This window comes from Ixodes scapularis, unplaced genomic scaffold, assembly GCF_016920785.2.
Source record: "Ixodes scapularis isolate PalLabHiFi unplaced genomic scaffold, ASM1692078v2 PGA_scaffold39__5_contigs__length_11793443, whole genome shotgun sequence".
Lineage (NCBI taxonomy): Eukaryota > Metazoa > Arthropoda > Arachnida > Ixodida > Ixodidae > Ixodes > Ixodes scapularis.
Window position 1 is genome coordinate 1,007,123 of NW_024609867.1, and position 72,089 is coordinate 1,079,211.

A 72,089-nucleotide genomic window follows, 5' to 3' on the forward strand; every position below is an offset into this window, starting at 1 on the left:
AAAATTAGTACAGTGAGCCTGAATTCTGTCACAGTGTGCCACAAAACACAGCACTAGTTCAGACCCTTTGTTTAAACAAAAAACATTGCACATGTGATGTGAAAAACATAAAAAATGACATTCTGGAACATCGAGAGACAATGATATAAGTAAATAAAAGATAAAAATAGTGAAATGGAAATTATGAAAACAAGATGAAGTATAAAACAACAGGGTGCTTCAGAAAGTGCAGGCCAAAGTGTTCCCGCCAGAACTACGCACCCACAGCAAAAGACTGGTGTCATAAGGCCAAACGTAGGAAAATGAATAGCCTAGGGAATATAAAGGTCGTTAATTATTACAAATAATTAACTTTTTAAACAACAAAAATAATAGCATAATTAAATGAAAATTAAAAACTCGTTAGGAATAATGCAATACCACTAAATTGCCTCACTTTACAAAGATATGCGTGCATACCATTCTTACAGTGTCCTGAAAAAAAGTATCATTAAAGCATAAATTGAAGGCACTTTCATAGGGCACATTTTCTTCAGGATGCTGTAAAATGTGGCATGCACGTTGCATCTTTTTGAAGTACAAAGATTTAGTAATTTTCGGTGATGCCCAAGTTTCTTAATTGATCTACGCTTGTAGCTTTGTTAATTAAAAAGCAAATTGATCACAATGCTGAACACCCTTTTTTATTCCGAACATTATTAATTTTCCTAGATAGAAAAATAAAATCAACCTCTTTGCTGAGTGGTGCAAAGTTTTTTTCATTAAAATTTGGCCAGAAATTTATAAAAAAGAAACCTTTACAAGGTGTACAGCTGCCGGTAGGATAACCTAGCTACAAACAATACCTATGGCCACCCGCACCAGAGGGCTAGCTGGGATGCCACAATTAACCCCAAACACATGCGGCATTAACTGCAATGTCTTGGAGCCTCTCGGACTGAATTCCATATTGAACGCCCAATACATCGCAGTCATGGTGGTAATTGCACCCAGCAGCGAGTCTTCATTGACATGAAGATCATCCACGGTCACAACGAATGATGACGCCTCATAGACGTTCGAATCTCCTCATCGCTCACTGCTGGGTATGGCTGAATTGTGCGTCTGGGTCCTAAAGAAATGTAAAAAAAATAAGCATTATTTCTACAAATACCGCGACCTACATTTCCAAATTCTGTATTTTCTTTTGTAATTATGTTCTCATATAGGTGAGACAAAGTGCCAAGCATTCCACCCAAGAAGTTGTGTTGTACAGATGTTTAGACAGCATGAAGTTAGTCAGCCCTCAAATGGGTCAGATAAGTTCTCTGCAGTAGATGGGTGATTTGGTTAGCACAGTAAGGCTACTAACATATGATTGAGAACATGCTCACATAGTAGATACACAAACAAATGCCAGTGTGATGCTCATTCAGATTAAAATAGACAGAAATTGAACACACTCTCCCCAGGTTCTGCAATATGACGTACCACTTCACGTGCCCCAAGCTGTTGCGCATTGAGCACAACAATGTAGTGCAAGGTATATTATCACATTCCTCTGCTACCACTACCACGCTCTCTTTTTTACTAATGCCATGTCAAGTCAGCTACGGTCACCATGGCAATAATGCCATAGTTTGCCGCAGCTTACAGCGGTGCAAGACAAAGATAAGTATGTTCCGGTTTTGCAGAACTCGAAAAATTTACATTTCTGATTGTGGACATCTTCCGAGATGCACACATTTTGTGCATAATTTACCAAATCTGCATGGTGCGAAAAAGCAGAATTATGTAAAATCATGTATATACACTTTTAAAGCACTTACTACAGCCGACATAAAATTTAACACAAGCACCTACCGTAAAATCCCGAGAGATAGCCCACCTAAAATCGAGAGCAAACCGGGTGAAGATATGGAGTGGGCTAACTTTCGGTGTATAAACAAGAAAAGTTTAAAAAATTCAATTTTTATGTCATGTGTTCCTTCCAAGCTTGTTATGGTGACGAGGGGCAACGAAGCAAAGATGACTGTACTTCGCAGCTAGCAACGTTCACTTATATCCCGCCATAGATAACTAGCTGCATTTAAGTCGAGGCCATCATTGATCCCAACACTACGATTACTAGGGGTGCAATGGGCGGATGCGCTTAATGTGGAATGGGCGGATGCGCGGTATTCTACAGTAGACTGCTTTAAAGCCATTTAAAAAGCTGCAATTGCATTATCAACTGTGAAGAACAAGGTTGGTCCCTGAAACTTACATGTGGGTAGAGAAAGGCAGAGCTTCTCTCCTTAACCAAGGATGGCAACACATAAAGAGCAGCCGTTGTCAAAACTTCTGTAATGAAAAAGGCCATGATGACGTTTAGTACAAACTGCCCACGAAAACATAAAATGGCTCAAGGACATTGGCTCTACAAGTCACAAAATGGCAAAACACAGCACAAAGTATGAGCAGGTCATGCTCCTGAAGTTAAGGCCCACAATCAACCAGAAGGTTGCTCAAGAATATTTCTGACTTATGCTGCCTCAGAATATGAAAACCTCTACTCTCTTCGATATCCAATCATCATGGCTGATATGATGAAACGCCGTACCTCTATCTGCTTTACTCTTACTCGGAAACTTGGGTTTACTCTTAATAGAATGCTACAGACGTGAGGTCGAGGACGAGGGAGACCCGAATGTAGTGCGCGTGCTCGTGCATTGAAATCAACCCTTCAAGCTAAGATCTTATGCACTATACCCTTTTCAGTGTTCTTAGTATAAATGCCTGGAACCCAGCTGCTTTGTGGACGTACGGGAATTACCCAGGGTGTCTACCAAATTACTGAGTTCAAATTTTTTTACTTTTCCAAGTTTCTCCCCGAAAATTTTGATAAAATTCCCTGACAGTTCCTGGGCAACATTATTTAGCATGACTGTGCCGACGCATAACTATCGCCTTCAATTTACACTGCCACGCCACTTTCACTGGTCATTTTCCTGATTTAGCCAACTTTCTTACGGATTCCCTGATAATCCCCCGAGCTCTCCAGATAATCAAAATTCCCTGAGAATCGCCGGTTTTCCAGATTGGTAGACACCCTGATTACCACAGGCCTCATAGGAAACCATAGACACACAAGAGCACACTTCCACACAACTAAGTCTGGGTCTCACCCCGAATAAGGCATGTTGGCTGAAACTTAATACGATTGAGACTAGACAACCAATTATTACAGAGCACAGGCAACATTTCTCTCAAACAACTAGAAAGAGGAAACACATAGGGGACGACACAGAGGGGACCATCTTTCAACTTCAACAACATTTATTAAGCACGGTGCCCCACTCCATGGGAAAAAGGAAATAGGCAAATAAGGGGCACTGACACATCAAAATCATATTTTTTTTATTATCCGAAACGATTGAAAATGATGCCGAGACATTACCCTTGAAATTCGAAATTTGGGAATTCAGTATTTGTGAAGTGAAAAAACAATTCCCAAATGCCGAATTTGAAGTTCCCGCGCTATCCGTGCCGGTGCGTTGACGTCAAATATTATGGAGTCCTGAGAGTTCACTTTCTTTCACGACTCCCTGCTGTTGCCATGGCGACCCAAAGCGAGGAGGAAAGGAGCGAGCGCCGGCGGACCGGTTTTGAGCGGTGTCGCCTGCTTTCCGTGGGCGGATACAAATCCAGGAGACTGTACCACAATGAACTCCCGATTTTTGGTATTTCAAAAAGAGGGGCCGTAGTGCGTTCGCAATTGCGTTAAAAAACATGTTTTAGGATTGCCGTTATTAAATGTTATAGAAATGTCACCTACAAAGCTTCTAAATTTCATGATTCTTGACGTCACGAATCAAAAGCAGCGAGGAGGCGAGAGGCGGGAGAATCAAACGCCAAAAATGAAAAGGCGCGCGCAAGAAAATTTTTTTTTTCGCGATGTGTATATTTTTTTGCGAGTCTATGACTGCAACTTGCATCGTTTTAGACAATAAAAAAAATACGACCTTTGGGGTGTCAGTGCTCCTTTAAGAGGGGGAGGGGGCAAAAGGATTGGAATACAGAGATGCTTTTTAGTGGAAAGGGAGGGGGGGCAGATGGGAATTACAGCGAAAAGGGGCGTCTGCGCAGTCGACTCTGCTGAACTCATTGTCTTACCGTGTTTGTCAATGCTCAACGTCCATTGTCAGCCTCAGAAAGGCTCATTCTTTTTGCGATAGAGAGATGGATGGAGAATTTAATATTCTGTGGGCTCAGTCAACATCCGAAAGGCCTAGATTATTTCTCCGATGCACTTGCAGTGGCTCCCCAAAGTCTTCGTGGCAGCGAAATTAGGAGCGCAGCCAGGGCATTTTCCCCCGTGAATAACAATCGCGTGTTGGGGATCCAAAGCAGCGTTATTCGCGTCCATACCTTCGCATTCCACGTGGCTTGCAACCCTTCCCCCCCCCCCCCCCGCCTTCCCCCAAGCAATTTCCCATTCCCTTCTTCCCACGGAACGGTCGGACGCCATGCTTGAAGTCTAAAATAAATGTAGTCAAAGCTGGAAGATTGTCCCGTCTTTGTCATTTCTTATGTGTCTCCTCTTTCCAAGTGTTGAAAAGCCACCAACACGCCCAAATAGTACATTTCTCTCCATTCTACCTAATCTATCTAAACAAAGATTAAACACAGGAAGACTGAGCACTGTAGCCTTCCTGCAGTATTCATCTTATCAACCCCAAGTTATTTGAACCATCAAGTCCTACCATCTTCCGGGCCCGTGTCCCCTTGTGCGACCCGTCGGTCCAGATCCTCGAAAAAGCTACACAGGTGTCGCTTCTTCCTGGCGGCATCCAAGATCCGCAGGCGGCTCTCAGACAGGCAGGCCGCCAGGCTGTCCTCCATTGGCTTGCTTGTCACAGCAGTAAACTCTTGCTGCAACTGAATTTAAAAAAAAAGGATGTCAAGGCAGGTGAACTGTGTTTCTGAAACACTTAAAGGGGCACTAAAGTGCTTTTATGATCATAACTCGGTCTACGAGTTCTAAGCGTCCTAAAAAACCTGCAATTGCATTAATGCGCGGCCGATTGCCTTATTAATAAAGTGATCAAAGATTGCGACAGTTAACGTTGTTGGAGACAGACACATGGTGCTACCAAACCTTGCTGAATATGGTTGAACGACGGACAACGCTCGTCAGCCAGCTGCGAGCGATAGGTTCCCATGTGGACGAGCGGGAACCCATCGCTCGCAGCTGGCTGATGAGCATTCCCGTACGAAAATGTCAGATCGGAGCGGTCCCAATTCGGGTCCGCGGGGTTCTAAACTTCTGGACAGTTCCGATCAGCGCGGTTCTGGGTGTAACCAGTCGAATCCAGTGATACGCAACGCACTGGAATCGCACGGTGATCGGTGAATCTGATCCGCTCCCCTTTTTCCAGTAGGGTCTGCTCCCAGCCAGCGGGCGCGCAAATGCGTGACTGGAGGAAGGGAGGGAGGGGTAGGAGGGGGGGGGGGGGGATGGCGGAGAACTTTCGCGGTCTCTCGCATGTCACGTGTTAGGGACAGGCGCCTCCGCTGCATCCTCTATGCGGGCGCTGCGAGCGAGCGTTCTCCGCGCGCGCGCCTGGCTTTGTCTCCATAGAGTAATATAGTAGAACGTAAAGAGTGGCCACTGCAATAGACCCCAGCGGCCCACTCGACTACCAGCGCTCCTAGCGGCCGCCGTGAAATGTTTCTCGACTTTCTGTTTGGATGCTTTCGGTTCCGTTTTTCAACATGGATAGAGTCACAGAATACTATGTCAAATGGATGGATAACTAATAATAGTGCTTCCAACTGTATTGTGCGGTAGCTTGCGCCACCTAGGCTTTCGTGACTAATTACAATTTTAAGGCCAGAACGAGCGGGTTGGTAAGAGATAATTAAACTTGAGGAAGAAAACGAGAAGGACGGACAGCCACAAACTTCCAACTATGGTTGTCCGTCGTCCGTCCTTCTCGTTTTCTTCCTCAAGTTTAATTACAATTTTAAATTTGGTTACGGTTGCTAATTTAGAATTTACTTGGGCGTTTGAGCTGTGTATTCAACAACTCAAAAGCACGCTTAAATTCATTCACAATTTCAGGACAGATAGGTAACGAGGTAACCATGTACAATCCCAATATGAAATATAAAACTGTGTCACGGAACAGGAAAAAAAGGACAACCAACAGAAGGCAGGAATTAACAAATATTAAAATTTTTATTTTGGCCACGATGATAACCATAAAAATAGCTACTTTACATTAAAAAAAAAGACCGCGAAAATTATTTTTGCACTTAAATGTTTCAGGACGTGTTACAAAAAAATATTTTTCAGAAAAACCTCATCAGCTTTTTTTGTACAGGTTTGAGGGAGGAAACATCTAAAAGTTCACAACTGACACCAAAGCCGGGTGACCCAATACGAAGATCCATACCAATAAAGAAACATTCAACTCGAACACACTAGAAAAAAACACATATCAAGTGGTTCTGCAGATAGTAAAGACTGGTCGACTGGTGGCTTGCAACCTGGTCATTACAAATTATACCTGGAAATGCTCGGCGCGCAGTGTGCACCGTTCTGTTAAGTAGCGTATTTTCCGGACTATAGTCCACACACAGGGTAGTGGTATAGTGTTCAGAGTCCTCACAAATTTGCTTGTGTGTCCACACAAACAAATTCTCCTAAGTAGCTCGCCGTGTAAAATGCCTTCCTTGTTAGCGGACAAAAACTTCTAGTATCAATTATTAGGGCACAAAAAGACTCTTAGCATATCAAATCATTATTTAACAATCTGTTATCCACCAATTCCGTCGCATCTATCATAAGGAACAATCTTGCAAAAACAAATCCTTGTATATACCACACCTGCAGGTTGTCCCCACTACATAAAATTGCAATTCAAAACATGACTAGCCCGCGGCTTTTGTCTAAACAATATGACTCTTCTTGCCTATGTACAAGCTGCACATCAAACTAAAGCAGCAATCGTGAACAAGACCGGGAAAGGCCCAATGACACCCAAGTTGCGTGACCAATGGACAGGACTATGCATAATAGAAAAATGACAACTCTCCCATTCAACATGGCCATACATAAAGATACAAAGACAAATGATATTGAAATTAGACATTCACTAATATAGCCCGGTGGCCTGCGACCAACCTTAAAAAAGTAATACCAAAAATGCTTGACACTCGGTTTGCACTGCACAAATAAAACTTTCTTCGCACCTGTAACAAATATGTAATAAAATGCAAAATTAATGCTAAACGCATGTATAAATTTATACTACCCTTTAAACTTCACCAGTTGTGCCCCAGAGACGCAAGTTTGGAGCCTAACTCTGTCTAAATTCCGGTTAATAAAGCGTATTTGCCAGCAGAGACGTGCTCTGCAAAACATCTTTAAGAACTTCGTATGGCACTCCTTAGTGAAAAACATAAAACTGATAACGTCCACGAGTTTGGCATACAAAACACCACAGACATTACGAAGGTACTCCACTCTTTCAATGACGGAAAGGAAGTGCAACTCAAGTTTCGGAATGTATCTGAAGGCAGCTTCTGATGGCACGGTCAGGTTTCCAAAAATCTTGCCCGGGATGTGGTACGCTTTAAGCATTGTAAAATACTGATGAGGACCGTACAGGGTGTCATGCTCATTCTTCAGCAATTCTGAACATGAACAACCTGGCGCAGTCTCCCCAGCAAAAAGTTTTATAAAAAATCCCCCGACATAGTATGTTGCAAATTCATCAATGATGTGCGAGTCGTCATGTGCCTCTAGTTCCGCAATGTTGTCTAGCGGAGGAAAGTTGTCAGGCGGTACACAATCAACAATGTCTGCAAGCGATTCTCGTTGAAGCTAAAATGGCGACAACTCCTGAAGGAGCCCAGACCCGTCGTCTTCAACATTATCATTTGCTGAAAGCTTGAAAAACTTCTAAATCCCAATGTGCTTCAGCGCCCAGAAGTGAACTGAGACACATTGGGATTTGTATTGCAGGCTTGCTTCTGCCTAATACGCCCAAACATGTTTTCAAGCGGATCTTGCTGAAGGCGCCGGGTCAACAGAAACTGGAAGTCATAGTTATGAGAAACATCTTCCCAGATCAGCAGAATGGCTTTAATAGTGACTTGCCAGCCTATGATGGTTTGTGGCTGGCGTCTCCCCTCAAACCTCCACGCTGCAATCCAAGGAAGCTGCTTCTCAAGGAACTCAACTAACTCCGCATTTCCCTTTCGAATTCCATGTCGCAATTTTCGCTCTGTTTTTTCTACACCTCGAACTGTTTAAACAGTCAAAAACCTTGTCCATCCGATCGCAAAAGTATGCCGTAGACATGGCTGCCTCTGGAAGTTCTTTTGCGTACACGAGACACAACAGTGCGACGCTTACCGAGGCGCTCAGAACCTGTGTGGCCCGTTTGACTTTCATGTTATTAAAAGGCTTTTGCTAAATGTGCCGGTCAGTCAGCTTTGGTGCCGATCGCAGCCGCATCTCATGTGTTGAATGGTATAACTGTACTGCGTACGACCAATCCACAACTTCATTTTCGATGTAAAGCCTGTGCGCTTGCACATTGTTGCGAGTTGTTTTTATCAGGTGTGGAACGTCGAAAATAAAGGAGACACGTTAATTTTTTACAGTAAAATATGGCTGACTGACCGACACACCCAACTGATTTGCCAAACTGACGTTGGAGGCCCCTTGGTCGCATATGGCAGCCTTTACAGTAATTCTGATGTCCTTTAGCTGTTCGATCAGGGATGTCAGCAAGTTGCGAAGTACGGTCGATGGCGTCGATGTATGCCCAATAGTGTAGGCGACAGGCTGAACCCACCTCTTAGAAATACCAAAGAGTAGGACAACCAAGGCTCGGTCTGAGATTGTGGAAGTGCGTTCGATGCCAACGTCCGTAAATCCCTGAACGACATCCTGAGTGACATCATAGGCCAAGCTCCTTTTTAGGACCATCTTGTCAAAGACGAGGGTACAGACTGGGTCCCGTTCATTCCACTACTGCGTCTTGGTGGATATAGACGACATTATTCCTAGAATAATTCCGGGTGTTATTTTGATATTACACAGCCACCTTCTCAGGGAGCGCCGAGAAGGCAGAGTGAGGTGTGCGGACAAAATTCGGTACGCTTGCGGCCCACAAAAGTTTAAGTGCAAGGCAAACTTTTTTAGCCACAGCGGAAATCTTTTTCCCCTGCCCTTCGACCTCAGTTTCACATGACTTGACACCAGCTGGAACACCTCCTCAGTGACATGACGGCGAATCATGGCGAGGGCTTCCGTATCTGTCTGAGGCGCCTTCTGCTCTTGCTTCGGGAGTCTTGTGATAACCTTCCTGTAGCGCGAGACCTTGGCTTAAAGACGCTTTATGACGTCCTTGGGTCTCGCTGCTGACTTGCGGAAACTGGGCGTGGAAGCGCGTGAAATAGCTAGAACCAAGAAACAGAATATTAGTCAGCTGACAAACAATATATGTGGCAATAGAGTCAAGCTTGTACACTCAACTCTGCATTATATTTATATGTGAAAAATCAACACCACCTTATATTTTTGTCTTAAACTTTTAGGTCATTAATGCCTGATAACTAAAGATATCCAGAAGCAATACCAACTTTCCATTTGCACAGGAGAATCTTACTGATGAAAAGCATAGAGGCATCCGCATAAGCAACGAAAATTAGACACTTACAAGCCTCGGCTGATTCAGAGAGAGGAGAATGGTGCCACTGGGCTGAGGTCTGAAGGCGTGCCGTACGAGGCACTGGCCTGCACGAGATCTGCAAGAAGTTGGTTATCAGAAACAAAGTGTTGCTTCAAACAGAGTCGCTTTCTCACCGTGAGCTGCCCTGAACAGGGTGACCGGCTGGCTGTCCGAAGGCGTGCCGTACGACGTGCTGGCCTCCACGAGATCTACAAGAAGTTGGTTATCACAAACAAGTTGTTGCTTCAAACAGAGTTGTTCCCTCACCATAAGCTGCCCTGGACAGGGTGACCGGGTGGCTGTCCGAAGGCGTGCTGTGCGAGGTGCTGGCCTCCACGAGGTCTGCAAAAATTTGACTATTAGAAACAAGATGAAGTCACCTGCAATTAACAAAATGTTGGGCACGACAGCAGCAGTGTTGGGGGTGTGACACAGCAGTCAACATGTTCTGGACATTGAAACAAAACATTTCTAGATTATGGGAAGGTTCGGAGCTAAGGAAGCTCCAAACCGATGATACTGAGACTAAGTGAACACACGATATTGTAATGCAGATGCGCAAACATGACACGATCGCCTAAACGTGACCATACCACTGATGCTAAATAGAAATAAGAGTAATGTCAGAGCTTACGAAGCAGTAAAAGTAGAGTTACATGTAAGCCAAGTTTTTCTACTTATATATTTTGCATAAATCGGGAAGTGAATAAAGTATTACCACGACATATCACAGACTGCCAGTGCTCCAGTGGACGAACACTGGTCACTGCTGTTTTTGTGAGCCTCGTTCGTCCAGGGTCCATGAAGTCGTGTACAGTGAAGTGGTCGCTGCACACGTAGTAGCTCGCATATAGGCGCGCCGCCGGTTTGTCCATGAGGTCATGTCTCTTGGCGTACTCGACCCACGCCTTAAACCTGTGACATATAGTAAATGCCTGAAGATGACTTGGACATTAAAGTGCCAGAGGCGGTTAATGCATAGGCCATCGCTGTTTAACAGGAATGCCTCTGTCCCTTCATCACAGATATATAATATTATTTGTTCCTTCAAAGTTATAGAATGTCACAAAAAGAACAGAAATTTTCAATGACAACTATTTTTGTTCATGGTATATTCAGTGATGTGTTACGTCTGTGTTGATGTGAAGGCAAACACACAGTAGTGTCCTATACATTAGTTTCTCATAAGTACAGGCTATCTGCGAGATTACGAAGTACAGTTTCAAGGAAAATGAAATACATAACAATTCTACGGCTGGTAAGTGACTGTGTTACTTAACCGCCTTAGTGTAATTTGAGCAAAACTTGGTACTGCGAGTACTCCAGAGTTCTGGTCCTTCGTCTCGCCTGCACTGTTTTTAATCATCACTATGCAAAAGAACTCGCCCAAGTTTTTCTCTTACTACAGCTTTGAAACTAGTTTTGAAAAAAAAACAAAAAAACTTTCCGTTCTTTTGCTTTGACAGGTGAACAGTCATCCAATAAGTTTTTAAAACAAAGACAGATAGAAACCATGGCTACCTGCTGTCCCGTGGAACCCGGAAAAACTTTGTTCCCGGTTTCTTGCACGTTCTTCCGTTGTTACCGCTCCACGCTACGCAGCAGTAGCTACCCTAGCTGGGCATTTCGACGGCGTGTGCTGCAGTAGAAAATTTACAAAATTGGCGCCGTGAGATTCCGATATGCCTGCGAAAAGGGAGCTGGTCATGACACAATAAACTGTACTAATATACGAAACACAAGGTCAAGTTCGTACTGTATAAATCACGAGGTAACCACGGTGCACAAACAGCGCCCTTAAATAAAAAGATGAATTACATGTTAGTATAGACCAACTCGGACGACATGAAACCAATGCTTCGGCGCCTCATGATACTATGGTTCCCTATGGTGTTCCAGCATACTCCAGCGCGCAGGGTGCACCGAATTACGCAGATGATCGGATGCCTTGCTCACCTGTGATTTTATTTCTCTGAGCTGGCTCTTCTCGACCAGATCAAATTAAAAGCATGGTGCTGCGGCATGTACTTGCAATATTATCAAAGAGGAAACCTCACGCAAAGAGCGAAAAACCCGTGTGAGCAGGTGAAACCACACCACATTGAGCGAAGTGCCCCAGGACCTCTCTTTGGCGTCACCGACTTTTGGCCCCCGCAGAAACTGTGCGCTCCATTTCACCGTAAGTGCCAGGAAAGAAACAACTACGAAAGAGAGCTCGACGCTTTAAATGAGCATGTAATGCACGCGCATTTGAGAAGTGAAAGCTGAAATCAGCGTGGCTGAAGACAACGCGCACGTGTTTGCAGCGTCAGACGCTTCTGCCCTGCTGCATTTCACGCTATGAAAACTGATGGAACAGAGAAAAGCGGCGAGCCCGAAAGACGCTGACGCCCAACAGACCCGTGAAACACTCCTCAAGTGGTTGCGTAATAGTGTTTTGAAATGGCTCACCTTTTCCACGAAGCGAACACCGAGAAATCCACATGACGACAGGAACAGCGGGCAGACCGCCCAAGCCGCCGAGCCCAACACCCAGGCTGCTGTTATGGCGGCGTTTCGCCCAAGCGGAAGTCACAATCATTGGAATATTTTTCTCTAACCTTCGAAGCTACTAATAATTTTAAAAGCTTCTAAATTAAGATAGAACAATTTATGAACGGTTAAAATATAACAAATGTATAAATAATTCGTCACCTTGGCGCCAGCTGGCGGCTGCCGTGAAACCTACTTCCTGGGCCGCGATAGGGTCCGAGTGGCCACTCTTTACGTTCTACTATATTACTCTATGTTGTCTTCGAGTCAGTTTAGTCAACCCCCGGTCACAGTTCCAGTTTCGCGGCGCTGACATTAGTGTCGCCACCATCAGCGGCGCTGTGTATAGCCTCGCCACCGGCAGCAGCGCTTGGGTGGTGGGGGGCTCTCATTAATACAAAAATACAAATATGGAACTTTGTTCGCTAACAGTAATTTCAACAAAATGTCTTCACCGCACCATGAAAATAAAATGCAATTTATTTTATATATTTCTTTCTGTTCGTTCTGTTTTCGGTCTAAAAACAAAACTCCCCCCCCTCCCCCCCTCCCCTCGTTCTACCCTCGCCCAAATTTGAAACTTCGTAACGTTGGACGGCGGCGTTGGCGGCGTCGCGTGGTTTTGTTTATCCAAGGGTCGTGCGAGCGTGGTTTCGCTAGGGTTTCGCTCTCCGGCGTTCCGCGCGCCCGTCGAACTCGATGGATATTTTGGTGCGATCTTTCAGAGACTGTTGAGATGTGCATTTTACGTGAACATATCCCGATGGTGCACGAACAGCGATAATGCCAAGACCACAAGTTTTTGTTGGTTCATTTTTTTTTTCAAGAAAAGGCAGGTGAGTATGTATCTCCCGTACTCAGTTTTATTTGCTCAGCGAACTTACCATTAAACTTTTGCTGCCCATAGCTGCTAGTTTGCAGGCTCGTTCTCGCAGTAAAAACATATGCTTTCCCCTGAACAAGTACGGTTTTAATGAAGTTAATGGTATACACTTAGCCCCACTTCGATTTGTGCACAACTGCTTGTTTAAAGTGTAACAATTGGGTTTAATCTTCAAAATGGTCTTTGGCGGTCCTCGAACAGACGGAGGATAATAAAAAGAATGAGGCTTCCTATATATGAATTTGAAGTTTCATTTATTTATGCATGGTTCCGGGTGCGACAACGGCATTATGTCATTAGTTTGTTCTCTGTAGATAGACATTTGTTTTAAATCAGTTTAAAATTTTAAACATCATGACCACATTGTCATTACAGATGCTGGGACATATGGAACGAGCATTTGAACGTTCTCTCAAGGAGGAAGAAAGCTTCGGACACTTCGTGGTTCCCAACCAGTTATACAGCCTGTTGAGTGCCAACATTTTTCGAAGCTTTATTTCACATTTTCATCTTGCTCGCGTGAGAAGCTTTGAATATGTAAAAATGAAGCTAATGATTGCTGGGGGCCACCTAAGTGGCTTATATTTCTTAAATCAGTGAACAACTTTACTTTCGGTGAACAGCTGATCCAACTTGGCATGTTGAATGCCTAATTATTTGGGTCAATGTGTACACTTGTAAAGATATATGTTAGTGACCATTCTTAAGAAGTGATAGTGATAAAATTAGTGATAAAGCCCATTCCCAAGGTGTGCGGCGCCGCATGTAATAATGAAGTGATGAGATCGTGCACAGATGACAGAGAGGTGCTGGCGATGTGAAACTGGAGCTTGTGAGCGAGGTTGACGAAATGATTTTGTCAATGTTTTATTTTTGCGCGTATGCAGGTGCAGTGCTGTACTTAATTCCGTTTTAGCATCTGTGCAATAAACGTGCCTCGAAATATTTTGGTCGCAGCTCTGGATTCCTTACTGGGCGGCGGGACGCCTCGAAACAGGAGAACAACGAACACACATGACTACGCACCTTATACAGCTGAAAGCGAAATCGGACATCGTATATTACGTTAGGGACTTTTAGCGAACTGTGACCGTGTTCCGCGTACTGCACTATAGGAGCCTTTGAAACATGCTTTATAGGCGCGCACCCGGGTGATACCGTGACAGCGGGGCGCGCAGTTAAAAGCATGCTTCAAAGGCTCCGATAGTGCGGTACGCGGAACGCGGTTTGTTAAAAGTCCCTATTAGGGAGTTTTCGTAGACCGCGTTTCGCCCTCCGCTAAGCCCTCCGCAACGAAGCAGCCGCTACTGCGCCGGCGCGCCGATGGCCTTGACTGTGGAGTTCCGGCTAGCGTATCTGGTTGCGGAGAGCGTTGCGGGATAGCGGAAACGATCTACGAAAACTCCCTATTATTACACTACCGGGACCGGGCGTGATGCTCAGGAGCCTGAATCCAGGCTCCAGCACGACCACGAAGCGATCTATACGAGAACCACCCTACAAAAATAAAGAGGCGCCATGTTGGATTTTTTACGGCTTGGCTTAGAAACGGCTTCAAAGTAGGCTACTACGTCCCAAACGTGTATATAGAAGTCGTTTTGAAAAGTAAGCCAGATATTTTATTAATAGCATGGTTAGCTCTTAATATAATTTTACAATTTACCGAATATAAAATAATAAGTTAACTCGTTCAAGTAATGAGAGCCCCCCACCACGGACGAGGAATTCGGCGCTGCTGTACAAAATTCGACTCCATTGGCCCTATGGAAAATGTCCGGGGGTTGGTTTAGTTTTGTTCTTCGCGCTCGTCGCACGGTCGGTCGGCGCTCGACGGGCTGCGACGTTCGCGCTGCGGGCGCACGGATACTGACGCGCCCATCGTTGCCCTGGATGGATACCCACTGACCTCGGCTTTGCATCTTTATTTAGTGTGAAGCTGCCGACCCATTCCACTTTGGCTCGGCATCTGGATGCGCTTGGCGCTGGTGTGCTTGGTGGCAATACTTGGTCAACTCGGATACCGCTTGCCCGCCAGAACTTCCCGATGCACTCCAACACTGGATACTGTGCTTGTGCGTGCTGTGTGTGTGTGTTCCGTGCACCGTGTTTGGTGACGACGCGCGCCTTGCGTTCATTGTCTGTTGCAGTCAGCGGCAGCGCTTCGACAGTTTCGGTTCTTCTCCGCTCCCGTCGGACTGCCGGCCGGCGGTGACGTTCGCGCTGCGGGTGCACGGATACTGACGCGCCCATCGTTGCCCTGGATGGATACCCACTGACCTCAGCTTTGAATCTTTATATAGTGTGAAGCTGCCGACCCATTGCACTTTGGCTCGGCATATGGATGCGCTGGTGTGCTTGGTGACAATACTTGGACAACTCGGATACCGCTTGCCCGCCGGAACTTCCCGACGCACTCAACACTGGATACTGTGCTTGTGCGTGCTGTGTGTGTTCCGTGCACTGTTTAATGACAACGCGACGACGCCTGGACGACCGTGTGCGCCACCATAATTACCGCTGCGCTCACCACTGGACTCTACAGAAGTCTTTCGTGCGATGCCCTTAGCTGTTACAAGGGAGAAATTGTCGCGATTTCAGACCCAGTCCGCCTGGGTCTCAAATCGCGACGGTCTCTCGGTTGTAACGGCTAAGGGCATAACACGAAATTCTTTTGTAGAGTCCAGTGGGGAGCGCAGCGGGAATTCCGGCGGTGCACCGCCTGGGTTTAAAATTAGGGCTGGAAATGCGCGGTTTCAGGCTGGATACAAACTGGTGCCCCAATTTGGGGTCTAGGCGGAACCGGCATTTTTCATTGCGGCCTGAATCTGACATTTTCGTGCGGGTTGTCCGTCGTTCAACCATATTCAGCAAGGTTTTGGAGCACCATGTGTCTGTCTCCAACAACGGTAACTCGCAATTTTTGATGACTTTATTAATAAGGCAATCGGCCACGCATGAATGTAATTGCGGGTTTTAAGAATGCTTCTTGTATATTAAGTTATGATCCGGGTTCTGCGTTTTCGGTTGTTTTTTTCCTCTGAAATTCGGCATACATTTTTTTTTTCTAAATGATGTTTTCGGTTTTCATATATACAGATGCAAGTTAACCGGTTTTTGTCGACGAATATGTAATGATGAAATACACTCTTCTTATGCTTGTCCATCCAAAGTGCAGTACATTAGGCACTTAACTGTTTTATCTGTTGCTGTATTTTCAATTTAGTAGTGTGGGTGGGTTTTTTTTTACGGTGTCCCCTACAGTACAACCTGATTCAGATCAGACAAGGCGACCTGACCCCTCTCTCCTTGAGAAAAAATCAAAGGAATAAAATACAATGCCAGCAGTTGAGACCCCATCTTGAGAGGACAAGAGCAAACTTGACGCAGGAAGACTGGATCACGAACAACACAAATTTCATCCACAAAACATGCCCAAACTCCCCTTCAGCAATGTTAGCCGGTGAAGCCTCCACCCCACTAGGCCCGCGATACTACACTCAAATACTGACCTTTTACTGTTCAAACCGAATCTCCGAAAATGAATTCGGCATACTTCTATCGGTTTGAACTGAAAACACCGAACCCTAGTTATTACACCCCCCCCCCCCCCCCCCCCCAAAAAAAAAAAAAAAAAAAAACGCATTTCAGTGCCGTTTTAAAGGGTCTGTGCAACAATTTTCGGACTTTGGGACGTTAAGCATGGGAGTTAGTCTTTACTATCTCTAGAATAGAAAACAAAAAAACTGTTTTTTCATACAAGCCCAAATTTTCATTAAAAAAATTGAAATGTACAATGCCTTTTTAATTTCGAGGAGACGTCCGGTTCCCGTGGTAGTGACGCAAGTAAGATACGAGCACCACTGACGTCAAAAGTGAGGAGAATACCTGCCAAGGTCGCACGACAGGCAAAAGAGTGTAGAGCATGGTTTTAGTCAACACAAGGAGATGGTGCCAGAGAGGAAACTTATAACATCATCCCTCAGTAACACAGTGCTCCATGTTTTACACTGCCGCCATGTTGCGAATGCAGATAGAGAAATAGTCTGTTTTCATTTTCCGATTCCTCAAAGGTATGGCATTATTTCCGAGGAAAGAGAAGCGTCTTCTATCACTTCACGAGGTAAACAATCTAAAAATGACAAACTAAGAACTCTTTTTAATGTTAAAATCGTTGCACAGCCCCTTTAAAATCCTACCTTCAATAATACTTACAAAACTGCCATGTTCAGAAGCAGAGAATTTCGCCACAATTGCTGTCACACTTGGGTGATCAGTGGTTATCCATGCCCGCCGTGTAGTAAGTGTCCTCGACATGGAGTCGGAAACATAGGCGACATTTGGATTTGCTTTTCGCAGTTCTTTTTCCATGTTGATGATATGGCCCTGTAGGCTTTCTTCATCCTCTCCATGTGCTGGCAGCACTATGTTCTGAAATATATTACACAAAAGTAAAAAAATTAGTATCAAGGCTTACCAATTCTTAAAGGGGCGCTAAAGTGCTTTTTAAAACCTCGTTTTATGGTCATGACTCCACGTGGGAATCCATCACTTGCGAGTAGCTGACGAGCGCCGTCAGTCATTCTGTGTCAACGGTAAGTGTCAGGATCTTTGATCACTTTTTTTAATATGCAAATTGGCCGCACATGTTAGTAATTTTAGACATTTTGGTGTGCTTCTCGTACCTTCGTGACCATAAAACGAGGATCTCAAGAAAGCACTTAAAGTGCCCCATTAAAATACAAAAGAGTCTCCGTGAAACAATCTCTCCTACTGGCCCGGGCCTTGTCACCCGCTTTGGCTTAGGGTCCCTCGATGCCCGCGGCTGCTTCCGCGGTGAAGCCTGGTTTTCAGTGTTGTCCTGGATCCGCAGCTTTGACCGTTCACGTTTTGCTTTATATCGCATGGCAACGCGCCAGGAGTCCTGCATGTACCAGCAAAAAAAAGTATTTCAGAGAGCTTGTTTAAAAATAATGCTGGCAAAATGGTATCTCTTGTGTACAGCACATCACATCTCACATGGGCATGTATTAGGAAACATATCTACCATAATATCACATTCTAGCAACACACTGAATAAGAGGACTTCACCTAACCAAGCTAATAAAGACCATTTGCATAAAACAATGCCACTAAAACCCACTTGACGTTATTACATATCTTCTAACTTTGTTTTGTAAACGCGATAGTTTCATCAACAAATTTGATTCAGCCGCAGAACCCATCTCCGCCCATTTACTGAGGCCACCATGTTTGAAAGCGTGGAACCTTCCCCCATCCCTTAAACGTCCATACACTCCATGCACGGCGGCTGGTGCGCCGCCACGCAGCCGTCAGAGAAGATAGGCTCGGAGAATCCGAGTAAAGGGGAAAACCTTGTTGTGCCGCTATCGTTGCCATACCAATTCTGCCGCCGCGAAGCCGCCACTGCGTCGTTAACGGGCTGTTAATGGGTATCATGATTTGCTGCGTGGTCGGTTGTACCAACAGGTACACGTCGTGCCCCAAGGAGACGACGTTTCACGGTTTCTCAACTCGTCTGCGTCGAGCAGCGACAACAGTACACTGTTTTTGGGGAAATGCAATGAAAGAATTCGTCGTATGACCGTAATCCGCGCTGCTGAATACGTGAAAGCATTCAGCAGCAGTGATACATAATCACTGCTTCTGAATGCTTACACTGCCCTGAGACATCACCTCTACAAGTGCAGTGAGTTTGCGTGATGTTCCTGCTGACGTCTAGCTGAAGAGGAAAGAAACATGCATGCAAGAAAATTTAATACTCAACAAAATTTAGAGAACATTGTAATGAGTCTACCCTTGAGCTTTCTCAATATAAAAATGCCAGATTTACAAAATTTGGGAATACAATGCGAGGACAGCCAGAGCTGTGCAGGATCTGTTTATTTTATTTGTTCGGACCATTAAAAAGTGAATTGAGTTATCTAGGATATTAATTACATAAACAAACTTTGCGGCACCGCAGCGCTACGAGCACTTGGTAGAATCAAGGTACGACGAAGAGTAGCTGGGCCATTAAAACTACAGGGCCTGCAGGAAAAAAAACGAAGTCCGGCTTTGCGGCCCGCATAAGTACACTGTGCGAACCCTGTAATGATAGAAGTGCATGCCAAAGTTCAAAGCCTAATTCACACATGCACATTCGGACCGACCGCTAGTACAAACGACCGGAATGACGAGCTTGGAGCATTGCTAGGCTCGTCACTCCAGCCAATTTTTGTTGTTCGTAGTCGCTTTGAACATGCATGTGTGAATCAGGCTTATGTTTTGGCAAGCAAGATAAACAAAGAAAGTGATTGTTACACCGCAGCGACAAATTTAAGCGAAGCATTGCGTGAGACGCAGCGACTTTGCTGCGAATCGTCATGACCCGAAGCCGCAACATAGGAACGCCACGGTTGCATCTGGGCCATCGGTAAATCTAAAAGGATTTAATGTTTTGCAAGTACACAGGTACTGTGTAAGCACCAATCACTTTCTGAGCATGATAGCGTGAGAACCTAATAGCCCCTTCCCCTTGCAAATCCGGAGCGCCCGGCGCGCTTGCCGAGTGGATTCCTGTGCCCCTTGCAAATAGCAAGCGATGTGTGTCTGTGCCACTTGCAGACCTGGAGGCGGTCGGGCGCTCGCCGAGCGGCTCGAACCGCTCTGCCCGAAAACGGTGGAGTGCACCGAGCGGTTGGGGGGTGTTCGCTATGTAGCGGCGACGCATAGGCCCGCACGCATAAAGTTCGATCTGCAGTCACTCAGAATACGTCGGTTTTGATTTCTATGCCGTTTCTGTCGCAGCTACACGACAGCGATTGCGCCAGTTACGGTAGCAGCACTTCTCGACATGACAACGTCAGTTGGATGCATCCTTTTTACAAGCTGTTTGAACATCGACTAAGCGGTGCCGACGATGCCGACCGCAGTTTGTGGTGACGTTCGCGCCAAGTAGCTGAAGCTGGAATCAACATGCGTGTATACGTACACGGGAGCGCTGGGAATCCTTGGTTAATATTCCGTGGGAAGAGTCAAAGGCTATAGAACCAAGCGTTATGTTTTTCATTTCGGATAAAACCGCCCCCACCCGGGACGGCTTTCTGATCGCGGGGCATCTGAGCGTCGGAGGTCTCGACCGGCAGCGAGGCAGGCAATGACGGCGACGCTGGACAGACCTCTCCACTTGGCTGCTGCGTGTGCCGCTGAGATTGCTCGCTCTGTGCTAGCTCGCCGCGACTAGATGCTCGAAGTTCTGAATCTGCGAGCGCTCCGGGTTTACAAGGGGAAGGGGCTATAACTCAATCGTTATGAAGTAAGCTTCTTGCGAGACGCACGCCTGACGCACACAATTGACCTTAAAGGGGCACAGACACCCCAAGGGTCGTATTTTCTTTCTCGTCTAAAACGATGCACGTTGTAATCAAAGATGCGAAAAAAAAAAAAAAACGCACCGCAAAAAATTTTTTTTTCTGCCCGCGCTCCTTTTTATTTTTGGCGCCCTCCTCGCTTCTTTTGATTCTTGACGTCAATAATCATGAAATATAGAAGCTTTGTAGACGACGTTTGTATAACATTTAATAACAGCAATCGTAAAACATGTTTTTTAACGCAATTGCGAACGCACTCCGGCCCTTCTTTTTGAAATACTGAAAATCGGAGTCCGTTGTGGTGCCGCCTCCTGGATTTGTATCCTCCCACGGAAAGCAGGCGACACCACTCAAAACCGCCGGCGCTCGCTCCTTTCCTCCTCGCTTTGGGTCGCGATGGCAACAGCACGGAGTTGTGAAAGAAAGTGGACTCTCAGGACTCCGCAATATTTGACGTCAACGCACTGGCGCGGATCGCGCGGGAACTTCTAGTCCTTCATTTGGAAATTGTTTTTTTACTTCACAAATACTGAATTCCCAAGTTTCGAATTATGAGTGTATTCTCCCGGCATCATTTTCAATTGTTTCGGATAATAAAAAAAAAATATGATTTTGATGTGCCAGTGGCCCTTTAAGACAGACGTCGCGATAGCAAACCCTTTGTTCACGTCGAAAACGTGCCTGCTTTAATTAAGCTTTTCGCCTTTCTTCGTGTGGTATCGCAAAAGAACTATCCCATTATAACATCTTTAAAACCAGCTCGAAGGACAAATGCTCCAACCACGGGCACTTGCGCCGCCATAGCTTCCGAAACAAAGAGCCGAAGTCTTCTGCTACGACTCTCAGTACTGCCTCCAGCCGCAGCGCAAGTGGCGCTGCATGCGGTTTTCAAAGCGCCCCTTCTAGGTCCCGCACGTGGTGTATAGCCATTTCCTAGCGGCGAGATCCCTTGCATGCACTCTTAGATGGGGACCCCCAGCACCCTGGCTTGGTGTATAGATCAAACAGCATTTGGAGATGTCATATCAAATAATCAAACTTGTGTAATTTTAATGTCCTGGCTTCTTTAAGTGTTTGGTGAGTTCTTTGTACAGATCTGTTTAAATGAGTGCAGGCTAATAATTCAAGTGAAATTGCATCTAGTTACTCACAAATCCAGATCCTGTGGTGTCCTTCAGAGTTGGGAAGTTTTCCACGAGGCTCCTTGCGGCCTCGGTCCCCGCAGGGGGCACATGTGAAAGCAGGTGTTTGGAGAGTGGCGTCTCCACGGACCCCGAGCCATGCGGGTTCGCCCGCCCACGTCTGGCTGTGCGTGGCTTTCCCGTGTCCGGGGAAAAGGGCATCCTGGTGGTTGAGCCGAGCCCGGGGTAGGTTTGGACCCTTCGGGGCCCCCCGGGCCAGGCAATACACCACTTCGGCCCCCGCTTCCCGTAGACGGGAGTCCTGGCTTGGCCCGACCAGGATGATTCAGCCTAGTCGCCACTTCTACTATCCCCTCCCTTCTTTCGCCCTTGTCTTCTCATACTTTTCACTCTTCTCATTTCTCTTCTTTCCTTTTTCAACCCCTTTGGTGGCAAGGGCTAACCTTGGGTGGCGACAGATTCCTTGTCCAAAACCACACTTGGTTATAGTACCTGGGCAGTGCTAATAGTCTAACAGTTCCAGCAAAGCCCTCTTTGTTATGGTCCGTTAACTATTCCCTTGTTGGGCTCCGTGGTGGGCGGCACACCACAGGTTCTGAACACTCTCCGCCTCTTATGGCTGCCCCTCCTCCTAAACCCAGCTACGACAGCCCTGGAAAAGGCGCTGCCTTGAGCACAAAACCATCGAAAAAGACCCTCCTGTGGAAAACTTTACCAAGTTCTTTGTTGTTCATTCTTTAGATGAACAAAAACCCGTTGCAAAGATATCTCCTTTTATTGTGTCGAAGGTTCTGGAACACCTTATCGGGTTCTCGTATAAGGCCAAGAAACTGCACTCTGGAGACCTCCTTGTTGAGGTGGATACAAAACTTCATAGCGAAGCATTATGTAAGCTCACAAACATTGTAGATGTGAAAGTGTCGGTGAGTCCTCACCGCACACTCAACACCATCCGTGGAGCTCTTTCCGAGGACGACCTTCTGGAAACAAGTGAAGAAGAACTCCTTGAAGGACTTAAAGGCGCCGGTGTTGTCGCCGCAAAACGCATAATGTTTCGAAAAGATGGCAGAGAAACCCCATCAAGACACGTCATCCTGACCTTTGAGAAACATGCTCTTCCCGCAACAATCCAAGCAGGCTACCTGAACTGCCGCATTCGTCCCTACATCCCCAACCCGCAACCATGTTTCCGCTGCCAACGATTTGGCCACAGTTCACGGAGTTGCAGAGGAAAAGAGACTTGTGCGAAGTGCGGAGGGCAGGACCACGTCGCTGACATCTGCGACGCAGTGGCCCGCTGCAGTAACTGCAGTGGACCACACCCAGCCTACTCTCGCACCTGCCCTCTGTGGAAACAAGAAAAAGAAATTCTTTCACTAAAAGCCAAGGAAAATATCTCATATCCTGAGGCTAAAAAAAGGTTGTCGTTTCTCTCAAAGGGAGGCTATGCTGAGGTGGTGCGCAGGGGCCCTGCACCACGCTCGGAGTCGAGGGCCACCCAGGTCTCGCCAGAGATGCTGGCAGTGGCCCTCAAGGCCCCAACTCCTGAACGCAGGCAGCTGCCCCCTCAGACACCTCGAGGGAGCACGCAAGCTGCCCTCTCGCAGGGTGGGACGGCGGCAGCCGTGCCCACTATCCCTCCTGGACCCTCCCTGAGGGAGAAGGAGCGAAGCCCTCGCTCCAACTCGCTTGGGAGGGGCTTTTCTTCTAGGGAGCGGCGCGACTCTCGCACCGCCCCTGGCTCTAATGGAGTGGAACCGATGGAGCAGGACAATTTGCCCAGCTCCTCCTCCACTCCTCCCTGTGGATCGGGCCGAGGGCGGCAACCGCCCTCTCGAACACCCGATCAACCGAAGCCTGCAGGCAAACCTGCCTGCGAAACTAGGGAGATGGAAGTAGCAGCTGAGGCTGCTGATCCATCCACAAACCTGTCTGACTTCGAAGACACGGATTGGCCGACCCCAAAACCCAAGAACAAAGCAAAAACGCCTGTTAAGCCTCCGAAATGAACCCTCTACCCAAGGCATTTAATTTCACCCCATGCATTTTTCTTCATGTATATACCCCATATATTTTAATTCTGGAGCTCTCCAATTTCACACTGTCTACTTTTTTATGTGTATTGCATTGTGATAAATATTTTGAGATCAGAATAAACTTGCTTTTTAATATTAATTTTATTATTCAGTTTTAGCGATTTTAAAATTTGGTCCACATTCCTAACGCCCCTTTTAGCTTAGCACATTTTTATGGCAGGAGGCTTTTTACAGTGGAATTGCAGAGGACTTTTTCACAACCTGGATGATGTTTACTCCTTGCTTCAGGAGTACACACCCTCTGCAGTATGTCTCCAGGAGACATATTTGGGACCATCGAATAGTAATTTCCTGCGATCATTTCAAGTCTTTCGCAAAGATCGCATAACAACGTCTGGCAGTTCCGGAGGAGTTGCCATTGTTGTGGACGGAACGGTACCAGCTGTTGAAATTTCTTTGAACACTTCTCTGGAGGCTGTCGCAGTACGGTTGATGTTAGATCGCCCTGTTAGCATATGCTCCCTCTACATACCCCCTTCATCTTCCCTGACGCTGACCGATCTTGAACGCCTTGCAGACCAGCTTCCAGAACCCTATGTTCTCCTAGGAGATTTTAATGCCCACAATCCGCTCTGGGGAAGTCAACGGGTCGACAGCCGAGGATCTGTTATAGAAAGGTTTCTCTCCCGAAGAGCTGCCAGTCTCCTAAATACTGGTGAGGCCACATATTTCAGCTCAACTCACCACTCCTTTTCCTGCATTGACCTATCCATTGTTCCTTCATCCATGTTTACAAATTTTACCTGGACTGTCCTGAACAACCCACGTGGCAGTGACCGCTTCCCTGTCCGTCTCATCCCCACAGAGCCACCACCTATTCTCCCCTGTTGCCCTCCTCGATGGAAACTTTCTATAGCAAACTGGGAACTTTTCCAGGAATGTGTAACGTCTTCTGTCCTGCCTGTAGCACACTCTATTGAAGAAGAAAATGAAATCATCACTACCGCCATTGTTGATGCAGCTCTTGCTGCTATTCCACAAACCTCGGGTAAGCTACCCAAGCACCCAAAGCCTTGGTGGGATAGGGAGTGTCGAAAGTCCAGAAATCGCCAGAATTGCGCTTGGGCAAAGTTCCGGCGGTATCCCACCCCCACAAACCTTCTCGCATTCAAGCGCCTGCGAGCAGAAGCCCGACCCGTCAGGAGACAAGCGAAACGCCGTTCCTTTCACTCGTATACTTCCTCCATTAATAGTTTTGCTCCAGCCAAAATTGTATGGGACAGGGTAAGGCGAATGGATGGTGATTACGCCCACTTTTCAATCCCCCTGCTATCAGATGACGATGGAGAGGCGTTTTCATCTTTGCAGGAACAGGCTGATGCACTGGGTAGACATTTTGCGCAGGTCTCCAGCTCTAAGAATTATACGGAAAAGTTTTTACGCTTTAAAACCAAAGCTGAGAAAGTCCTAATCCGCCGATCTGATAGCTGTGCCGAAGAATATGACCGGCCTTTTACTGAGCTGCGTCGAGTCATTGCCACAGCAAAAGCAACATCTCCCGGGGTTGATGACATTCATTACACTATGATTTCCCATCTGCCTGAAGCATTCCTCGTCATTCTCCTCCAGTTTTTCAATAGAGTGTGGGCAGAGGGGAAGCTGCCGAGCGTGTGGAAAAAGGCTATTGTCATCCCTATCTTCAAACCGGGAAAAGACAGAAGTAAAGCCTCCAGCTATAGGCCTATAGCCCTGACTAGCTGCCTGGGAAAGACATTCGAGCGGCTGGTTAACAATAGGCTTATCTTCATTCTTGAACGGAACTCGCTTTTAAGCAATTTACAGTGTGGCTTTCGTGCCGCCAGGTCCACTGCCGACCACCTCGTACGATTGGAAACGGCCATCCGAGAGGCCTTTATAAACAGGCAGTTCTGCCTTTCAGTATTTTTTGACCTTGAAAAGGCTTACGATACCACTTGGCGGTACGGTATCCTTCAAGACCTTATCAAGATGAATATTGGCGGGAATATGTTTAATTGCATCGCAGACTTTTTGCGGGATCGCACCTTTCAGGTGCGATTGGGAACAACCCTTTCGACATGTTTCATCCAGGAGAATGGAGTCCCACAAGGATGTGTCCTGAGCGTTACCCTCTTTCTTATTAAAATCAACTCTTTGTCCCGAGCAATACCACCTTCGGTCTCCTACTCGCTTTATGTTGATGACGTCCAGGTCTGCTTTTCGTCATGTAATTTAGCTATCTGTGAGCGCCAAATCCAAGTAACCATTAATAAAATGAGTAAATGGGCTGATGAGAACGGTTTCAAGTTTTCTGCTGAGAAGACCGAGGCTGTTTGCTTCTCCCGGAGAAGGGGAATGTTTCCCGAACCATCGCTTCACATAAATGGCACATCCCTTCCCGTCCGACCGGAACACAGGTTCCTCGGTGTGACGTTTGACAGCAAGCTTACTTTCGGCCCCCATATCAAGGCACTGAAACTGAAATGCCAGCAGAAACTAAACATTTTAAAAGTTCTTTCACATCGCACCTGGGGCGCGGACAGGGTATGTCTTTTACGAATTTACAGGGCTGTAGTGCGCTCTACCCTGGATTATGGAAGCCTTGTTTACGGATCTGCGAAACCATCCACCCTCAAGATGCTTGATCCTATTCACCACCAGGGGATCCGTTTGGCAACGGGGGCATTCCGTACGTCGCCGGTACTTAGCCTGTACGCTGAATCGCATGAGTGCTCGCTCGAGAGACGTAGACTTTTTCTCGCTGTTGAGTACTTTCTAAGACTCCGTTCTTTTCCGCAAAATCCTGCTTTTGAAATAATTAAAAATATAAACTATGAGCGCTTATTTCAGCACAAACCATCTATAACCCCTCCCTTTGCACTACGTGTAAGAATTGCTACAGAACAATACAATTTTGATACTCTCTCTCCTGTCCTTGAAATTCAACAAAGAACTGCACCCTGGAAAGTTGCCAATACTTGTTGTAATCTTTCTTTGACCAAGCACAAAAAAGATACAGTTGACCCTAGTGTTCTCAGGCAAGAATTCCTAGAGCTGTGTACCTCGTACAATGGCTACAAGCACTTCTTTACTGATGGATCAAAAACCACAGACTACGTTGGCTGTGCTGCTATCGGCGAGGGCTACAGATCTGTAAAAAGGTTAAACAAAAATGCTTCAATTTTTACTGCTGAGCTTTATGGTCTGATAACTGCAGTTGACCACATTGTCAGACATCAATATATAAAGTCTGTCATTTTCTCCGACTCTCTGAGCTCACTGAAAGCACTCAACTCTCCAACATCTTGGAAGCACCCTCTGCTTGTGCAACTTTGTAATACACTAACACAAGCACTGGCAAAGAAAATACAGATAGAATTCTGCTGGGTCCCTGGCCATATTGGCATTGAAGGCAATGAGCTAGCTGACCGTGCAGCTTCTGCGTGTGTAGATATTACAGTTGACCATAACAGCATCCCTGCTACTGATTACCGAGTACCACTAAAAAGGCAAATAAAATATGCCTGGCAGAGGGAATGGGATTCCCAGCTGCAAAACAAACTCCATATGATTAAGCCCATCCTGAGCGAGTGGCGCAGTGCCAGACACCGAGAGCGTTTTTATGAGATAGTTTTATGCCGATTGAGAATAGGACATACCCACCTTACCCATGGCTACCTCTTGCGTAGGGAGAGTGAACCGACCTGTGACTTCTGTTCTGAACCATTAAGTATACTTCACATTTTGATAGTTTGTCCACACTTTGAAGAGAACCGTCGAACCTGTTTTTCTATATTCTATCGGGAACATGTACCATTTCACTTGGCACTTTTACTGGGTGACGAGCCTCTTGTCCCAGTCTCACAAGTTTTCAATTTTTTGGAAGAAACTAATATTCTGCGGAAATTATAAGTCTAGTTCCTAGTAAGGTCTGCTTTGAGGCTTTAGTCAGTCCTTAAAGAATGTAGGCTTCCTTTACACAATGTTTCTGGCGCACTATGGCCCCGATGCTGCTGCGCCAAAAAACCCCAAAACCAACCAACCTTGCGGCCTCGGCATAGAGCTTATCCGGGTACCTGCAAAAGTAAAGGAGAGACATAGAGCCATCAATTGGAAAAATCAATGAATTGTAGCATTAATCACCATTTATGATGAAGAAAGAAGCATGCCCAATGTTTCCTGCCAGAGAGCCAAAATATGAAGATTGTATTTGTATTGATTTGTCAAAGAGCTGCCTAAAGAATAAAAAGAACAAACAAAATTATGCACATGTGCTCATTTGAGCCATTAAAAATTAGGAGTTCGTTCAGTTCAAACTTTAACTTACAGGTCATAGAGGCACAGATCGTGGAAGAGCCATTGAATGATCCTCGATCGGCAAGGCAGGTACTGCCCCCTCGTGTGTTTTTGTAATGCCTGCGCGATGTCCAATGGCGCTTTTGGAAACCTGTATTCCGATGGAGCTTTCGATGGTGCAGAGTCCTCTCGAACGACGACATCCATGATTCTAGATATATAAAATAAAACATATTCGCTTCAGTAAAAAAAAAAAAAGACATACTGAACAATTTTGAATATAAGAATGCCCGTGATTTAAATTTGTTTTTAAGTACAGGCACCAAATTTTAGGTCATAACTTGTTCACACAGAAATGTGCATATGGTATCTTTTATCCCAAAGGGAAACACAAAACTGCAGAAACAATTATAGCTGCATTGTTTCTACCTAGAAGACTAGGTTTCAACTGCTAAAAGCCAGCATCTATACCTGCCTTGCACCTACGGCACATGATGACGTCGAACACCGGTATCTACCATGCTGGTGGTTGACTCGACGGCCCTTCGCAGCGAGAGCAATGGTAAAATGCGGCGCGCTCGGCTGTAGCAATTTACCCCGTATCCCGACGATCGTCCGATCGTTTCGTCGGCATGCCCCGCGAGACAGAGTAGCCGTCAAGTTGAAAGTACGAGCGGCAGGAAAGGGATGCGGCCGCAGATTATTGAGTTTGCGGGACGCATTTCATACTTTTCTAGCGTTGTTTACGTTCGCGCACGCCTTTGCATCGGCTTTTGCTCGTTCGTGGTGTATATGGTCGTTGACCTTCGTTAAATAACGCGGTTTCCACGCTTCGAGCGCACCTTCGGGGTTCCCGGCCGAATGTCGCACCGCGAGCCCGTGCCGACGGCAATCGGTCGGCGGCGGCCCCTGCGTGAGCAAGCTCGCTGAGCCGCCGCCGCCGGGTCATTGGCTTGTGCCGCCCGCGAGCCAGTAACCTGTGCAAGCAGCGAAAGTATGCACGCGAGCCGGCTGGGAAACATCATAGTATAAACCCTAAGACAATGACAGTTGCCATGTCCGTTGTTTGAGTTATCCTTGTCTCAGGGTTAAGATTATGGTGGTAACATTGCGTTATTTACCAATACTCCACAAAATCGTAAAAATTTTTATACAAGCGATTCCTAGAGCCGCTAGTCAAATAATGAAGCGCGCAATGAAGCTTTGTTCTTTTTTTGGCGACATGGCAGCCCTTCGCGTCAAAACTTTGTAGGCGGCATTTCGAAACTTTCTGCTCGTAGCGCAATCGCACCAATGTCGAAAAGTTCTGCACGTACTGGATAGATGTCATCATCGTAAGCTTGGCACGTTTTCCTAAGTTCACGGTACCTTTGTTGAAAATATAGTGCATGTCAGCGCATGTCCGCACCGTTAGCGGCATCCTACGCCTTGGTAAGCGCATCTGCGCGGTGTGAAGTCAACCACCAGTATGGTGCGAAGCTCCGTCCTTCCCTAGCGTGATGTCACTTGCAAGGCATGTATACATGATGTCAAAGACAAGTTGAGCCCAACTATGCTGCACAGACAGTCTTGGAACATTTTCTTGCAGAGGCATCGTTGTTGTCAGTCCTGATAACAGAACATGAAGCACACATGCCTGACTGCTTCAGTCTTTGCAAGCATTTTTACCCACCTGAACTGTGACCCATCCAAAGAAATGGTTACCAGCGCTGCATCCTTGAGGATGGTGCCCTCCATGAGGTCCACATCTGTTTTATACCGAGGATGGTATACCTTGTGCGACAAAAGAATGAAAGGAAAGTTATAGGCATCACTGTCAACACACTTAACGTAAGGTATGTACAAGTAGAACCAGAGAACACTTCACAAAAATCTCTGACTGGCCTACAGGTTTCCATATCCTAAAACGGCTTCCTGGTCTTAAGTGGTGATGCATCGCAGAATGCTGATACTCCTTCGCCATAACCTGACGCTAGCTGACTGTACAAAATGCAAAAGTTTAAGAACACGACATTACTTGGTTCAAAAGATATGAAAGGAAATTTTCAGTGAGCCGATGTGCAGTTCAGCGTAAATTTTGACAAATGAAAAATTACACTGTAGGCATAGTCATAAGATTACTTCCAACAGCTCAGAACACGTAGAAAGGGCTAGCGCTGCAAAGTCAGTGATTCTGTATTCGATCCACGCATGAGCCCGTTTCGATTTCAATGAGCATCGAATGGGCGAGCTCACACTAAGCAAAAGGCACCAAGCGCGAACGACCGTTTGTGCGGCCAACACTTTCTTGAAGGCAGGTGCGGCTTCCATTTCAATCTCCGTCCCGAGGCTTGCTTATGTGCGGGGAAACCATTGTCTGATCAAGACCACCCGGATTTTGTTCCCATGGTGTTCGCGCACAAAGCACCGGCCAAGCGCTCGTCGGAGGCTCGATACGCCCGTGCTACCCAGCAGAAGGGGATCGGCGACAGAACGGCAGTGTTGTAGGCGTTACCGAAAAAAAGTAACGAAATACGTTACTTGTTACTTGCAAATAAAATTTATGCGTTACTGAGCTACGTTAACTACAAATAAAAGAAACGCGTTACCGCTACCGATAAAAAGTAACGTACGTTACTTCTGCGTTACTTTTTTAAAGGGAAGATGGGGCACTTCTACATTTGAGAAAAAACGCTTGAATTGCGTTCATTTGGCCTTTAGAATAACAGATATCAAAATTATATTTCAATGCGACGCGCCGGAGAGCCACAAGAGCAATTTCAAAATAGGACTGAAACCCCGCCCCCCTAGCCTTGGGCAGCCAAAAGATCCGTCAATGACGTCACGGACAGCGACTGTCTTTCGCGTTTTTCTCGCGTTTAACAATACTTACGAAGCAAATGGTTTGGGTATTCGGGTTCACGGGGTAAAAATACACTAGAATTCACTTCTAACTCATTTTTTCCAAGAAGCTCCGTAGCTTCCCTTTAAGTCATAATTTAACACATTTTACGGTTTTGACGATACAGGTTATTTATCAAGAAACATTATGTTCATGCAGAAACTGAACATAATTACTTTATCTCTTTTTTCGGTTTCACCTAATTACAAGAAAAAACTCAAAGAAAAACATTGCGTGACGCCTAAAACACAGAAAAAATTGGTGTAATTTCTTTAAGACTTGGGAAGTAGTAACGACTAACGTAACTACGTTACTTGAAATAGTAGGGAATTGTAGTAGACCGTTTTTCTCCTCCGCTACGGTATCCCTGAAGAAAACGCCGCAGCTGCGCCTGCGCGCCGCCAGCCTTGTCTGCATAGTCAAGGTCTTGTGGCGGATTACGGAGCGCTATACGGATGCTTAGCGGGCTGCGGAAACGGTCTACTACAATTCCCCAGTAACATAAGTGCGTTACCCGTTACTGTGTCGAAAACATAACGAGTAGGTTACTACGTTATTGAAAAAAAGTAACGCGTTACCAACAACGCCGTTACTTGTAACCTGTTACCGCCAAGACTGCAGAACGGACAAACCATTACTTCTTGTCATGCCTTGTGGTCATGAGAGTAGGAAAAATATCATACCTTGGCTTGAAGACGCTGTGTGTATTTGATCAATTAATGAATACACACACTTCTGCAGACCCAGAGTCTGGTGATCCCGCCGACAGTGCGGAAACCGACTCGAAGTAATCGTAGACCTCGAGAGACTTGTACGCCGGCACCGTGTCGGCCGTGAACTGGCTTGGCAAAAAAACTAAATACACGGCGACGTGAGCCGTCGTCTTCCGTGGCAGCAACTTTACGTCGGAAGTCCAACAGGCCTTGTTTACGGCGTACGGATCCTCGTAGGCAACGCCGTCCACGCAGAGTTTGTTTTCATACCTCTGCCGTTCAGGCTCGGGCCACGAGCTCAAATAGTCGGGCATAGCATACGACATACCTCGTGAGGAAATACGACGCACAAATAAAGATACAAGCGTCTTTGCGTCAACAACGAGCGCACGCCATAGAACGCAATGGCGAAAACACGAAGAGTCGGGCTGCTTTTGCCCACATAGCTACCGCGCATGCGCAGCCTTCCGGCCGTGTTGGTAAACAGAGCCGCTCCGCGTGTCGGTCTATAGGGGGCGCTTTGAAAAACGCGCGTAGCGCCGCTGGCGGAGGAGCTGGCGTTCGACAGTGAGGCGCGTTCAGCAGCCTGCGGCGACTTTTTGCTTGCGAAACTGTGGTGGTGGAAGCGCCCACGGACGGAACTTTTGCTTTTTGAGGCGATACGTTAAGGGTGACGTTGCATGAGGGCTGGGGCAGACCTAAGAAGGGCATCTAGCTGTTCTCCGCTTTATATATTGGGTTTGAGTTATTAATATGGGTCATTTCTCTAGTTGCGGTCGAACAAGGGGTTAGAGCAATTTTCTGAAAACCAAGGTGGCCGCCACAACAATTGCCCTCAGTGGGAAATTTGTTGGGCTTGTCGCTGTAAACGTGGGACTACTGGGATGATGATATTTGGAGGCGAGTGAGATGTTCACTAAGTTTGTGCACTAAGTGTGCCAAGTTTCATTAAGACAGCAGGTGTGAAAGTTATCTTTGAATTGAATGAAGCTGTACAGTATATCCAATATTGGACACAAAATGTGTTATAACCGGGCTCTGCGAAGTGCTGATTTGGGCACACAGGTGCTTGAACACGACAGTAACTTGACACAACACTTATTATCAGAGTGTCGAACCGAAATTTTTATCGGTTCGGTTCCGGTTCGGGTTCACGGCTTTCGGTTCGGTTCCGGTTCAGTTCCGGGGAGCAAAAAATAACGGTTCAAACCGGTTCGAGCCGGTTTGAACTGCTAAATTAAGAATATATTTTCCGCGTTGTTCTGGCAATGTACACAATTTACGCCGTAAAACGATAAACTATATAGTTTCTTCGATCGTCCGTGCAATTTACTTGTGTTTTAGAGCGCGGCTCTTAAGGCCCATACGCACATTCGCGTTTGAGCGCGGTGCGTTCCGTAGCGGCAAGCGGAAGCGTTGCGTTGCGCAGCGCGTACACGCGAAGCTTGTGCGCACAGTTGCGTTGCAACGCGGCCGACCGCAGTCAACAGCCAATAAAAGCTTGCTATCGGCGCATTCGCTCAACCAATAGCAATGCACCTCGTTGAGCAACCCAAACAAACATGGCGGCATCCCGCGGTAGCGCGGATATGGTTGCGGCTCTGCTCGAAAGTGAGCAACTGGAAAATTTGTTCGTTGAGTGTGTTCGCGGGTATGTGGCACGGGCGGGCAACGAGTCGAATATGCCCCTAATTGCACGATCTACCGCCGCGATGATGCTCCTCCTGCGCCGACGACATCCCTGCCACGACTGGGTGCGACCTCTGCTCCGCTGCCGGGAAACCTTCGGGGAGTACCACCACCTCGTTCGTGACATGAGGCTGGACGACGGGGAAGACTTCTTCCAATATTTCCGAATGACGAGGCAGAGGTGTGTATTTTAACATTAACTTAAGAAGTGTGGCTCCCAGCGAGCCGTTGGGCCATGCGGCCACTTGTGTTTTTATAGAATCAGAGTGTCGAGTTGCGTCCAGACGGCACGATATCAGATGCAGTAGAGGGGCGGCGGAGAAAAGCTCACCGCAAAACCGGCAGATACAGAAAAAAAGGCTCATCGGCCCTTGTTGCATTCAAATCCTCCTGTCACCAGTCAGCTGGGAAGATTTAACCGAACTCGTGATTGCCGGGACACCGGCAATTACATCATAGTGTTGCCAGCAGTTACTGTCTTGCTTTTAACCTCCAGCGACTAGTCAGTGGCGGTCTTTACGTATGTATACATATGTGCTCTTCTGTGCATAGCGCACGACACACCATGAACACAACATCAGTATGGTGCAGCTACTCATTTTCTCATACCCGTATAAATCCAGCACCATACAAGTCTAATGAATGAGCTACTTTACTTCGCAATACTATATTCTAAAAATAAACTTTTATGCAGTAAAAAAACATTTGATGTTTCGTTTGTGGTTACTGTGTCAGTACACTGTTAATGAGTTTCTTCACTGCGCAAAACCCACACTATGCAGTGAACTCACTACAGGGTTTTGGCCCATTTGTTTATTGTTTTGCTGTTAAATACAGCTGCTCTCAGCTGTATTATGGTTTATTGCTGCCATGGCCACCGTTTGTACCAACGTGGAACAGCAGCTGTTCTTTTCATAGACGCTAGATTAGACCTAGTACCGAAGCTCTTTTGGTCTGCTGAATGTTGTCTTCGAGCTGTTTTGAATTGTACCAATGCAGCCCTGGCAAATATTGCAAATATGTCAAGAATACAAACATAAAAAATGTTGGCCCTTTATTGCACGGGTCTTTCGGCTGTGTTATTTCCTGGAGTTATATCCTTTGGTGCTTTTGCAAGAATGGAGAAAAGGTTAGGGGATATCTCGAGATATTACAATTGGTGCACTTGAGGTACTATTGTAGCTCTTTTTATGGGGCTTGGGGGAGTTCATACTCTTTAGTAAATTATTACACAAGAGAAAAAAGTGTAAAAATATTTTGGATGGCAATTTCACCCGACTATTCAAGAGCTTCATGGCATTCCTTATAGCAATGATGAAATGTTGCTGATTCATGCATGTCAAAGCATTCATGTGGAGACAGGTCTAGGCCAGCTCGTCGAAAACCAACTCCTCGACAGCCAACTCGTCGGCAGACCATTCGTCGAATAGACCCATTCGTCATAGGGCAACTCGTCGAAGAGGCCAACTGGTCGCCGCATTTTTAAAGCCAAATTCGTCATTTTTGCCCTCAAATTTTAAAGCAAATACTGCCTTATAATAATCCGTGTTCTGTCTTTCGTAAAAAAAAAAAAAAAAAGTATACAATCGGCGCTCTTTAAAAAACTGACCTCCAGTCTTCTCTCTCTTGTCAAAGTAACAACTTGCCGTTTTCGCCACTTTCACGGTGCAGTGGGGCACGGTCATTACGTCGCTCTTGTATCACTGGGGCACGTGTTAACCTACCCGGCACATCAGTTGACGCCGCCTCACGGCGACGGCCTGCGGCGGCTCATTACAAAATAAGTAATGAAGAAATAACAAAAGGATTATCATGAGATGACACATCTTTCAACATGTCTAAAAATTCTCTCCTATCTTTGCCCTCTTGTAATTTTTAGTTCAATTTTGTAACTTAACAAGGACGCTGTCCCTAGTCCAAACGCGAATAAGAATTTAGGTCAAAAGATAAAAAGGAGCCACAAACTTTTACCTCGGACCGTCATTCAACCCATTCGACGAATTGCCGTTCGACCAATTCCCCCTTTCGAAAAGTTGCCCTTCGACGGATGGGCTTTCGACGAGTTGGCTTTCGAGGAGTTGGCCGTATCCCGCTGAGTGCAAGGTAGTGAATAATGTATTTGTGAGTTACTAAATCTGTTTTGTCTACAGATTTGACCACCTTCTCTCATTGGTGGGCCCACTTCTCCAGAAGAAGACAACCTTCTGGAGGAAACCGATTTTCCCAGCGGAAAGGTTGAGCCTGACAATCAGGTATGTCAAAACTCATCTACTGTGATGACTGGAGTTCTGTTACAAAAGAGGGTCTTGCCACTAATTTGAAATTAGGCCTATACTTTATACATTTTATTCATTTTTGTAGTATAATCAACACCTCTCCACCTTCAGCTGTCGCAAATATAGAAATGTCTGAATTTGAGGTATTACAGTTAGAGTATTGGCCAGTTTCTTCATGAGGCTTCAATTTAACAAATCTAGACAGTAGGAGGTGCAAAAGTAGAGATGAGTGTTCATTCTTTATGAACCAGGTGGAAAGCTACGAACCAAAAACTTGACAAGGCGATGATCCATGTGCCCCTTCCATGCAAGAGTTCTCTGAAAAACTCCTGGGTTCCCAGGAACCCAGTAATCTGGCTCAAGTGACAGGGGACAATAAGGGGGACGAGTATAGAGTTGACCTGTGTCACAGCAGATGAAGGTCAGCTCGTGCAGTATAATAAAACAAATTTCAAATAGTATAGGTTGACCTTGATATCTAAGGAGATGGAAGGAAAGAAAAATCATACAATTACTTATTTGATAGCATGCCTAGTTACTCTAGCTAAAACTCGCTTGTCAATTCTGTTGGCCATGCCCCATCCATAGTTTAAGAGCTGTTGCCCACTTCCTCCAAGCCATGGCAGTTGCCTTGTGCTATTTCGTAGAGCTTCACCGCCTCGCACCAGTGCCTTTGCGTGATGCTTCACTTTGCAGCATTGGCTCGCTCATGAAGCTTCACCGCTTTGCACTGGCATGCTCAGAAAACTATCGGATAGCTTTATGGAGTAAAAAATATTGCTCGCTATTATAGATATAGTTACTTCAGTGTTGTGAATGGGTCGATATCTACTTTAAGAAAAGCAGTGGCAGAAACAAAGTACCTTGTTATAAATGTCCATGATGTGACTACTGTTTCAGCAGTGTTAAGGAGTCACTTTACATTTGTATGTGGTACTATTGCTTGGCAATGTTTCAGATACCTTGCTCATGGAGGGTCTCAGGTAATATGCGCTGCAAGCTACCGGATTGGACGGACAACAGCAAGCCAAATAATCCAAGAGACATGTCAAGCCCTGCGTAAGGTTCTGGAACCGCTGTACCGCCCTGCAAGTATCCCATTTTTGCTTTTTAAGGTGTAAGTTTTATGGTTCTGTGAGGAATAAGATGTATATTCGCATCCTACTTTCCTCAAAATAAGCCCGAAGAAAAGGAGACTTTTTGCACGACCCCAGCAATTTACACCCAAAAACACAGACTGTGTGGGTAAAAAAATATATTCCGAAAAAAGACTAGAATTCAAAAAAAAATAAACCCTAACCCTACTTTCAATCTTCGAGCATGGACTGCAAGGGAAAGACTGACAGCTGTGCTGTCATACCAAGAGTGGAATGGTGCAAACATTTGTTTCTTTTATGTCATGAATAACTGTTCTTGGCTGATTTAATATTTTTTTTAACTATGTGCTGATCAGTTCCTTGTCGTGGCTAGGCACATCTATTTTTTGATATGCATACTATGTTCATTGAATTCAGCCATCGAATAGTGCTCTCGTGCCAAATGCGATTAAACAAATACAGGACTATGTCAAGTGTAGAGGGGTGGAGATGTGTAAGCATGTAATAATGAATTCCATCTGGTCCGGCAGCCGTAGGTTTGACTTCATGCAGCACCCGCTCTAGCTCACTCAGCGTAAGGTGAGAGTTGTAAGCTTCTCGAGCACCACCGCATGTTCGAACAGACTGCCGCTTTGCCTGAGTCTTGTGTTTCAGAAAAGCAGCTGAAGAGTGCTCGGAACTAGAAACACGTTGAAAGTGTTCCCCAAGGAGATCTGCCTGCTGTTCAAGGCTCTCGGGGCAAAGTCCATTTGCAGAAAGAAGCGGTACTGAAAAAGCACGGTAGTTCCCATTGACTTAATGAATTTTGTCCCACACTTCTTTGCTAGTGGCAGTGCTGTTAATTGAGGATGCATATCCTTGGAAACTTTTACGTTTAGAATGGCGGCGTATGTATCTCGCACGAGCCTTCATTTGTTTAAATTTGATTAAGTTAGTTTGTGTTGGGTAACGTCTGAAAATCCCCCAGGCTCTGTTTTGCTTTCTTTTCGATTTTTCACAGTCGGCATTCCACCATGGTTTAGGGCGACGGGGTAGGTGAGACGAAGTCATGGGGATAGCTATCATTGCAGCATGAAGAATGTGACTACTAAGCAGACTGGTGATTTGATTGACAGACAGATTGTCAAATGATGTGCAAGCGAGCTGAGTGGCCTCACTAAAAGTACCCCAGTTTGCCTCTTCGAACTTCCAACGGGATGTTCGTGTGGATAGTGTAGCGGGTGGATTGATGCGGTTTAAAATTATGGGAAAATGGTCGCTTCCATATGGATTGGGATCAACAGCCCATGAAAAAAGGGGGAATAATGTTGGGTCACTTAGTGACAGATCAATGGATGTGAACGAACGAGTTGGAGCGCTGAAATATGTAGGCTCTAGTTTGTTTAACAGGCATAAAGCAGTAGAAGAAAGAAAACACTCAATCATCGAGCCACGTGTGTCACGTCGTCCACTGCACCACATAGGGTTATGAGCATTGAAATCTCCTAGGATTAGAGCTGGTTGGGGGAGTTCGTCATAAAGAGATTCTAGCTCTCTGCGAGATAAGGTGTAGCTTGGAGGAATATACACAGAACAAACAGTTATCAGTCGATCAGATAAGATGCGAACTGCCACAGCCTCTAATGTGGTATTAAGTGGTACCTCGACACAAGGGGTAGACCTTGCAACAATTATAGCTACACCGCCAGAGGTGTGGGGTGAATGGAGACGGTCCCTACGAAAAACCTGGAAGCGCGTTAGGATGTTAGTATGATTATTGTTCAAACGAGTCTCCTGAAGGCAAAACGCCAGTGGGTGATGAAGATCTAGTAGAGAGTAAACGTTGTCATAGTTACGGAGTAAGCCTCTGCAGTTCCACTGGAGAACTGTTTCCGCCATCTCACAAACAGGAAAAAAAAAAGTATATATATATCTTAAGAGTATATGTTTCACTAGACCTTAAAATCTATTTTAGCGCTAACAAGCTGTCTTAGTAAGACTCTGGAGAGAGTGCTTAACAAACGACTCATGTATTTTTTGGAAAAAGAAAATATCCTTGAGAAATACCAGTGTGGGTTTCGTTGGTCACGGTCTACAATGGATCATTTAGTTCGTCTGGAGACCACTATTCGTGAGGCTTTTGTAAATAAGCAGCACTGCCTGTCTGTTTTCTTCGACTTGGAAAAGGCGTACGACACGGCATGGCGTCATGGCATCCTGCAAGACCTGTATACTTTTGGCATTCGTGGTAGAATGCTAGCATTCGTCAAGAGCTATCTGGGCATGCGTACCTTCCGTGTTAAATTGGGCACTACTTACTCTAGAGAGTTCTGCCAGGAAAATGGCGTTCCTCAGGGAGGCGTTTTGAGTGTGACCCTTTTTATAGTTAAAATGAACTCAATAGCTCGAGCCATTCCACCATCTGTACAGTATTCACTCTATGTTGACGACCTTCAGATATCCGTCTCATCCTGCAACCTTGCTTTGTGCGAACGTAGGGTCCAACTAGCAATTAACAATTTGCTCAAGTGGGCAGACCAGAACGGCTTCAGCTGTTCACCTGAAAAAACAGTGTCTGTTTGTTTTTCTCGCCTACGGGGAACTTCAGTGAAGCCCTCGTTGACCATGCGATCCGCTTCAATTCCAACGAAACCTGAACATAAATTCCTAGAGCTTATTTTTGACAGTAAATTGACTTTTCTTTCGCATATCAGATATCTCAAAGTAAAATGTCAAAAAGCACTAAGGATCCTTAAGGTGCTTTCCCACACCTCCTGGGGCTCTGATCGCCTCTGCCTCCTCCGAATTTACAGATCGGTGATTCGCTCGCGCCTTGATTATGGTTGTAGTGTGTATGGATCGGCAAGGCCTTCAGCCCTACGAATGCTTGACCCTATTCATCACCAGGGACTGCGGCTGTCTACAGGTGCATTTCGCACGTCGCCTATCCCCAGCCTTTACGCAGAGTGAAATGAATGGTCTCTGGAGAAGCGAAGGTTTGCTTTAGGGTTTATGTATTCGCTTAGAATTCGTTGGGTTCCCTTGCACCCTTCCCGAGAGGCTGTTGAAGAAATGAGATATAAACGTACTTTTGACAACAAGCCTACTGAAATACCACCTTTTAGTATGAGAAATGCATCCAAAGCAGATTCAATTCGACTGAGTAGTACAATGCCCGTCACTCCTGTTCCACAAACTATAGCTCCGTGGGACCACTGCCTCATTTCCTGTGACCCCGCAGGGGGCGCCTGTGAAAGCAGGTGTTTGGAGAGTGGCGTCTCCACGGACCCCGAGCCATGCGGGTTCGCCCGCCCACGTATGGCTGTGCGTGGCTTTCCCGTGTCTGGGGAAAAGGGCATCCTGGTGGTTGAGCCGAGCCCGGGGTAGGTTTGGACCCTTCGGGGCCCCTCGGGCGAGGCAATACACCACTTCTGCCCCCGCTTCTCATAGACGGGAGTCCTGGTAAGGCCCGGCCAGGATGATTCAGCCTAGTCGCCACTTCTACTATCCCCTCCTCTATTTTACCCTTGTCTTCTCCTTCTTTTCACTCTTCTCATTTCTCTTCTTTCTTTCTTCAACTCCTTTGGCGGCAAGGGCTAACCTTGGGTGGCGACAGACTCCTTGTCCTGAACCACACTTGGGTATAGTACCTGGGCAGTGCTAGTAGCGTAACGTCTTCAGCAAAGCCCTGTTTGTTATGGTGCGTTACCTATTCCCGTGTTGGGCTCCGTGGTGGGCGGCACTCCACAGGTTCTGAAGACTCTCCGCCTTTTATGGCTCCCCCCTCCTCCAAACCGAACGCGGCGCGTGCCCCTAAAAGGGGTTGCTCCGTACTTACTTTCGAAAAAGCATCCGAACCGCCAAAGTTTCCAAGATTTTTTGTCATTCAAGCTCTAGATGAAGAAAAGCCACTGGCTAAGCTCTCGCCTTTTCTAGTTTCAAAATGTCTTGATGCCATTATCGGCAAAGCTTTCAAGGCGAAAAAGCTTTCTGGTAACCTTCTTGTCGAGGTTGAAACAGAAGTTCAAAGCAGGACGCTTCTAAAACAGACATGTCTAGGCGAACGCCAGATAAAAGTAAGCCCACATCGGACACTGAATAGTGTTCGAGGTGTTATCTCTGAGCCTGATCTGATAGATTGCACTGAGGATGAAATTCTGGCTGGACTCCAGAAACAGGCAGTGGTGGCCGCCAAGCGGATCACCATCCGTAAAGACGGGCAGGAGCAGCCAACCAAGCATTTGATCCTGACTTTTGAACTGCATACGCTTCCTACGACCGTTAAGGCTGGTTACCTACACTGCAAAGTCCGGCCTTTTATCCCCAACCCACAAAGGTGTTTCCGGTGTCAGCGCTTCGGGCATGGCTCGCGAAACTGTCGGGGCCGTGAAACCTGCGCAAAGTTTGGCAGCAACGACCATGTTGCTGACATTTGTGAGAATATTCTAAACTGTGTTAACTGCCAAGGCAACCATGCTGCTTATGCTAGAACATGCCCACAATGGAAGCGGGAAAAAGAAATCTTAACCCTTAAAGCACAAAAGAATATTACCTACCAAGAGGCAAAACAACAGTATTCCTTTTTCGCAAAAGGAACATTTGCGCAGGCGGTGCAAAGGGGACCAGCACCGCGAACAGAATCGAAGGCCACTCAGGTCTCTCCTGAGGTCCTGGCAGTGGCTCTTCAGTCCCCAACCCCCCAGCAGCGGCAGCAGCTTCCTCCGGTTTCTGGAGGGAGCGCACCAGCTGCTTCTCGACCACGGGACAGGCAGGGAGCCCCTCTGTCTGTCCCTACTCCGAGGGCCCCCGCCAGGGAGAAGGAGCGAGAGTCTCGCCCCAACTCACGGGAGAGGGCCTTCTCCAAGGAGCGGCATCACGCCGCTGCTTCAACAGCTGAGGGGCGGGGACGGATGGAGTTGGGCGACGTCCAGCCCAGCACCTCCACTGCTGCCCCTTTGAGTGAGGGCGGTCGTGGCCGGGGAGTCCGGCTTTGTACCTCGACTTTGCCCAAACCTACACAACAAGCCTCGTCTCAAGAGGTAGAGGTGAGGGACGAGGCCACCGAGCCTTCCGCTCTTTCGTCCGATCAGGACGATATGGAATGGGAGATTTCTAAAACAAAAAAAAAACGAAAAAACCAGTAATACCTCCAAAGTAGTTTCCTCTGGGAACGTCACCCCAAGACCAGAGTAGTTGATTGTATTTTTATACTTGCATCTCTTTTACAAAATAATGCCTCCACTTGTTCTACAATGGAACTGTCGAGGTCTTCTTGCAAACTATGATGATATTACTGATATACTAGAGGAACACAGTCCCATTGCCCTCTGTTTGCAAGAGACTCACCTAAAAGAGTCACACAAATGTCCTCAGGCATTTCCAAGTGTTTCGGAAAGATCGGCAGCATTCAAGCCATCCATCTGGAGGTTCTGCTGTCGTTTTGCAACGCTCTGTACCATGTTTGGAAATACCCTTAAACACTGAACTAGAGGCCGTTGCTACCCGTATACTGACTAACCGATTGATTACTATTTGTTCAGTATATATACCTCCAAACTACCAGCTTAAGTATGAGGAACTTGAATTACTTTGTGATCAGCTTCCTTCTCCTTTTGTGCTTGTGGGTGATTTTAATGCTCATAATCCTCTCTGGGGAAGTGGACGAAAAGATACACGAGGAGCACTTATTGAGCGTTTTTTACTGTCATCAGGATTATGTTTGCTCAACTCGAAAGAATCTACACATTTTTCATCTGGAACACATACATTCACATCAATTGATCTTTCAATTGTACATCCCACATTATTTCCTTTTCTAACATGGAAAGTCATTCCTAATCCATATGGCAGTGATCATTTTCCCATTATTTTAGACTTTCACAATCACCCTATTACACTTCCAACTCGGACACCTAGGTGGAAGATTGACAAAGCCAATTGGACACTTTTCAAACAATCCTCTGTTTTAGCTATTACATCTCTCCATCAACTTTCTATTGAAGAGGCAGTAGACCATATTACAAAGCACATATTGGAAGCTGCTATGATCGCAATACCCATGACATCCACTCACCTTCCCAAACGACCGAAGCCATGGTGGAATGAAGATTGCCAAAAGGCTAAAAAGAAACAAAACAAAGAATAGGGCATTTTTAGGCGGTACCCTACACCGAGCAACCTTGTTACTTTCAAGAAAATGAAGGCTTCTGCGCGATTTGTTCGCAGGCTGTCTAAAAGACATTGTTGGATGAAGTATTCGTCATCTATAAATAGTCAGGCGACACCAAAGGAGGTATGGGATCGAGTCCACAAAATAAATGGCTCTTACCATGCTTTTTCCATTCCTCTTTTGACAAAAAATGGAATATGCCCTGAAAGCCTCGTAGAACAGGCAGACATTCTTGGCGAACACTTCGAGTTCGTTTCCAGCTCAAGGAACTACACGCCTACTTTCCTTCGACACAAAGTACAGGTAGAAAAAAGGTCTGTCAATCGTTCGAGTGGCTATCAAGACCCATATAATGCTCCACTTACGTTGCATGAACTTGAAATGGTTCTTCATTCCCCTAAGCAGACTGCACCTGGCCCAGATGGAATTCATTACATTATGCTTCAACATCTTCATCCTTCAACTGTTCAACTCATTTTATATCTTTTCAATAGAATTTGGTCTGAAGGCCATTTTCCAACTTCTTGGAAGGTGGCCTTTGTAGTACCCTTGCTTAAACCAGGAAAGGATCCTTCTAGTGCTTCTAGTTATAGGCCTATTGCATTGACTAGCTGTCTATCAAAAACTCTGGAACGAATAATTAACAGAAGGCTTATGCATTATCTTGAAACTCACAAAATTCTAGACGGGTATCAATGCGGCTTTCGGTCGGCACGATCCACAGTGGACCACCTGGTTCGCTTCGAGACAGCCGTGAGAGAGGCATTTGTTAACAAACAGCACTGCCTTTCTGTGTTCTTTGATCTGGAGAAGGCTTATGATACTGCCTGGCGATTTGGAATCCTGCAAGACCTCATCAACATCGGTATTTGCGGGAGCATGTTCGACATCATTAAAAGCTATTTAGAGTGCCGCTCATTTCGTGTGAAACTTGGAACAACTTTCTCTCGGGATTTTGTACAGGAAAATGGTGTTCCCCAGTGTGGTGTACTTAGTGTCACTCTTTTCATTATAAAAATAAACTCCATTGCCCGTGTAATACCCCCTTCAGTTCAATACTCTATTTATGTTGATGACATCCAAGTTTCAGTATCATCATGTAACCGCTCCATATGTGAAAGGAGAGTTCAACTGGCTATCAACAAATTGACGAACTGGGCTGATAAAAATGGTTTCAGGTTTTCCACAGAAAAAACTGTGTGTGTATGCTTTTCCCGCCGGCGAGGAATTTTTCCAGATCCTTCATTAACCATTTATGGACTGCCTATTGCTGTGAAGAGTGAACATAAGATTTTTGGTCTTCTGTTTGATTCAAAATTATCTTTTGTTTCTCACATTAAGCAGTTGAAGTTGAAATGCACAAAATCACTTAATATCCTAAAAGTATTGTCTCATCAATCTTGGGGTTCTGATAGACTGTGCCTTTTACGCATTTATCGCTCAGTGGTTCGCTCCCGTCTAGGTTATGGCAGCTTTGTGTATGGCTCAGCTAAAGCATCAGTATTGAAGATGTTAGACCCTATTCATAATCAGGGGCTACCGCTGTCTATCGGAGCATTCCGCACCTCCCCGGTTCCCAGCCTTTATGTGGAGGCCAATACGTCTCTCTTGAGAAAAGACGCTTTGCTCTAGGATTTATGTATTCACTCCGAGTATGGTCTGTTCCTCTCCATCCTGCTCATGATTCTATTGTAAAAATTAGGTTTCAAAGGACTTTCCAAAATAAGCCAAGTCTTGTTCCTCCTTTTGCCTTGAGAAATACTACGGCAGCAGAACTCTTTGGTCTGGAGCCCAAACCCTGCGTGCCACAGCACAGAAACACTGTAGCTCCTTGGGATTACTCCCTCGTCCATTGTGACTTTACACTTACAAAACACAGCAAGAAAGACACCCCGGATGAAGTGCTGAGGCAAGAGTTTTTCGAACTACAGAGCCACTATCGTCACTACACAAGCTTTTATACAGATGGTACTAAAACTGAATCATTTGTAGGCTGTGCAATGATTGGATCATCTGTTTCCAAGGTAAAAATTCTGAACCCCTTTGCCACAATTCTAACGGCAGAGTTGCATGGTCTACTTCTTGCTGTTGAACATATCGTTGAGAAGAGGCTGCGTTGCTCCATAGTATACACAGACTCTTTAAGCTCATTGAAAGCCCTTGTTTCCCTGAATATCCCCACAAACCCGTTGGTTTCACACCTGCAGAGTAAAATAATCTGTGCAATCAAAAACAAATCTGATATTGTGTTTTGCTGGGTGCCAAGTCATGTTGGCATCCCGGGTAATGAGGAAGCAGATCAAGCTGCGCACTTTGCGGCCACACAAATTGTGCACCTTAAAGAAATTCCCCACAAGGATTATCACAAGGTGGTTAGACATTGCATACTGCAGAGATGGCAACAGGAGTGGGATACTGAGATAAACAATAAGTTGCATATGGTGAAAAACTCTTGAAGGAATGGGAGAGTGCTCGGCACCGTGAACGATTCTACGAGGCGGTACTCTGCCGTCTGAGGATTGGCCATACACGGCTCACACATGGGCATCTTTTGCGGGGTGAAGATGCCCCACAGTGCGAACATTGCCATTGTCCTTTGACTATACTTCATATTTTAATTGAATGCAATGCGTATGGCCTAGAACGCCGTAACCACTTTTCACAGCTTTACAAAGAGCATACTCCCCTACATCTGATGATTTTACTTGGCGATGAACTCCTCATACCACACTCTTGTGTTTTTAACTTTCTCAAAGCAATCGGCTTTCTACACCGACTGTGATTTTACTGTTTTGAACTCATGTCCATTCCTTTTACACTTATACATAGGTCATGTTCATTTTTTTATCCTATCATCTGCTACTAAAGCTCTTTCTTCTCCTTAACCTTCTCCCAGCAATAGTTTATGTACTTGGCGCATTATAGCCTTAGATGCTTTTGCGCCACTAAAACCCAATCAATCAATCAATCATTTCCTGTGACCTTTCACTAACAAAAATTAAAAAGAAAGAAACTCCACCAGAATACATAAAACAGGAATTTTTTGAGCTTCAGAGTAGATATTCTGGACACAACTCATACTACACGGATGGTACTAAAACAGAATCGTTTGTTGGACGTGCTATGGTCGGCCCCTCTGTTCGCTGTGTAAAACGGATTGCGTGTACAGCCACTATTTTAACAGCAGAGTTATGCGGTCTCCGTCTTGCAGTTGATCACATTGTAAAAACAAAGAGCAAGCAGTCAGTCGTGTACACTGATTCACTGAGTTCTCTGCGCTCACTCTTATCATTAAAGACTTCGAAAAACCCAATAATCATGGAGTTACAGAATAAAATTATTGATGCTTCAAAAAGGAATATTAAAATAATTTTATGTTGGGTTCCTAGCCATGTTGGTATACCCGGAAATGAAGAAGCGGACCTTGCTGCAAGTTCTGCTAGTGAGCAAGAAGTGGACCTGCATGACATTCCATACAAAGACTGTAGCACACTTTTAAAGCATTGTATTAGAAGGAAGTGGCAGCAAGAATCGGATGAAGAAGTTAACAACAAGCTCCATTCTGTAAAACCATTGATCAGTGAGTGGGAGAGTGCTCGACACCGTGAACGTTTCTATGAGGTTGTCTTGTGTCGACTGAGGATAGGTCATACACACCTTACTCATGGCCACCTCCTGCGCAGGGAAGAGGCCCCAGAGTGTGAGAACTGTTTTAGTCCTCTAACAGTTTTACACATTTTACTTGAATGCCCAGCGTATGACCAAGAACGTCGAAAACATTTTTCTCAATTATATAACGAGCATACGCCTTTACACCTTAGTATTCTACTTGGCAACGACCCACTTGTACCACACAGTTGTGTTTTTAACTTTTTGAGAGCTATCGGTCTTTTACACCGGCTATAATTTTATATTCAACTTCATCTCCATCACTATTTACAAATCATATACATAGTTTTAATCCACCACAGCTACTAAAGCTCTTTCTCCTCTGAAACCTTCTCTGCAATAGTCTGTATCTGGCGCATCATAGCCTAAGATGCTTTTGCGCCATAAAACCCTAATCAATCAATCAATCGAATAGTTGGGGTGACTTCTGCTAATCTAGCTCTTATGTCAACATTCCTAACTGGGGCTCATATTGACGTTGCTGTGTTCCGCCCTAATCCAGTGTTCATGCACACCTCTGCAAAGCAATACTGCTTCCCTCCGTATGCGTTCGTATAGTATAATACTTATAAAAAAAAAGCATTTCTGTTTTAAGGGGTCAGAGCACAATAGGCAATAGCGAGTTCCATAAGCCAAAGGGAAGGCGAGTGAATTCGAGCAGCCCCCTATTGCAAATCAATGCAGTCTTTTGTACGGGAGCTGCATGAACTTTGATTTGAATGAGGCCTGGGCTGCTGTCGGTTATTAAAACAGTCGGGCTTTCAAGGGTTTACATCACTGAGGGAATGCTTGGAATTGAGTAAATGTCTCTGACCAACACCCCGTTTTGACACCTGTAATCATTTAGTCGTTTAGGTTGAGCCGACACTTGCAGGAGTCTTATAGACCTACTCATGTTTACAACCAAACCGGAGCACCCCTAGCAGACGCCACCGGAGCTGCGCAATGGCGATGCAGTGTAGGCAAGAAACTCGCCGTCACCCATAAACAAACCATTGGAAGGCTTTTTTTTTTTTTAGCGTCGGTGTGAGTCCTCGTGCTCTTTTTTCCGTGTTAGAATTGTTCATTCCACGTTTTCCTGGCAATGTCTGATTACTTGAGCGGCCTCAGCCAAATTAAGGAGGCTTTTTACACCGCAAAACGTCATGTGAATATTGTGACATGCGGCGATTCATTCTGCGTGGATGCTGCGAAATGGGCGCTAAAGCCCGATTCGCATGATGAGTTTCTGCTCGCTGTTTTTAGTTAGGACGTCGCTCGGGCTGCAAAAGTGCGGACCGTCACCGAGCTGGTCGACGTCGATACTGAAAATTGTAAGCAAAATCGAACGAAGTTAATCAGGCATAACAAGTCGGTGATGGCCACTGGTAACAATGATCAGCATCTCCTTGTATCTACTATTACACTGAGCTTGCATACACCAACCCACCTTCAAGCCTAAAAGTCTTTTGAGGCCTGCACTTACTTCTTACCACGGGCCGCTGTCGTTTGAACGAACAGACAAGCAGAAACGTTTGAAAGAGTAGATGACAGTTCGAACGATCAGGCAGCTGTTTCAACTTGAAGACACGCTGAACATAGTCTGCAGGTGGTCTGTACAACTTGGCGGTTTTTCCACATTCATGTTGGAAGAAAAAAAAAATCCGTTGAACACAAGTATTCGTGAATGCAACCCAAAGTGCTTCCCGCACGAGCAATCGTTGTCCGACGGCATCTGGTTTTTATTTTTCACGGCACCTATCAACATTCTTTCACAAACCGAGCAGGCAGAAAACACACAAAGAGTGACCTTCAAACCTTTCCTGACTCTTTTGGTACAGGCCCAGTCATAGCGTTTTGACGAGATGGCAGGTTTTTGACTAGTTTCTTTCAAAAGAACACAGGAATGCACGTCCCGCATGATGACTTCCGCCCACAACCCCAGACTGGATGTGTGCCCGAGGTGCCACCACCATGCCGTGACTTAACAGAACCAAGTTTTTGTATAGAGTTTTAAAGGCCTTCCAGGGCCTGTATAGCCTTGCTGACGCAGCGGCCCCAAATTCAGAAAATATACCGTACTTACTCGAGTAATAGTCACATAGTTTATGACGAGAGCCTGAGGGTTTGCTTTTCCGTGGAGCTCGCAGATTGCCAAACACCGCGTTCGACAGCAGGTCAGGACAGAGATAACGTCTTCGTGCCAAGGTATCATCTTTGAGGATTGCATTTGTATGGAGAATCGTGTTCTCTATCTGGCTATTCGCTATGTTATTTATACGCAACACAATGATTGGCTGTATATGTGTTCTGTGGGAAAGTAGACGCAAGGGCCTTGCTCATAAATAGTGTGGCTATTACTTGAGTAAATACGGTAGCATAGGCTATCTGTCAGAGCCACCCACGCTTCTACCCACATCTCAAAGGTCGAGATAGGCCAAGAGTGACATATTGCTGACATTTTTTTTACTGAAAGTCTTGGGATGCAGTATTACTACTTTACGCAGCTAATATTTGGTCATTGTGTTGGCACAACCTACAAGCTTACGCTAAGGTGGCAGCCACTGAAGCAATATTGATAATCTACCGTTCATGCATGAAAACAAGTGTTCACAGGGGGACATACCTCTGAAAAGCTGTGCTGACTTTTCCTTACATATGTTTAAGCCTTGGAAAACTGTTTACTGCGAACTACTGCTGCCATGTGGTTTAACTTGAGTCACCTTTCTTCTAGGCCCCCAACACTGCGCAGTGGGAGCGCATTGCAGTAGAGTTTGAACGGCAATGGAATTTCCCCAACTGCGTCGGTGCCTTGGACGGCAAACATGTGGCCATCCAGGCTCCCCCTGGTGCAGGGTCGGACACTTATAATTATAAGGGGTTTCACAGCATCGTGCTAGTGGCCAGCTGTGATGCCAACTATAAATTCACTCTGGTAGATGTTGGCAAGCCAGGACGCTACAGTGATGGTGGCGTCTTTCGTGACTCCGACATGGGAGACGCCATCCTCTCAGGCACAGCAGGCCTCCCTCCGCCAGGGCCCTTGCCGGGGACCAGGACAAAACTGCCGTTTGTGTTTGTGGGCGACGAGGCGTTCCCCCTGCTCACCAACCTGATGCGCCCTTTTCCTCGAAAGAGCCTGAAGTTGTTGCAAAAAGTCTTCAAGTACAGGCTTTCTCGAGCGAGAAGGGTCATTGAAAACACGTTTGGGATCCTCGTCGCACTCTGGCGCATCTTCAGACAACCGATCCAGGCATGTCCCACGACACTGGAGGCGGTTGTCTGGGCATGCGTCAGCCTCCACAACTACCTCAGGGTATGCGACGAGGCAGAAAGGGGGAGCGCCTCTACTGCCCTGCTGGCTACGTTGATAGCGAGGGCTACCTGGGCGAGACAGTGAGAGGCCAGTGCCACACTGACAGTAGTGACGGCAGTGCTCTGTCAGATGTGGGCCAAGTAAGCTCAAACATGCATGCGAGCAATGCCAAAGGCATAAGGCACAAGTTCGCCAAATTCTTCTGCACTCGCCTTGGAGAGGTATCCTGGCAATACAGAGTAGTGTTCCGAGAAGCAGCACCTGTTAACCATTAGGATTGCTTAAGGGGCAGTAAACCACTTTCTGCAATATTATAATTATGGTCACAACTCAGCACTTGAATCTAATGTTAGACTTTTAAAGGGATACTACAACGAAATTTCAGCGCTCATTTTTTTGGTCTATATGTGTTCAAAGGAGCAGTATCACATCGAACATACCAATATCTTGTTAAAAAAGTAACGAAAAGGGATTTTAAAACGAATTAAACGATTAGCAAAAAGCACCTGGCGGATGTCTCTAACGCCTCGCTTGTAATGCCCGTCTAGGAACATTGACAGCTAGTGACGGAGGTTGTCTCGCCTCCGGCCACGACGAGAGAAGGGGGGAACGAGGAACTCCCCTCTTCCCGAGAATGCCTTTTGTGTGTCGCAGAAGTCGCTATTGTCTCCCTACAAGATTATAGAAGTTTAACCCGTCTCTAAAAATTCGTACAAAAGCAGCCGCTTCGGTGGCTGGAACGACTAGGCCATTCTCTCGACGCCAGCCTCGCCGTAGCTTTGCTCGTCTTGAGACGACCTATGTCACGTGGTCTCCGCTGGGCCTTCTCCGAGCGCTTGTCAGAGTGGGCCGTTTACAACGAAAAATACAGCCACCAGACTCAAAATAGAAACGTGCGACAGTCATTTACGGATATTGTGGATCATATTCAACCTATTTTTGAACAAGACGGTAATATTTCAAATATTGTTGAAGTATCCGTTTAAAGCAATAGCTTTATGGGCGACACTTTGCAGAGATATTTCCCCTGTCGTCACCACGCGCCCAAAGAATGGAAAAACCCTTTTCTTCCCTCTTGCCACGAGGAGAGGGAGGTCGGGACTTCTCGTCCACTGTGCCGCGTGAAGCGAGCGAAAAAAGCAGCCCTGGCGTCTCCCCAAGAATTGCACGACGAAGGGAGAACCAAGGGAGAACCATCGTAACATCGGCTTGAAATACTTGTTTGCAGCAAACATTACTCATGTTATGCGAATTCCCACTTTGGTAGTATTCAGTTACTAAGCATAATGTTGGATGATTTTAAAACCCACGCTTACCCACTTCACAAATCACTGATGGCGGTCGTCAGTGGCATCCATGACGCCAATTACGACGGCTACAAAAATTAACCATGTCGCACCTCCGTTTTCAGAAACATGACGGCACCCCTCCACCCACATTGCACAACCATGCTACAGCTGTCACTTTTGTTTCTTCACATATTGTGAGTGAAAAATATTTTTTTTAGGACGCTACAGCCCATAGATTGAGTTATAACCATGAATATACTATTGCAGAATGTGATTTAGTGCCCCTTGAAGGACAAATGCCAGGCTTGCAAGGAACTCGTGTACATTATAGGGTGTAACAAGTGGATGAGATGCTGTAGGATGACTTGGAAAAAGTGACTCTTGCACATAGACAGTTAGAACTATTACCAAATGTGCACTGAGCAGGTCAGCTTTACCATGTGAAATTTCAAGGCATAGTTCTCTTTCTATAAAAATGATTGACAAACTTTTCACAATCAACAGGGCGTGTTCGCAGGCGACTGAGTTAGCGACGCTACTAACTTGTGGCGCCATCTCCTGATATGTGTAGCTAGCAGACGACGCTAACTCAGTCGTGTGCGAACATGCCCTAATGACTTTTAAAAGTTTGTTACCAATTGTTTAAGGGGAAGAGAGCTAAGCCTAGAAATTTTACACGGTACAGCTAAAGGCCCGTTCACACTCTTGCGACCGAGTAAGACCGAGAGACCAGACCGGTTTTTAAGCCTTTTGCGCTCTCTTAGGACCAGCTTAGCACTGCAGCGCATACGGTCCTTAGAAGTCATAAGAAAATTAAAAACCGGTCTTGTCTCTTTCGGTCGTACTTGGTTGCAAGAGTGTTAATGCCGCTTAACCTGTTCATTGCACATTCGGTGAAGGCGTGAACATTCTGTGGGTAGGCGCCAATTTTTCTTACTCGTTTAACAGCACAACATCCACTTATGCCGCCCTGTATAACTCTGAAATTGCACTAAACACCTTCAATTTACCTAAGGTGACAAACCTAGCTATGTACAGGAATATAAAGGGCCTACTCAAAGCACATGGCCAAAACAATAACTGGCAAGACCATAGCACGCATTATGGGTTCCGACGGGAGCGACACTCCATAACATGGCCAAACTGAACCAGTGCCACACTGACAAAGCACACCCCTTCTCTCGAAACAATGAAAAATTTCTCGAAGCATAAGCAGCCCCTCCCCCCCTCTGAGTGGGCATTTCATTTTGCTGGAAGCCCGGTAAACATTTCTACCGATTAATTAAAGGGGCTGTGCAGCAATCCTAACGTCTAAAGAATTTGCAGCTTGCATTTTTTATGTTGTTTGCCTTGGCACAAGCGAGAGAAAATGTGCCACTTCCCCCGAAATATCGCATAACAAAAATAAAAAAAATATCTATTTCTCTAGATCTGCAGCATGCAGGTAATATGTGGTAGTCATCGGAACTACGGTGACATTATTCGGAGTACACAAGCTTTTTTGGCACCACCTATCTCAAGAGAACATAACCATTTCCTCTGCCATTGCCCTACTCATCATCCTACGGCAAACAATCTTGTCTCAATTGCTAGCCAAATCGAACCTTGAAAAGTCAACAGGTGTGGAGGGAGGGCAGGAAGCCCTGAAGATGGAACAAAACATGGCACCCAGAGAGATGTTAGTGTGCGTCAACCTTCAAAATGTTTTTTTTTCTTTTTTAGTGGGAGCTGATTTACTTCAAAAGAAATGTTATTGAAATGAGATGAAATTCGCCAAAATATAACAATTGTTGCACTGCCCCTTGTAACATGAGAAGGCAGAATACATCAATCTGTGTTTTTAATCCCGTTTTCGTTCCTATTGCAAAAAACTCTCTTCTTTTCAGAGTAACGTGCAGTGCTATAATCTGTTATGCTTTTTTTTTTCTTTTTGGTGTGTAAATATTATATTAGTAGAATGGCAGAAAATAAAGTTATTGCCTAAGCCATAACAGATGTAAGTGTCACTGATGCAACTTATAAAAAAGCTGCAATGTTGGGGAGGTACCCGCACCCCAAGCAGCAGCAGCAGCATTCGGCTGGGGCTCGTATCCTCCCGTAGCCCGAGGAGTTCTTTTGTAGCCATTCCAGCCTGCATGAACAAGGCAGCATGCATTGTCAAGCTCCCATCCTATGCCGACTGCTTTCACGAAAGATCCAGTCTGTCGCCCTCCTTCAACATCAAGTCCTCGGGCGTTCTGTTGGGTAAACACGGATCTCTGGGGGAGAAACGAGCTGGAGAGAGCACCCCCCCCCCCCCCCCCCCAGTTTGATCTCACTGCCAATAGCACGAGCCTCGGAAACATGTGCTAAGCAGTAGCAGTGGGGCAGTGCTTTGGGTAAATCCCAAAGTACTTATGGGCAAATAATGTCCACAGATGTGTGACCTAGCAAGCAGGGCAGCTATGGGCTGCAATTTCGTCTTGGAGCCACCCTGGCTGTATATGTATCCATGCAAGGTCACTGTGAAGTTATATGTTCTGCAAAGAAGTGACTCACTTCCATCACTTTGGAACATTACTACCAATTTATTGAAGCACACATTTGAAGTACAAAAATGTAGTACAACTTGTCACAGCAAAACGGTGGATTGAGTGAGGCTTTATGGCAAACAATCCAAGGCTATGATGCACCAGATGTAGACTATCTCAAAAAAGGTTTCAGAAAAGAAAAAAGGGTGAGTAGCTGTTGATAGATTAAAACTGTGCGCACGATTCGTAAATTGGTATCGGCATGACGTTTGAATATAAAATCATAATGTAAAAGACAAACATCTCTCGCAGCAAAATGGAGAGAACATTGAGAGAGTTTGAAGTACAAAAGGTAAATTCACTTATCATAGAAAAATTGAGGAAACATTGAGGTAGTTCGAAGTACAAAATGTTAGACTACATTCTACATAAGAAACTAACTAGGGCTGTTCTTTTTGTTGATTCTCAAAGTGTGATTGTTGCAGTTTGCTCTGTTAAAGACACTAAAAACATGCTTGTACAACAAATTCAGAGTAAACTCAACGCTGCTCTACATGATGGTCAAAGCATAACATTTTGTTGGGTACCTAGTCACGTTGGCATAGAGGGCAACGAGAAGGCCGACAGGCTTGCAGGGTCTGTGGGAAACCTTGTCCAATCGTCTTTCTGTTTACCATATCAGGATATAAAGCCTTTAGTAAAGTCATCACTTTTTCGTTGTTGGCAGATGGAATGGGACAGGGAGTGCGAAAACAAGCTCCACGTTACAAAGCCTGTTCTTGGAGCTTGGGAAAGCTCTTCATGCAAGAGTCGTCTTTATGAAACTTTGCTGTGCCGTCTGAGAATTGGGCATTCTTTCATCACTCATAAGTACCTACTTTGGGGGGAAGATCCTCCTATTTGTGATCAGTGTGGTGATTCTCTTACAATCTTGCATATCTTGTGGTCCTGTCCCGCTCTGGAGCCCAAGCATCGTATTTATTTTCCCGAGTTGTTTCAACAACAGATCCCGTTTCATCCGGCCCTCCTGCTGGGGGAGAATCCCATAGTCCCTTTTAGCAGGGTAATAGACTTTCTTACTAGCATTGGCATTTTATACCAAATATAGCTTTACCAAATCCTAGGTTGCACTTTGTTAAAACTCTCACCAAAGCATGCTGATTGTCACTATCGTTTGGCGCAGATGGCCTCGTAGCTCTTGCGCCATTAAACCCCCAAAATCAATCAATCGAAGTACAAAATGTAGGAAATATTGAGGTAGTTTGAAGTACAAAGCAACACTTTGAATTGTGCACTATAAAGGCACTTAGCACACCAAAATGGAGGAAACATTGACAGTGTATAAATTCTTCTCAACACAGCAAAATTATGCAAGTACAGTATGTTGACATGCAAAATTTAGAAGTAAAAAAAAACATGCAAAGCAACGTATGGAGTGCAGTGAAGCTTTTTACAATGGTGCATTTCTTATACCTGAAGTCTTAAAGGGTAAGGTTCCCGGAAAAAAAAATACAAGAGAAGAAAAACTTGGTTTTTCTAATGCAGAGAGAAAAACTGAAATAAAATGTCCGTAGAAATGGCACCACATGGAACAAAATGTGACAGCTTCGAGATGAACAGCCGAAAGGAAATGGGAGTGTGTGCGACACCAGTTGCAAGTACCAGCATCAACCAGATTGTTTGTTTCCACTTTCCCACCTTGGGCATAGGAATAACATGATTTTGTTTTCTTGCACAACTTTACAAAAATTTACTTGCAAAATATTAGTATAAGAGAGGCTCTACCTAAAGACACCTTTGTGAAAGGTTTCATTGCACTATGTACAGAGTGGACCACTTTTAAAAGGAACATCAGAATGTGTTGCCAGTGCTCTGCACCGTGCCGGCTACTGACACCCGGGGAGCTTGGTGCAGACGCAGTGAGCACCAGAGGCAGTGCGTGCCACACGTCGTCTGCTACTGCATGCTACGGCGTAGGCGCAGTGAGTGAGAGCGGTGCAGTAGCAGAAAACGTGCTGCATGCACCGCCTCTGGTGCTCACTGCGTCTGCACCAAGCTTCCACGGGTGCCAGCAGAACAGACTCCACACCTGGACATCAGCAATAACATAGCTTGCTTTTCCATACCATATTAAAAATAAAAGATGGGCATGGCATAGACTAAGTTTCTACAAGGTTTACATGTTATCTAGGTTTACTTATGTTCAAATTTAGGGATATTTTTCTGGGGCTGGTTTCTTCCCACAAATTCTGTAGTGAACAAAAAGAAAGGTTTGCTGTAAGAAACAGGACAGGCATGCATTTCCTCCTGGGAATATGCATGCGACCTGAATACTTGGAAAATGTACTGGTCCAGACAAGGGAAGGGCTAGACGAAATGAGAATGGTTCCCAGAGAAATCGGCAGCCTCACAAACAGTTGAGTGCGAGCGGTGTTCTGGGTCAACAAAATGAAGTTGTAAAACAAAAAACAGATTCATTTCTTTTAATTTTCATATAAATAGAGTAAAAAATTGCCACCATGCCCTACATTATGCAGACACTTATCTCCGTTAGATAGAAAAAAAAAAATGGATTCTCTCATGCCTCGTCATTTACGCTATCCCGAAGCTCGAGGATAGTTTCATAAAAACGCGCTTTTGCTACGATTTGCAGGTGGGGCGGAAGCATCGTTTCAGGGTCGTTACCAAGACTAACTGCAAATGCAATGCTAGGTTTGCTGAGGTCCAGGTGTGGCCTCGTGCACGTGCGTGCCATTTCCCGCGTAGAATCCTGCAGGAGGTGCAGAAGCCCAGACTCCTCTCGCGCGCGAGCTTGTCGAGGGCTTAAACGGACTCGTTTCGCAGGAGGGGGACGCGACTGCTGTGACGTCGACGCCCTCGACTGCTGGGACATCGACACCCCCTGCCCTCCACCTCCATTTCTATGAGTAGGGTTAGCATCTGTTGGTGATGCTGCTGCTGTGCCTGGTGGTACTAGCTGCTCGGAGGTAGGCAACTGGCCCCTCTCCTCCATATCCAGCAGCGCCACGCACGTTGCTGATGGTTCAATGTCATCTAAATCCTGCAGAGGCGGTCGCTTGCATAGAACACAGAAACGGGAATGCAAACTACGACATAAAGTTTTTGTGTGAAACTTTCACACAGAAAAAAACTTGATTTTGAATCATCAGCTAAACGGTAGCAATAAGAAAGGGCAAAAGCAGCACTACAGCTTCGGGGGGGGGGGGTATAAAATGGGAAAGGGGGCTTAATGGCGATGCGAAATGTTATTCTCCAGGCAGGGAAAAGACTCTCATAGCCAAAGGGGAGAGAAAAGGAAAGATGTGGATTGAGATGGGTTGAATAAAATATTTTGGAAGTTACTAGGGGAAAGCGCCAATCAAATCATTTGTAGGGTAGAGGGAGGGGGGGGGGGAGGGGCAAAGCGTTGCTAACACACAACTAAAACATGGTTCAAAGTAAACGTTCGATAAAACGCGCAAGTGCCAACAGTCGCTCAATCGCTCCCAACACAACAACAGCTCCAGAAACCTCAGGGTATTTTAAAATGGAGAGTCTTCAGCAATATGAGGGGCCCTTTTGGAGCATGTGGCCAAGACAGTGACTGGCAGGGGTGCGACATGTTTTGCGGACAGTCTCATATCGTTCCACGTTGAATGAAGTGCGATAATGAAACCAGCTGAATCAGTGCAGAAGGGCTGAAGGGATTTCTCTCTTCTGAGCACTATAGAATTTCCTAAGGTGAGAGTATCGTCCCCACCAGCCTCTGTCCCACCAATGTGCTCGAAGTGTGTTTTTCATATTGCTGGAGACTGCGTCCACTATAAATAGAATTCCTTTTTTTGGGGGGTGTTTCTTTTTTTTTTCTTTTGCGTTGCAGTCTGTATTTTAGGGTCTTTCTTTTTCCACAAATTGTCCCAAGTTTTCTGGTGTCAATCTTGGGTGTCAGACCGAACATTGCTGCTAGTTGGGGCTTATGTTTAGGAAACGGGACATGGGCATGCTTTTCCGCGACCTACATGGGACCCAAGTACTTAGGAAACATTCAGTACCGATAAAAAAAAAATGAGATAAGGGGTGTTCCAAAAATAGAAGCAGGTAGGCAAACAGTTTATTGGGGTCTGTGTTCTAACACAACAAAATAAAGCACCCCAAGCTTAGGATTCTTCATTCAAGGACTGCTCCAGTTGGGTTATTATTTTGATTTTCTGCGATACTGATAGAACTGGACTGGAGATCAGTTTTGTGGGGTTTACCAGTGCTCTGCTAAACACCCCCAAAATATGGAATCCTAATTATGAAGGACATGACAAACTGGCGAATCTTCGGAGTTGCCTCCAAGAATACCGAATCGCTTAAATGAAGGAGGAGAGCGAGAAAAGGTAATTACACAGGGGCCACTTATAAACATCCTTATCAAAGGCAGTTGTTAAATAAAATGTATGACTTCATGCTACAGTACGTCTTCCATGTTGACATCGGCAGGCGTCCCAGGTTGACTGTTTCCTGCAGCGGTTGCAGCCTCTCCGGGGGAACACATTCCCATAAGGATCTCTGCATATTAAGAAAAACACGAACTAACAGAATAAAACTGATGCAGTTTTGTGCAAACTTTCTCATAGGTAGGAAATTTGAAACGGCTTTCAGCTCATCATGCCCAGGTCCCGCTAGAGTGACAAACAGAAACAAACAACAGAGACAAGAGATGCCTTCGGCAGGCATTTGGTTGTTCGGTGCTCGTGAAGTAAGCACGAGTGATTGCAAGCCCGCCAAAGATACCCTCGCGCGCATGATGCTCCTGTATGAAGCTTATCAATGTCGGCTGTTTAAGTTTGAAGCTTATCAATGTCGGCTGTATCCGTTTGTTGTTCTACTGGAACTCAAGTAGCCAATAGCTTGTCATGCCAGAGTCCTGCTGGAGCGACAGACAGGAGAAGCCAACACCGCCAAGCCTCAAACACGTGCAGCATGCTTGCAATGGTACTTTTGGCAGGCATTTAGTCGTTCGGTGCTCGTGAAGTAAGCACGAGCGATTGCAAGCCCGCCAAAGATACCCTCGCGCGCATGATGCTCCTGTTTGAAGCTTATCAATGTCGGCTGTTTAAGTTTGAAGCTTATCAATGTCGGCTGTATCCGTTTGTTGTTCTACCGGAACTCAAGTAGCCAATAGCTTGTCATGCCAGAGTCCTGTTGGAGCGACAGACAGGAAAAGCCAACACCGACAAGCCTCAAACACGTGCAGCATGCTTGCGATGGTACTTTTGGCAGGCATTTAGTCGTTCGGTGCTCGTGAAGTATGCACGAGCGATTGCAAGCCCGCCAAAGATACTCTCGCGTGCGTGATGCTCCTGTATGAAGCTTATCAATGTCGGTTGTTTCTGTTTGTCGTTCTACTGGAACTCAAGTAGCCAATAGCTTGTCATGCCAGAGTCCTGTTGGAGCGACAGACAGGAGAAGCCAACACCGACAAGCCTCAAACACGTGCAGCATGCTTGCGATGGTACTTTTGGCAGGCATTTAGTCGTTCGGTGCTCGTGAAGCAAGCACGAGCGATTGCAAGCCCGCCAAAGATACTCTCGCGTGCGTGATGCTCCTGTATGAAGCTTATCAATGTCGGCTGTTTAAGTTTGAAGCTTATCAATGTCGGCTGTATCCGTTTGTTGTTCTACTGGAACTCAAGTAGCCAATAGCTTGTCATGCCAGAGTCCTGTTGGAGCGACAGACAGGAGAAGCCAACACCGACAAGCCTCAAACACGTGCAGCATGCTTGCGATGGTACTTTTGGCAGGCATTTAGTCGTTCGGTGCTCGTGAAGTAAGCACGAGTGATTGCAAACCCGCCAAAGATACCCTCGCGTGTATGATGCTTCTGTTTGAGGCTTGTCAGTGTTTGTATTTTCCGTTTTTCGCTTTAGTATGACTCAGGCATTACAGTCTGTGTGGAAAGCGACACTCTTTATAAACAACCTGCCTTGTGGCCCAGAAGTAGGGGCTCCATTCCGGTTTGTAGTCTGGGCGTTGGTTGAGGCTCCTTTGGTCCTGGGACATATCAGGGTTCTGCCAAATAATAATTACAGTGCATACAAAGTATGGAAAAATCCACAATGCCCTTCATTATCTATAACATTTTGTGCCTACCGTCTTCGGCCGATCTGGCCATCGAGAAAACTCAGGAACTTGAAGAGCACCCATGTGGAAGGCTGGGCATCGTCCCTGCCAGCTCCACTCTTGCCTTTGGCTGCCCTTGTTTCTTTGACGTAGCGGTCGCGGATGGCTTTCCACCTCCTTTTACATTCAAGTATTTCCAAACCTGAAATCAGAAGCCTCATCAGGATGGTACAAACAAATAACAATAATCGTGATCTATGATCAAATGCTATGAATAAATGAACAATATTGGCTGCGGCTTTATGAGTTGGAATTGCTAAGTCGCACTGCTCATACATGGCACAAAAGACATGGTGTTTGCTCCAGAAGTACCTGCGGAAACGTCTCGAGCATCTTCAAAGCATGTTTGTTTGATACATATGTATGCTTCGAAGATGTCTGAACTCACTTTTTGAGTGACCACTATGACCGTCATGGAAGGAAGAGCCTCAGACAGTGTCCCGAAGAACTGTCTCTTGACCAATCAGTGGATTAGCGCCGACACACAAAAAAACAGACTCCAGCCCCATCAATAAACCTGGAGGTACAAATGCAGTCTCGATTTTAACCGATTAATGAATGCTGCATCAGATGTAACGTAGTAATAATTCACAATTTTTTTGTTTAAGTCATGTATCGGCTGTAAAGCCGTAAAGTTTTTCATAACTTTGAAAAAGGTATTTCCCAGTTAAGTGTAGGATGCCATGTGTACCTGTTCTTAAGCTCAGTGTGAGTAATCGGTCATGTATGCAGCACATTATGAATGAAAGAAATTGACAAGTGACAGGTAGGAGTAAACTGTCGTTAGTACATGCTTAGGCTGGTGCGCTGGGAAAGTGGCAAGCTTGTGCTTGCCTTCGATTAAAAAATAGATTGCCCTGTGATGAGCTTTATCATATCCATATATGCAGTACAGCTCATTGAGCTGTAGCTTAAGCAAGCCGTAATAGTGCAATCTTTGTAAATAGCCCTCAGAGAACGTTCTCTGAATGTAGTGATGATGTACCCACGCCACGTTCCGAGGAGATTGAAAGGATGTTTCTGCATAAATTTGCAACATTTCAAGAAAGTTGCAGAAGCTCTTTGGATGTTGTAAGATTAGGATATTTGGATGTTGATTGAATGCCCTGGTAATGTTCTATATCGTTCTCAGAACGTTCTAAGAATATCCCTTCGAAAACATTCCCCGAATGTAGCGATAAGTGCCTGCGCCACTTTCTGACAACGTTGATAGAATGTTCTTAGGTAAATTTGGAACTATCCAAGAATGTTGCCTATGTTCTTTTAAACATTCCCGGAATGTTTTTAGAACGTTCTCGTGCTACGAGGGTAACTTTAATTTTTATTTCGGGTTCCGTCGGACGTAACGCTAGATCGCAGAATAAAGGCGCTATTCGCACCGCGACAAGGCAAACCTGACAGTGCAAATTACGGCCTCGAAAAGTCGCGATCAATGAAAACTCGTAAAAGTAATCGTTGAACAAATGAGTCTTACCCATTTTCTGTGCGATAGTTGTCCAGGCGTTTTCCCGCCGAACGCTGTCCCGGTAATCGGCCCGGCGAGTGTCATAGAGCCAAAGGAACTTCTCAACCAGAATTATTAAGCTTTCCTGGTCGCTAACTGAAGGTTCCCCTGACTCCACTGCCTGCTGGTTCACACACACCGCCACCGACGTCGCCATGCTACAACGTTCCGCAAACCGCCGCAAAACAAACGAAATAAAAGCCCGTGGACCTTCCGTTCGTCAAGCCTCGCTCAGCGCTGCTCGAGTCCTCGAGCCAGTCGGCGGGTTCTCGGGCTCTTGCGCATGCGCCCGACCCTTCTCGTTTCTCGGCTTCTGATTGGTCGAACGCACCGCAACGCTTCAAAAAGTTGAACGAGTCTCTACTCTCTTGCGTCGCGCTACAAAGCGTTGCGGGTAGGCGCGCATCGCATCGCAAGCGACCGCTCCTGGCCGCAAGGACGCCGCAACGCACTCAAACGCGTTCAAACGCGAATGTGCGTATGGGCCTTGAGGGGCCCGTTCCCGGCTTGAGCGGCGTCGCCGTCGGTGCCGGCGTAACCAAGGTCACGTGACCCCCCCCCCGAGGTCACGTGACCCCCCGCCCCCCGAGGTCACGTGACACCCCCCGAAGTCACGTGACCACCCCCCGAGGTCACGTGACCACCCCCCAGGGTTACGTGACCCCCCGCCGAGGTCACGTGACCTCCCCGATGACGTCATCGCCACTGATGACGTCACCGGCATCCGCATCGTCATCATCACGGATGACGTCATCAGTGACGTCACTGATGACCTCACCGGCATCCGCATCGTCATCGTCATCATCACTGATGGCGTCATCACTGACGTCACTGATGACGTCACCGGCATCCGCATCGTCATCATCACGGATGACGTCATCAGTGACGTCACTGATGACGTCACCGACATCCGCATCGTCATCATCGCTGATGACGTCATCCGAGTCCGCTTCGTCATCGTCACTGATGACGTCATCAGTGACGTCACTGACGACATCATCGGCATCGTCACGTGACCCCCTCAAGGTCACTTCACCTCCCCAGTACCCTTCCCTCCTCCTCCTCAAGAGCTGCGCTCTAATTCGGTGTTACAGGGAGTTGTAAACGGCTTTCTCTTTTTTAGGTTCCAAAAATATGAAAATCAGTCATTTAATTTCGACGCAGGAGTAGAACAAAATCTACATTAGCGTACATATAACGTCGTGTTCATACGACTCAACATCCCTTTGTTTACATCTCACATATATTTTTACTGAATCCGAATGTTTAAGTACAACAGTAAAGAGTTGAGCTTGTTGGTACATACCTGTAAATAGATCAGCTTGAAATTTAGAACTATACTGTACTTTCTTGTCCTTTATTCATGTTAAAGTAAAATTCTAAAGTTCAAGCTGATCTAGTTACACGGTATAAAATGTTATCGCGAAGTGTGATAGGTCGCCTAAAATACCCTTGATTGGCACAACTTTGCGTCGCAGTATCAAAAGTAAAATTGTGATTGTGTCCTTGAACTAAGGAATTAATTACATCACATAAAATTATGATATGAGCACCTTGGTGGCCATATATATCATGAAATATGGTTTACAAAATACGCTTCACAATATATATGTATATTGTCACGAATGAAGGTGACGAAAAGCCGAACAGTGAACTGAAAATAAAGATTTAATGGGCGAACTTGTGCCAACCAAAAATAAATAACGAAAGAGCGTCGAGGTAGCGAAAAGCGGGCGGCGGTTCGGCGGCACTACGGAGCGCTAGCGAAACTGGGACTGACACGACAAGGTCGCGGGCAGCTGCTTATCTACCGTGCGTCACTATCTCGACAGTTCGGCAAAGAAGGTTCGAGCGTCGCGCGCTCGGGGCGAGGATGAACTGGCACTTTCGAGAATAACAAAGCAGAGGGAAAGTTACGTCTGCTGCGAGGATGACCGGGAATCTTCTAGAAGACCGTGACCAAGCGTTGCCTTCTCGGCTCTGCGGGCGGCATTATCCCCCCCTTTAAAAGTGCATCGCCCCGATGCAAAACGAAAGGAAAACGGAAATGGCTAAAACAATTACGGCGAGACAAAACAAACATGCAGTGTCACAATCCTAACGCGCGTAGAACGGCTTGAGTCGAACTACGTGGACGACCTCGGGTCGTGGCTGGCGGCGTCCTGATGGGCGAGTTCCGTCGGGGAGCACCTCGTAGTTCAAGTCCCCAAGGCGGCGAATAACCTTGTAGGGTCCAAAGCAGCGTTTTAACAGTTTCTCACTAAGGCCGCGGTGACGAATGGGCATCCACACCCACACCCTGTCTCCGGGCTGGAACTCCCCGTCTCGGCAACGAAAGTTGTACCGGCCAGCTTTGACACGTTGCTGATCTTTTATGCGAAGGCGGGCTAGCTGGCGTACTTCTGCTCGTTGGGTGACCAACTAAGCATCGTCGGTGCCATCATTTGTCGGTGCCGTCGTTCGTCGGTGCCGTCGTTCGTCGGTGCCGTCGTTCGTCGGTGCCGTCGTTCGTCGGTGCCGTCGTTCGTCGGTGCCGTCGTTCGTCGGTGCCGTCGTTCGTCGGTGCCGTCGTTCGTCGGTGCCGTCGTTCGTCGGTGCCGTCGTTCGTCGGTGCCGTCGTTCGTCGGTGCCGTCGTTCGTCGGGTCGTGAGGCATCACGGCGTCGAGCATCGTCGTCACCTTTCAGCCGTGCACCAACTGAAAAGGTGTAATCCCAGTGGTTCCTTGAACCGCCGTGTTGTACACAAACGTGATGTAGGGCACCACCTCATCCCACGCCTTGTGTTCCACGTCCACATACATCGAGATCATGTCGGCGATGGTCTTGTTTAGTCTCACCGTCAGCCCGTCAATCTGCAGGTGGTATGCCGTGGTCCGGCGGTGGTCGAGGTCTGCGACGACTGGGGGTCCATCGTTGACCTCGTTGGTTGCTTGATCTTGGTTGGCAGAAATCCGAGTTCCGGGTTAGCTCTTGGTTGCGGCGACTTTATCGGGTCTTGCTTGTGTCTTCGTTGGGTCTTCGTGGGCTTGGTGTTGGACTTGCACTGCGGGCCCTCGGAGGAGTACGGTGCAGGGACATGCGTTACCCCGCACCTCCACCAGAAATGTCACGAATGAAGGTGACGAAAAGCCGAACAGTGAACTGAAAATAAAGATTTAATGGGCGAACTTGTGCCAACCAAAAATAAATAACGAAAGAGCGTCGAGGTAGCAGAAAAGCGGGCTGCGGTTCGGCGGCACTACGGAGCGCTAGCGAAACTGGGACTGACACGACAAGGTCGCGGGCAGCTGCTTATCTACCGTGCGTCACTATCTCGACAGTTCGGCAAAGAAGGTTCGAGCGTCGCGCGCTCGGGGCGAGGATGAACTGGCACTTTCGAGAATAACAAAGCCGAGGGAAAGTTACGTCTGCTGCGAGGATGACCGGGAATCTTCTAGAAGACCGTGACCAAGCGTTGCCTTCTCGGCTCTGCGGGCGGCAATATGATGACGACACAACTGAGCTAAAAGCAATGAAATTTTCAAAATGTCACAGAAGATTTAAGATAATTCTTTTCACAGTCTAAAAAAAGCATGTGCGTCTACTTTCCCGCACAGCACTCGGAGAGCCAATCAGCGCAACTTATGGAGGCAGCTGAGCGAATGACGATGCCTAAACATATGTTTAGACCAAAAAACACAGTCTGAGTTGTGACATTAAGCAATGTAAAACGTCACGCTTGCATTGCTTAATGTCACAACTCAGACTGCGTTTTTTGGTCTAAAGATATCCCTCGGCACCGTCATTCGCTGAGCTGCTTCCGTACGTTACGCTGATTGGCTCTCCGAGTGTTGTGCGGGAAAGTAGACACACAGACTTTTTTTAGACTGCAGTCTACTTTTATAGAAACAGAGTGGCAAATCAAAATGCTTGTTGTTCTAATCAAATATTGTTTACGCTCTGCACCATATGCATGCGACTAATCATGCAGCAGTGAGTAATCGCAATTGCTCACTTTAACCTATGCGCACCTTCGCACTCAGATCGAATCTGGCCCAAAATAGCGCTTGCCCAGGTGAACATTTTCTTATACAGGATAAGCTGGCGTAGCCTGGCTGTTGAGGTTTGTTCTTGACAAGATGCCGGTCAATTTAATTTGCAAATGAGCAGCACCCTTGCTAATTGATTGTTTCAATGCGATAGTGTTGAGGAGCTAATGTCGCAGAAAAAAACGATGTCTGTGGCATGACTGGAAAATCCTGATTGGTCGATAGGGTCATGACGTCAGAGCTACATGCCCTCACGGAAGAATTTCAAAAAACCCACAATGCTCACGTGAAACGTGACATCACACTTGAAATGAGAATGATTAAAACAGGACATGGTAATGCGATTTAAAGTTCACTGTATGTCTCGAAAGATTTCACTTTTTAAAGTAATCCCTTTGCCTCAAAGAAAAATAATTAAAACTTTTAGGCGGGATTTGAACCCACAACCTCTCGGTATCGAGTCAGACGCTTTTGACTAGGCCACGCGAGTCACGTTTGCGCGGCAAATGAGAATGCGGTGCAAACGAGGCCTGTTAACGCTATCGCGTTCCACTTTTAAAGGCGAAGGTTAAACGTCCTCCAAGTTTTTTTTTTTGTTAAGTGAAACGAAGCAGTATTTCACGTTCTACTCGACATGTCAGCTACTTAATTGGACACTTTCTGACGGTTTGCGTGTCTAATCGTCATAGTTCCGCCGCGCGACCCTGTTTACTTTGTTTGTGTCCAGCCCACAGACACATAAAAGTTATGTTAACCACATAAAAGAGTCAATAACAGACTTCTACGAGTTTGAGAAGTTATATGTGTGAGGAACACATAGTTCTTTAAATTAGCGTCAAAATCAGAAATATGTATAAGGCTGTCCCATATCACTTACAACGTGCCTGTCGAGGATAAAAACGCCGGAAAAGATGGGCAGAACACCTTTAAGATAATTTGGGAGGCATTGCTTTAGGGTCGTCGGCCCTTTATTTATGTTGTCAAATGTTCAGTTAGTAATTAAATATACTTTTTATAATGATCAATATATTTTACTTTTAAAGTTCACATAACCGCATGAGAGTGACCCGGAAGGGCGATACTCGAAACTTCGCGTGCTGTGGAGTCTGCGTAAAAGTGTTTTTTCTGTTTGTCTGATTTGCAGTGGGAAACATCGGGTTGCAGGGTGCGCCAATAAGGACTCTGTGCTCACATAATAAATTGAAAGTCAAATACGCGAAATGTTAAAAAAGAGAGATGGTTCATGTTATTTTTCTAAATAACCTTTTACAGAAGGCCTTACTGCAAAAAGAGATGCGTAAAAAGGGCGAAGGACAAAGATTCTTAAAATCTCAGTATAAATCACATCTTATCAGCTTGCATGAGCTCGAAACTTCGCGAAATACTGCCTCGGGAGGCAACTGTTATACTAGGTTTTACCTGCACTTGTTTTAGGCCCTCACTTTACAACATGCTGCTTGAATAGTCATGCGCTCTAACATTTCTCTAGGCTGCCGTATATCATCGTGAGACTGCTATAAATACTGCACAACTTTACAATTAGGATATCTATTGCTAGGGTTGCGAACATCACATTTCACCAGAAAGCTAAACTGTTTAGCATGGTATGCACGTGACGTCATCACGACCAACTCTATAATGGGCGACCAGCTCACCTTCTCTTGCCCCTGCGCGCCACTTTTTGTTTTGCTTGTTTAGCTCTTTTTAGTTCGCCTAGTTCCCGCCGCTCCCGCTGGCGCTGCTTAGAATCTCCACTTTCCCCGCTGCTTAGTACGCTCGGGAAGCCTGGGGAGGCTAGTACAAGTTGTCTTTTGGCACGTGCACACGTGGACGCGTGGTTTTTCTGGTTGTAAATTAGCTCAACGTTAATGGTAAAGTGGAACTCAACGACGGGCTGTGATGGTCCTTTGCTGTGTGCCGCTGTGCAAGTCGAGCACGCGGACTTTGACGGGGGTCGCTTTCCACGAGTTCCCGATTACGGAGGTCCGGAACGACTGGCTGAAGAAAATCTCTTGCCAAGCAGAAGGCGAATCAGTTACCCACCAAACCATGTAGCATGAAGAGAAAATAGCTTCTCTTCATGCCCATAACACAAAATAAGTCGGGGTACATATAAGTATACAACGTCATCCTTTACACGCCGTGTTGCCAATGTTGGACGCTGTATATAACCTTCCTCATTTTGAGCGTTTAAATATGCAGTGATGCTGATACACCTACGTATCGGATCAGCCGTTATTCATCGGAAGGAATGATGTTCACGTGTTAATGTTGCGAGCTCGCGAATTTCAGATGACGGGGAACTTGCTGACAGGGTGTATATTTTAATTATGAGCATGTTAGATGTCGTTTGTTTATCTGATACTGTTTACTGTATTCGTTACTGTTTTCGATTTAGTGCGTCACTAATAAAGAAATTAGTTGTCTGTGTCCTAGTGAAAATGAAAGAATAATAGTAAATATACAGCTTGTCTCTATCTCTCCTATTTTAACCATTGTTATGAGTCTGCCTATTTTAATGGTCTATTTTAAACATTTTTACGCTTTTGCCTTTCCTACAGCCTTATTTCAAGAGATTGAGTATACGTTTTTTTCATGTATACAAGTTCATTACTGGCCTGGCAAAATAATTTATGAGTGCAGAAGAGCCATACCCTAAAACCGAAACTGATATCTTTTTATTGAAATTTTGAGTATTTCTGGGTGTGCATTCTTTACAAAAGGTATCAAACTGAAGCCGGTCGTATTAAGTGAGAAAACACACTGTACGTCTGGCCGCGCTATAGGACTGGAAGCTATACTGATAAGCAATCACTCCCATTGCTCTGGCTTCACATAAATTAGCTTTTCTCAAAGGGGAAAAAATAAATAACTTAATTAATAGACTGGAATAGAAAGCGCTGTCGCTTTACTCTGTTTACAGAACATGTCAAGAAAGCTATGCCGTTATCGACAGAAAAGGTTACAATCAAACTCATGGGTTTTATCAACACAATCGCCGCCCGTCGCTTATGACCGCGCGCGCATTTGGAGATAGACGGCGGCGCCTGGCGGATTTCGCTGTCCCCAGCCGTGGTCACGTGGTATTTTCCGGTACGTGCGCTTCATAGAGAGGGGAGAGCTGACCTGGTCGCCCTTTATAGAGTTGGTCGTGGACGTCATCACACTTTAGGCTGGTGTTCATTGTGTTTTCTTCTTGCTGAGAAAATCAAATTCGATGGTGCAAAATGCACGCTGCGGGAGGTTCAAGCTCAGTGAAAGCCAAGGATCTGAAAGGCGCGTATTATTATTCTTAGTGCATCGTCGTGAGGAACGACGCGAGCGTCTGGCACGACAAAAACATGCTTTTTGGCAAGAGCGTTTTTGCGAACAGAGTAGTTCCGGGGCCACTCTATTTGGTCTGCGCCAAAGATGCGGGGAAGAGGAACCTTTACAAAGTATGTTTTTAAAACTAACCCCCCTCCCCCCCCCCCCCCCCCACACACACACACACTTCTTTTTACAGCGCCCCGCAGGGGGCACCCGTGAAAGCAGGTGTTTGGAGAGCGGCGTCTCCACGGACCCCGAGCCCCGCAGGGGGCGCCTGCGCCTTAGGTGCTAGGTGCTTGGTGAGTAGCGACACCACGGACCCCAGCCACATTGGCTACATTACGGACCCCGAGTAAAAAGTGGGTAAGACCCACCCACGTCTGGCTGTGCGTGGCGAGCCCGTGTTCAGGGAAAAGGGCATCCTGGTGGTTGAGCCGAGCCCGGGGTAGGTTTGGACCCTTCGGGGCCCCCCGGGCGAGGCAACACACCACTTTGGCACCTGCTTCCTGTAGACGGGTGTCCTGGTAAGGCCCGGCCAGGATGATCCAGTCAGTCGCCTTTTCTCCTACTATCCCCTCTCTTCTTTTACTTATAAATCTCTCTCTTTTCTTCACCCCACCTTCCTTACGCCCTTTTTATCTCCTTTGGCGGCAAGGGCCAACCTTGTGTGATAACGAATTATCTAAATTCTAACCACGCTTGGGTATAGCACCCGGGCAAGTGCTAATGGCTTAACGGTACCAGCAAAGCCCTATTTGTTATATGCTGTTGACCATTCCCTTTGTTGGACTCGGTGTTGGGTGGCACACCATGGGTGCTGAATTTTTTTTCCCATTCGTATGGGTTCCAAAGCAAAATCTTTTCTAGATCGGCCCTTGAAAAGGGGTCGGACCGAAGAAACATAAAAAAAAGCAAGCCCTACAGTTCCAGTTATTACCTTTCCAAAGTTTCTGGTAATGCACTCGGAGAACGACAACCAACCACTCTCAAAGCTTTCACCTTTTTTAGCTGCAAAGACCCTAGAGAACGTGATAGGAAAGGACTTCAAAGCGAAAAAACTTCCCTCTGGCGACCTCCTTGTAGAAGTCACTACTGCGAAGCAGAGTACGGCACTTCTGGCTCTCAACGAAGTAAGAGAATACAAAGTATCTGTGACCCCACACCGTTCACTCAACCGCACGCAGGGCGTCATCTCCGAAGATGACCTTCTCGAAATTCCCACCGACGACATCGTTGAGGGACTTTCAGGTCAGGGTGTCATTTCTGTGCGACGTATTACCCTCCGGCGTGATGGTAAAGAGCGACCCACAAAACATTTAGTATTAACCTTCGACTCGACTACGCTTCGTCAAACAGTCAAGGCCGGGTATTTAAACTGTAGGGTTCGGCCCTACATCCCAAATCCAAGGCGTTGCTTCTGTTGCCAACGCTTTGGACACGGAACAGACTCTTGCAGGGGAAAGGCTACCTGTGCCAAGTGTGCAAGTACTGGCCACCCCACCGATAACTGTGGTAACAACACTGCTATTTGTGTCAACTGTCAGGGACCTCACCCGGCATACTCTCGCAGCTGTCCTGTGTGGAAAAGAAAGAAGGAAATTCTTTCCCTGAAAGTCAAAGACAATATTTCCTACACAGAACCAAGAAAACGACACTCATTTTTATCTCGAGGTTCGTTCGCCGAGGCCGCGCGCAGGGGACCTGCGCGGTCAACGGTGTCAGCAGGAACACAGATGTCGACGGACGACCTGTGTGTCCTCCCCAAGTCCCCCTCAACCTCACCTGGAGTGGTACACGCCACTCCCCTCACTAACCAAAGGGAGGATCCTGGTCCGCTAGGGTCCACCCAAGCGCAGAGGTCTGGACCCCCTGCGCCCGCTAAAACTCAGCTGCCTCGAGGTCGGGGAATTCCCCCTCGCACCTCTGAAGGCGCCCGGAAACTCGGTGAGCCGTCGGGGTCGCAGGCCCGTAAGGATCAGCCTACGGCAACCCCCGGTGAACCAATGGACGAGAGTGGGTCGAAGTCCACGAGGACAGACTCCACTCAAGTTCAGAGTCCCTACTTTCGGCCTCCGGTGGTACCACCGGCAGGCCGAAAGATACGGCTAAAAAGAAAAATGCTCCCCGCGTCAAAATAGATTTTAAGGTCTAGTGAAACATATACTCTTAAGATATATATATATATATTTTTTTTTCCTGTTTGTGAGATGGCAGAAACAGTTCTCCAGTGGAACTGCAGAGGCTTACTCTAGCAAAAATTCTAATAAAAATTTCTAATAGCCTATCGGTTTATTGACACTTTGTATTAGTCTATTAGTTGTATTAGCCTATTAGTTGTATTAGTCTATTAGTTGTATTAGCCTATTAGTTGTATTAGTCTATTAGTTGTATTAGCCTATTAGTTGTATTAGTCTATTAGTTGTATTAGCCTATTAGTTGTATTAGTCTATTAGTTGTATTAGTCTATTAGTTGTATTGGTGTAGCCTATTAGTTTTAGTTATATCGGCATGCTATTTACCTACTGCATTACATGTCTTGCCAAGTGAGAGTACACGGTGTAGCTTATTTAAGATAATGCAGTTTATTCTCGCATTCATACAAATTTTACATTCACGCAAACCTCTCAATTTAAATCAGCAATTTTCCTAGCCAGAAGCTTGTTCATCCCTGCCTTGCGAACCTTGCGTGTTTTCTCGGCAGTGCAGGTTGTGTCCACATAGTGCCCAAAGAAGCCTGAAAGAGATAAGGAATTTGCAGTTGAAAGTGACAGTAGACATAATTTGTATGAGGGCCGAAATGCTATCACAAGGTGGTCGAAGCCAGAGGGACACAAACTGTTTGGGCCTCCGACCACAAAAAGCAATTTAGCATTATCCGGTAAGCCTCTTTCGAACCATTTCTGGGCTAGTTTTGGAAGCTCTCTCAGGCCCCGCAACCTCCACTTTGTGCACCTGAGTAAGGAGTGCTGGCAAAACAATCCGAGAAGCAGCTCGCATTCGGATCACTTGACGCAAGAAACCACCGCTTAATTGGCTGACAAGCGCCGTTCGTTGTTCGGCAACGGTTTGGGTTCTGTGATTAATAGCAGAAAAACTGATTATTCTATTTTAATATCAAAATCGGTGGCGCAGGATTATAATGTTTAGATTCTCGGGATGCTAGAGCCTCTAGAATAATGCATGACCAAAAGTGGACTATCTCAGAAACCTCTTTAATGCCCCTTTAGGGGAAACTCGCAGCGCTGAACCGTTTATATTTGCAAATAACTATAACTTTTTTTTTTAAATACTATTCAATTAAGATGACAAATTGAGAGCAATATTGAATGTTTTATCAGAAATTATAATTTTTGAGCATCCCTACTCGACATCAACTAATTATATTTTAGGCTGAAATAGGTAGAATTGGGCCTCCGACCACTTTACTCCTATTTCAAGGAAAATGTTTGTATGAACTATTTTTAGTTCTCTTTCCATGTTACACTATTTACGGCTTGACACAGATTTACAGGGGAGACTGCTACGG

At 46.0% G+C, this 72,089-nt stretch overlaps 2 protein-coding genes across 2 annotated transcripts; one reads left to right on the forward strand and one right to left on the reverse strand.

Annotated features, from left to right (window-relative positions):
* Positions 1-17,546: 17,546 nt before the first annotated feature.
* On the reverse strand, positions 17,547-28,194 carry LOC115323753. Its single transcript, XM_040217778.1, has 5 exons — positions 28,019-28,194; positions 27,735-27,767; positions 21,647-21,698; positions 17,901-18,046; positions 17,547-17,553 (listed from the first exon to the last, which is right to left on the reverse strand). The coding sequence occupies exons 1-5, from the start codon at positions 28,192-28,194 to the stop codon at positions 17,547-17,549; spliced, it is 414 nt and encodes a 137-aa protein (XP_040073712.1).
* A 5,119-nt stretch (positions 28,195-33,313) lies between these two features.
* Positions 33,314-49,839, forward strand: LOC115323754 (putative nuclease HARBI1). The gene is made up of 4 exons (XM_040217777.3): positions 33,314-33,451; positions 35,421-35,522; positions 36,505-36,634; positions 49,174-49,839. Exons 1-4 carry the CDS (start codon positions 33,396-33,398, stop codon positions 49,837-49,839), a joined length of 954 nt encoding a protein of 317 aa, XP_040073711.1. The 5' UTR covers positions 33,314-33,395.
* Positions 49,840-72,089: the final 22,250 nt, after the last annotated feature.

What these genes read in the sequence shown, in the direction of transcription:
- LOC115323753 (XM_040217778.1), bottom strand. Translation starts at nt 28,194, where the DNA reads ATGGATGTCGTCGTTCGAGAGGACTCTGCACCATCGAAAGCTCCATCG. An exon ending in GATCTGTGCCTCTATGACCT is followed by an intron (nt 27,768 to 28,018) that starts GTAAGTTAAAGT and finishes TTACTTTTGCAG; the next exon opens with GTACCCGGATAAGCTCTATG. An exon ending in ACACCACAGGATCTGGATTT is followed by an intron (nt 18,047 to 21,646) that starts GTGAGTAACTAG and finishes TGGTACATGCAG; the next exon opens with GACTCCTGGCGCGTTGCCAT.
- LOC115323754 (XM_040217777.3), top strand. Translation starts at nt 33,396, where the DNA reads ATGAGGCTGGACGACGGGGAAGACTTCTTCCAATATTTCCGAATGACG. An exon ending in TTCCGAATGACGAGGCAGAG is followed by an intron (nt 33,452 to 35,420) that starts GTGTGTATTTTA and finishes TTTTGTCTACAG; the next exon opens with ATTTGACCACCTTCTCTCAT. An exon ending in TGGAACCGCTGTACCGCCCT is followed by an intron (nt 36,635 to 49,173) that starts GCAAGTATCCCA and finishes CCTTTCTTCTAG; the next exon opens with GCCCCCAACACTGCGCAGTG.